The sequence below is a fragment of the Carassius gibelio genome, chromosome A3 (genome assembly GCF_023724105.1).
Source record: "Carassius gibelio isolate Cgi1373 ecotype wild population from Czech Republic chromosome A3, carGib1.2-hapl.c, whole genome shotgun sequence".
NCBI classification, from domain to species: domain Eukaryota; kingdom Metazoa; phylum Chordata; class Actinopteri; order Cypriniformes; family Cyprinidae; genus Carassius; species Carassius gibelio.
The window spans coordinates 21,834,347-21,903,420 of NC_068373.1; the positions used below are offsets into that span (position 1 = coordinate 21,834,347).

Sequence of the window (69,074 nt, forward strand, 5' to 3'; positions counted from 1 at the left end):
CTTGGTCAGGACGATTTGGCGTCACTTTTTGATGCACAGGATACCTACCTACCACTTTAGTATGATTTTTGATTGTTTTAAATAAGAAACAATTAGCATCAATATGGCGACTTATATAAAAGGTTGATCGTCATGATTAAATTATATACTGGGCTATACTATTGCCATTCTTGCGTATATGTTGGGGTGTGATGTTTCAATGTACACAGTCACAACAGTTCTATCTATCTATCTATCTATCTATCTTTCTATCTATCTATCTATCTATCTATCTATCTATCTATCTATCTATCTATCTATCTATCTATCTATCTATCTATCTATCTATCTATCTATCTATCTATCTATCGGTCTGCCTGTCTGTCTGTCTCTCTATCAATTTTTGCATACTACATTAACGTTAGTTCAGAACATGGACAGTACACATATTCGGACGGAAGATACTTGTCACATGAACAGAAAGTAGAAGGAGAAAAGCAAAGGGAAAGACCATGTTGATTATTAAAAAGGGTCATGCATGTCATATTTCATAGTAAATTTACGCATTTGGACAACAGGAATAATATTATAAGGACATATACTCTTCTTTTAAATTCAACCGTCATCGTGCTTTTAAATTTGTGTTGTGTATTACTACGAAACTCTCAATAAGAGCCCTTCCCCGCGCTCCGCACACATGGTACGGTCCTTCTCTCGCTCGCGGCGGTGGTAGGCGCCGGCTGCTGTGCACATGGCCGAGTGAGTCAAAGCTTTGGATTCATGCACTGACATTTACCCGCGTCTTTTCACACGCCCAGACTGACAGGAATCGATCTCTAAATGCGAGACACGAATAATATGGAGGACGAAATGGAGTATGACGACGGAGAAGAAGAGCCTTCGTTCAGTGATCCGGAGGATTTCGTGGATGACATCAGTGATCAGGGTAAGAGAGGCCTGCGCTTTAGCCCGCCTGCTAACAAGATACGAGTCACACAGTAAACATTAAAACTCAATATGTCAGTCCGATACTAACACAAACACCATTCGGATTCATTGTTTAGTAACATATAATTCCACGTAACTGCTCAGGTTTAGATTAAACATTTTTTATTCCAGTTAACGCTTCCGTATTTCAGTTCAGCCTGCGCGCGAGCAGGACAAAAGCTTTAGGGAAACAGACGCGCGCGCAACATTGTGTCAGTAGCTTTTTGTGCTCTTGAATTCAGACAGGCAAGTGCTGTAGCATCTGTTCGTCCATGCCATGTTTAAGATGCTAATTTGTCTTTTATTGGACGGTGTCTCCGTGTGCAGAGCTGCTGGGGGATGTTCTCAGAGATAAACCTCAGGAGGCTGATGGCATCGACTCGGTCGTGGTGGTTGATAATGTCCCTCAGGTCGGACCAGATCGTCTGGAGAAACTCAAGAACGTCATCCAGAAGATCTTCTCCAAGTTTGGCAAAATCACCAATGACTTCTACCCATTCGCAGATGGAAAGACCAAGGGGTAACTTTTGGTTTGCTTGGAAGTCGGGATGCATAGTCTTTGATGCATTGACCTAGTATTAAAAAGCTTATGAATATTAGAAATAGATGCATTGATAACAGTGCTTTTGTAATCTATTATATATGTTAATACTGACCAATAAGATCCTTAATATGGAAAAACGTGATAGAATAATGTTATTCTTTGAGTCTTAATGAATGTGTTTTGTCTTCACAGGTACATTTTCCTGGAGTACTCTGCACCAAGTCATGCTCATGAAGCTGTGAAGAACGCTGATGGCTACAAGCTAGACAAGCAGCACACTTTCCGTGTCAACCTGTTCACAGACTTTGACAAGTATGTTATCTTAAATTATGCTGTTGTTTGACAGCATATGCGAATAATGGATTACGTCTGAAATAGAGGTTGACTGATAAGCAGTTGTTGGTTGCTGATGCCAATACGTTTGAGAGCAGGCTGGCTGATATAGATGATTCAACACTGTTTGATATCAGCATAGTAAATAACACCTTCTGCAACTAAAATGTAGAAAATAGAAGTCCCGTTTTACTAGGCAAAGAGAAGAAAAATAGTTGACGTGTAATTAAACGATGCTAAATCTCTCATAGGTACATGTCAATCAGTGATGAGTGGGAATCTCCTGAGAAGCAGCCCTTTAAAGATTTTGTGAGTAGTTGCTCTTCAGAACTGTTCTGATTGTGTGAAATCCAACCCTGCGATATGGTAACATGCTTTTAAGTTTGTGTATTGGTTTGAAAGTTGGTCTTTTGGTTTCAGGGGAATCTGCGTCATTGGATGGAGGATCCTGACTGCCGTGATCAGTACAGTGTAATCTATGACTCTGGTGAAAGAACAGGCATATTTGCTAATGATGTCAAGGAACCTATTGAAGTAGAGGAGAGAGCGGTGCGTTCACCCATTCATCTTTTAAATATGATAACCACGTGGCCGTGCGTACTGTATTCAGTATTTTTTTTTCTTGTAGCGCTGGACCGAGACATACGTGCGCTGGTCTCCAAAAGGCACCTATCTGGCCACATTCCATCAGAGAGGCATTGCTCTGTGGGGCGGTGAGAAGTTCAAGCAGATCCAGAGGTTCAGTCATCAGGGGGTTCAGCTCATTGATTTCTCACCCTGTGAGAGGTAAAAATGGGTTCATTTTTTTTTTTCAGTCTGTTTATTTATTTATAAACACACACATTTATTAAGGAGTTGATGAGATTAAATGTAAACCTAAATTATGTATTATGCAGAATGTTTACTCCATTTATAAAATAAAAAAAGACTTTGTTTATATTGAACTAGCACATGGAAGGACATTAATATTTTGTAATTTTTTTTTTATTGAAAATATATATATATATATATATATATATATATATATATATATATATATATATATATATATATATATATGTTTGTATATAATTCTTTTTTTTTTAGTTTAGTTTTAGTGGTTTTAGTAACTCAAGTTAAAGAAAAAATATTGTATTTGTTAATGTTTATTTTAAAGTAATGATTTTTTGTTTTTCGTTAGCAGTAATAACCCTGGTTGTCAGTCGATTGTGACCGTATCATAATAACCAAATAACAGCAGATTAATCATTCATTCACTACTTCATGTATTTTAAAGAGATCTTTAAACAAGGAGAATATTTTTTAGTGTATCATTGTGTATTACATTTTACTGTCCGTTGCATTTGATTTGATTTATTTTGCTATTACACGTTTTTAATGTAATTTGTTTTTGCAGGTATGTTGTAACATTCAGCCCTCTAATGGACACTAAAGATGACCCACAGGCCATCATCATCTGGGATGTTCTCACAGGACAGAAGAAAAGAGGCTTTCACTGTGAAAGCTCTGCCCACTGGCCAATTTTCAAGTAAGTGTGGTCTGAGTTGATTTTTAGGGCACATGTTGCCAGTTTGATTACAGTCATACTATAACATATTATGTTTAATATAAGTATGTAATCTAAATTTTGTTCTGTTCAGGTGGAGTCCAGACGGGAAGTTCTTTGCCCGAATGACGCAGGACACACTGAGCATCTATGAGACACCAGTAAGTGACTTGTGATCCAGATAAAAGGTTTGAGAATTTGAGAGTTCAGTTGTTTAATTAACAAATCATATTGTCTCCTTTTTCTAGTCAATGGGTCTTTTGGACAAGAAGAGTTTGAAGATAAATGGAATTAAGTGAGTAGAATAAAACGATTAACAAAATGAATACACTGCTGTTCAAAATCCTTGGATGTTTTTTTTAAAGAAATTTCCAAGGCTTTATTTATTTGATCGAAAAACACAGTTAAAGCAATAATATTATGAAACAATTTGTAGAATTTTAACAGTTGTCAATTGTAATATTTTGAAATGTAATTTATACCTGTGATGTCATAGCGGAATTTTCAGCATCATTAGACATCCAGTCTTCAGTGTGACTTGATCCTTCAGAAATCATTCTAAGTACTAAACATTTTGGACATATTTTAATGTAAAATGAATTTTATGTTTACAGAGACTTCTCTTGGTCACCTGGTGATAATATCATTGCATTCTGGGTTCCTGAGGATAAGGACATCCCAGCAAGAGTAACACTCATGCAGCTTCCATCCAGGAACGAGATCAGAGTCCGCAACCTGTTTAATGTTGTGGACTGCAAACTTCACTGGCAGAAAAACGGAGACTATCTCTGTGTGAAGGTGGACAGGACACCCAAAGGAACACAGGTATAAGAGTTGCTTTGAAACTGTGCTTTGACAATAAATTCAAATGTTTACTTTTCATGGATTTGCTAAAAAGGATTTTTTTTTTTTTTTTTTTTTTACCTTAGGGCGTTGTCACCAACTTTGAGATCTTCAGAATGAGAGAGAAGCAGGTACCTGTGGATGTGGTGGAGATGAAAGGTAAAGTAAGAAGAATCTTAAGACATAATGTTGCCATTTCATGCTTCTTAGGGTCTTCAACACCTACTCTTGTTTCTGATTTCTCTGCCTGTCTTATAGAGGGCATCATTGCCTTTGCTTGGGAACCAAATGGCAGCAAATTTGCTGTGCTCCATGGTGAATCTCCCAGAATCAATGTATCATTCTACCATGTGAAGAACAATGGCAAAATTGACTTAATAAGTAAGTGTTCACATTGTGAATGTATTCCTCTTTACAGATGTTTTGTATGCATGTACGTGATCTAAAGGTTTACCAAAAATGTATTGTTTCAGAAATGTTTGACAAGCAACAGGCAAATAGCATCTTCTGGAGTCCACAGGGGCAGTTTTTAGTGTTGGCTGGGTTGAGGAGGTCTGTACTCATTAAGTATGCTGTGTTTGTTAGTAATTTGTTTTAGAGTGTTCATTCTTATGACTTTCTGTGTTTCATCCTGCAGCATGAATGGAGCTCTTGCTTTTGTGGACACGTCGGACTGCACCATGATGAACATTGCAGAGCATTACATGGCCTCAGACGTAGAATGGGACCCCACTGGACGATATGTTGTGACATCTGTCTCCTGGTGGAGCCACAAGGTGATTAATCTGATTCTATTGGAAATATTATATATTAGTGTTGAAAAACGTCTTACTGAATATTTAAAAGTGTGATTATACCAGCACTTCCCACTAGCATTTTAAGCTTATTATTTAAACACCTCTGATTGTGTTCACACTAGGGCTGCAAGATATTGGGAAAAAAATGACATTGCGATATTTTATTTTTCTGCGATATATATTGCGATATTTTTTCTTACAAACAAAAATGGGGTAAGCACACTTACATTCTCATTTTAAATGATTTAAACATCGACACCATCGTGTCAATTGATTAATATGCGCGAGGGAGAGAGCAAGACAGCGCTCGTGTTGTTTGAAGATGGCTCGCTCTCTCTCTGTCTCTCGCGCCCTCTCTTTGTCACTCTCTCTGTCCCTCTCTCTCGCGCCCTCTCTCTGTCCCTCTCTCTGTCCCTCTCTCTCGCGCGCTCTCTCTTTCTGTCTCTCTCGCGCGCTCTCTCTCTGCCGTTAAACTTGCATGTGTTTTTCAGTCCTGTCAATGATAAACTTTCACTCTATGATGGTTAAGCTGTGCAATTAATCCGCGAATCACATTCGTCAAGGGCCGGGGAGCAGCTGACCCGTACAGTTAATGAATAACAGATCAACTACGACAGCCCACATCGCACATCCTGCGATGTGACTATCGTGGATTCGTACATCGCGATATTGATGCTTTAACGACACATCGTGCAGCCCTAGTTCACACACTCAACAGATATATCAGTGATTGCCTACAATGATTAATACCAATATAATTATTCAGGGTTTCCATGGCTCTTAAAAAAAAAAGTTTAGTTTTATCAAATTTAAGGCCATAAAAAGTCTTAATTTTGATTTGAAGAGGTCTTAAATTTGGGGACGGAAAGACCAGAATTGCGATATGGCTAAATGTGAAGATTAAACTTCAAAAGGCTAAGGTTATGATGGTGTGTGCTGCAGTTGTGTTCTGCTGTTACCGGGGAAACAGTTATATTCTACCAAACTCTCCACCTGCTGGCAGAGAATGAATGAGCATTTTCAATAAAACTGTTGTTTTGTTTAGAGTTCAGACTAATGTGAAAATCAACCCATGTTTTTACCCTGCGCACGCAGAGATTTAAATGTGAACTGGTGGATCAATAAGAAGACAATGCATTATCAAAATCTAAAAAGTACAGTGGTGTGCAACGTGTGCATTCTTTGACTGCATGAATCAGTCAATTAAAAGGCATTTAGAATTATCACATAGTTCAAGAGATGGGGCAGAAAATTTATATATTTTCATATAGTTAATATCACATGAAGAGGGAGCATAGTTACAAATGTGATTTTTTTATTTTATACAACAGTTCAGTAAACAAGGAGTTAATATTAAGAGACACTGTATTTTAGACACTATTTCCTGTTTTTGCTCTATTTCTTCAACAAAAATCATTCCAAACACAGCCACAGAGCTGTTTTGCGTCTCTGAACAACACAACAGTGTTTTGTTTCTGAATGAATCGCCCATGCAAGTGATTCAGTTCAAACACAATGACTCACTAAACAGTGACTTGCTGCCAGTATTTGCCGCTTCTGTGTTTCCTCTGCATTGCAAAGATCAGTTTTGTTGATATTGGTTTCATTTGCTTGGTAAAAGCCCAAATGTGAGAATTTGACTCCAAAGATGGTGCACACTTTTAGAAAAACTCATCCATTTTCTTAAAAATTGTTTAAAGGCTGAAATGTAAAATTTATCATTTTATAAAACTTGTTGTCTTTGTGAAAACTTGTAAATTATACTTTTTACAGTAACTTTACAGTTTACTATGGAACTATAGACATTGCCCCACCCCACTCATATGGTATTAATTTTATGTGTGCAGGTCTTAAAAGGTCTTAAATTTTAGCTTAAAAATCCTGCAGAAACCCTGTTATAGGAATTAGAAATATTGGATTTCATTCAGAATATATAAATATAATACAGGAAGTGTTTATTATTATTTTATATGAACTGAAAATGCATATCAGATATGCATATCAAATTGACTTAATTTATGTTTTAAAATTTAGGTGGACAATGCCTTTTGGCTGTGGACCTTCCAGGGCCGTCTGCTGCAGAAGAACAACAAAGAGCGTTTCTGCCAGCTGCTGTGGAGACCCCGTCCACCCTCTCTCCTGACTGCAGACCAAATAAAGGTGAGAAGGGGTCAGATGCAGGCTCTTTCTCATTACTCGTCAAGCAGAGTGAACTCTAATCCCACTTTACTTTTTGAAACCCACAGCTCATTAAGAAGGACTTAAAGAAATACTCCAAGATCTTTGAGCAGAAAGATCGTCTCAGTCAGTCCAAGGCATCAAAGGTATAAATTTGATGTGTTTTTACACACCGTATTCATATGTGGATCAAATGTCTGTGATCAAATTTAAAAGAGCGCTTTGTGCTTCACAGGAACTGGTGGACAAGAGACGTTCCATGATGGAAGACTATCGCAAATACCGTGAGAGAGCCATGGACATGTACAACGAGCAGAGACCTCTCCGCCTCGAACTCAGAGGAGGTAACTAATGCAGAGAGCAGCTCAGACTTTTATTAACCATCAGTGACATCTCTCAGGCTGCTTTGCAAAGCACAGTTTCAATGCCTTTCTCTAGAATAGACCTGTTGTATTAATCATGTGTTATCAGTTTGCAATAATTGATCCAACCAGGATTTTAGACATAACTGCAATGTTTAATCTTTGAGTTATGTAATCACTTTGCCGGACAAATGAAGAACTTTTATGCTCCAAATACTATAAATCAACCGGAGGGCCTTCTAAGGGGGCCTTGAGATGTTTTCTAGATCTGTAAATTAATGCCCTGGTGTTTTATAAAACAATGGGCAGTTTTATACATTATATGAATATACATTTTTATAGCTATACCAAGATTTAAAATATTGTATTGGGCAGAAATTGTGAAGAAAAACAATGGTAAAAGTCAATATCTGTGATTGTTAATTGTTCACATATTGTTGTGGATAATGGGTTGAGGACCACTGCTATTACATTTACATTTAGCTGACACTTTTATCCAAAGCGACATACAATTGCTATATATGTCAGAGGTTGCATGCCTCTGGAGCAACTAGGGGTTAAGTGTCTTGCTCAGGAACACATTGGAGTCTCACAGTGGATTCGAACCTGGGTCTCTCACACCAAAGGCATATGTCTTATACACTGCGCCAAAACCACCCCATGCTATAAATTCATATAAATGTAAGAATTTAAACCAGTAAGACGTCTCTCTCTGGTGCAGCTGTGTGTTTTTAGCCAGTGATTGAACCATTGGACCTAATTATCTGTCATATGTAGGGCCTTTTCTCAGTAGGTTTAAAAGCATATGTTTGAATTCTTGGTTCTGCAAACAAAAAAAGGTAATCAACATTTGTGTGAAATTCAATTGCAGCAGCTAAAAAATTGACACATGCATTTAACTTTTTGAAAAGTTTCACTTGAGCCAACGTTTTAATTTTAAACTAAATGGAAATGGAACAGCCAGATTACTTTTTGACATGGTAAATCTGGATTTGAAAAAAAGAAATGGCAATGAAATGTACTAATTTCAGAAATGTAAAAAAAAAAAAAAAAAAATCTGTTTCCTCATTAAAACTTCGACAACCACAGCTGCACATTCCCATCAGCAGTGACTAAATATAAATGTAGCCTAACCAAATGGTACATGGCTACAGACAGTGTAACAGTTTGTAACCAAAGCTATGCAGCCATTCAGTCTGGTTGACAAATGTTTTGGGCTGTTTTATCTGGCCTCTTGTTGTAGTATTCATTTTTATAATTTATTCATGGCATTCCATATGTGTTATTGATTTATTATACAGTTATGACTTTTATCAGCAAAAATTTTATGATTGTGACAGCCCAGCACTAGAGATTGAGTATAAGACCATTTTAGTAATCTCTGTATTTGCTGATCTTTTCTAGGAGTGGACACTGATGAGCTGGAAAGCAATATCGATGACTGGGAGGAAGAGACCATTGAGTTTTTCATCAATGAAGAAATTATTCCCATTGGAGATCTGTAATTCCAACAGCAGGTGCTGTGTGTGTAGCAATATGACTCTGCTATGCTATTTGAAATACCTTGGTGCAGTCATAATTATTTTATTTTTTCCTTATTTTCAGTATCCGTTTTTAGTGGAGGAGTGTGGACTATCATTGGAGAAAAAAATTGAGGCATCCCCTAAAAGAGTTTTCCTTGTTATCGTCAGTCAAGTGCCTCTTAATACTGGTCACTGCGGAAGGAGAATTTTGTGCCACTGTTGACTGCTGCTTTTTAACAAAATCATCCAGCTCTGGGAGAATCCACCCTGCCAACATCATTCAGGCCTGCTCTTGGTGGATCTGATCATAACGCGTTCCTGTTCTTGCCTTTGGTTGATCTACCTCATCATAAGGGTCTTACCATGGCACAATATGCCACAAACTGTTTTTCCATCATCTCACAGAAGGAAAACATTTTGTTTCCTAAGATTTTCCAAAAGGCGAACTTGTACTCTAGTGTGCAAAAATGGCACTACAGTGGTCTGTATCCTCCTCCATTCAGATTACCTGATATTAAATGCACAGCAAGGGAATAAAGATGAACTGAAATTCAAGCGGCTGTTGGTTTTCTCTCTCGTTAAATTTAAGGCAAAAGAACATGATGCATATGATTGCAAATATTATTTGGACATGAATAACAAAGTTTTTGTATTGTAAAATTGAGGGATTTTGGGGAAAGTCCAAAGTAAATCTAGATGGATGTTAAATATGAAGTATTATGCAACATTTTTTATGGATTCCTTCTATTGGTCCTCTTGATCACATTTATTGTCAATTACATTTAAATGTATTTAGCATTTTTATTGTTTAATTCATTCTTTTATAATCTGAATATGCAATTTTAATCCCTGATTAATTGAAGAACAATGATTTTTTAAAGAAATTACAAAACTTTACGAAAATCTGATTACAATCTCATAATGTATTTAATATTTTTGTCTAAGGATGCGTATCTACACTTTTTTTTCATTATAAAAAGCATCACTAAAGCTTTTTCATATATATATATATCTTTAAAGAAGTCTCGTTAAAGAATGTCACCTCACATCTTGATTTCTTTTTATGTCTTAATTTTTATTTCCTTCTTTTTTTGGTCTTTACATCATTTTAAGTAATGTTTTGCCCCCATTGAAAGATGGATGAGCCCCCATAGTGTGTCCTGTTCTCATATTTTTGGCAAAAAGAGAATTACATTCTTTCACTTTTTAATTTAAATGGTTTCATGAGCTTAATTTAATGTTATAATTAACTTGTTGCGTATGTTAATAACAGAACATGTCATGATGCTGCCGTATATATATATTCTTTCTTTTTTTCTCTCTCTATAAAGTGTAAGTTCTGGGAATGTTAGGAAGGTTTGGTAGAGCATGTACTCTATGTATACTCTGACAAATACCATCATTGTACGGTTCAGTAGCAGAAGCCTGCGTGCACTTGGAAATCTCGCGACATCTGCGCTGAGCAGTGAAGCGCTGCTGTGTCAACACCCAGAGCGCGCGAGCGCACACATCCCTCCTCATCTGACGCTGTCTGTCCGCCGAGAAATCCAGACTCCTGCGATGACGACGAGGTGAGACTGTAGTGTGTCTAAACATGGCTGTAACGACCATAGTGTTATTTCGATCATATCATACTAAACACAGCAGTCTTTTAACTCCGTCAGCTCGAATTACAGACGAGTCTTGAAATCACAGGCAATGAGTAACGTTAGCTTGACGACTTCCCGTGGAACAAAAAGTGGTTAGGAGCGTCTTTGCACTTGCTCTAGATTTGACTTAATATCTTCATTTTGTCAATGAAAATCAATCGACACAATCACCTGGTTTAACCGAAATCGGCTACATAGCAGAGTATGCATATATGAATGGCTTAGCAGGAGTTTTCGCGTATGAGCTCGAATATGTGCAGCTTCCTCCCAGAGTCAGAGATGATGTGAAAGAGCTGCATTGTGTCAAGCTGAATGTGACGGGTCCCTTTTGCCTTTAAAATGAGCGTGGCAAATGTGCAGCTGTTCAGTGTATTTTGAGTTCTCGGAATTATAATTGACCCGGATTTAAATATATAAATAATCATAAATCTTTTTCATTTTTTTCTTTTTGCGATTATTACGCCACGCTACTACGCACGCATATTTTGTTTGTAGCCAACGTCACTGTGTTGTGCTGTGACGTTATTTAATTCAGTCACGAAATGAGCCAATAGCTGTGCGTTATCAGCCGTTTGGTTTGTAACACGCCAAATGTTCCAAGCCTTTGTAACGTTTCTGTTTCAACAATGCGGTGATAATAAGTGGAAATGTACTGTTTCTTGTGAAGCGGTTTTTACATTCTGTCCCTGCGCTTTCTACAAGTATTATAATGATATCAGTATTTCATGTCTGTGTATTATTTGGTAAGCAGCCTGTAAACCCTTTCTGGGTGATATGAGACCCCAGAATAACCCTCGTCAGCGATTGCATTGCATTACTTACTAAATAAATCAGTTTGAACTAAAACATCTGGTATTTTAATACAGTAACACACTGTATTAACTTCCATTAATAAATGATTAATAAACATTACATAATGCTTAACTGATCATTAGTTTATTACAAAGCTATAAGTATGAGATAATGTGCTTGTTAATATTAAATAATGAGCTTAATAAACGTTACACAATGATTAACATATTATTATTTATTTTTAAACTGAAATAGAAATTATTACAAATCTTATTTATTAATAACTTTTTCATGCTTTTGCAGTACCCAATCTAAAGTTGAAACTATTTATTATTTGTAGATGTTTCTAAACATTTACTAATCATTTAGTACATATTAAGACACTTATCCCCAATCATCTCAATGGCCAAAAGTGTCCTAAATGACCTGAATTCACAATCTTTCCTAATCATTTATTAATCATTTGTTCATGTTTTTACAGTACCCAAGCTAAAGTATAAACTATTCATTATATTTTAAATGTTTATAAACGTTTACTATTAAGCATTTAGTACTTTTATGGACACTGGACTTTTTGTTATTGAAATAATGTCTGTGTAAAAGATAGTTAAGATAAGCCGAAAGTTTGCGAAAGACATAACAACAACAAATCATTTGAATTTGGGTGCAAAACATGTTTTTAATTGCCTCAACACACAGTATACTATATCCTTAAATAGACAATGTTCCTTGATTAATACACCAACAGCAGAGAACAAATACATTTTTAAGAAAATACATATTCATTTATGAAATCAGTGTTACATAAACAGTTTGAACCATGTCCCTTTATATATAATATAATATAATATTATATTATATAATATAATATTATATAGCACTGTCATGGTGAGCAGTGACATTATAGTTTGATCTCGTTATACAAAAATATTTGAGCTATCAATCACGATTAACCATTAACAAAGAAATGTAAATGCTGTGTCATATAAAGAGAATATGAAATGTCACTTTTTATTGCATAAAGAGAACCACAATATTGCTAAACATTGAAGCAAACAGGTTTGACACACTCTTGACTTCCCTATTCTGATTTGTTTTTTTCTACTTCAGACTAAGATGAATGCAGTCTGGGCTGTCGATAGTGTAATGGAGTTGAGGTGAGAATGGCTCTTTCTCAATCAAAGTCAACCAAAATGGGAAAGTCCAGACTGTTCCGCATTTTTATGATTGTGGGTGCCGTCTTCATGATTCTTCTTATAATCATATACTGGGATGATGTGGGGGCCTCTAATTTTTACCTGCACACAACCATCTCCGGACCCCATCCGTCCCGCCTCTCTCCACAGAGCCGTCGTGGCCCTGAAAAGAAAGTAGAGGAAGACAAAGAGAGCTCTTTTTTGACAGACATAGATGCTTTTGTTAACCAGTTTTTAGAAGGAACCGCAGACCCCACGGAACAGGTGAGAGGAGAACCGCCCCCTGGAGACCCCCACAATCAGTCCTCTGAGAAATCAGAGGAGAAATTTGTCCCAAGAAGAGAGTGGAAGATCCATCTGAGGCCAATTGACCCTGAGAAAAAACAGAGGCAGGACAGTAGAAAGCAGCTGATCCAAGATGTGTGCAGTAACAAAAGTTACTTTGACTTCCCGGGAAAGAACAGGACTTTTGATGACATACCCAATAAAGAGTTGGATCACCTCATCGTGGACGACAGGCATGGGATCATTTACTGTTATGTTCCCAAGGTGGCCTGCACAAACTGGAAGCGCATCATGATCGTGCTGAGCGAGAGCCTGTTATTGGACGGCGTGCCCTACCAAGACCCTCTAGATGTTCCTCAGGAGCTCATCCACAACAATAGCCTGCACTTCACCTTCAACAAGTTCTGGAAGCGCTATGGAAAGTTCTCTCGGCACCTCATGAAAATCAAGCTTAAGAAATACACCAAGTTTTTGTTCGTCAGGGATCCTTTCGTGCGACTGATCTCTGCCTATCGCAACAAATTCGAACAAGAGAACGAGGACTTCTACAAAAGATTCGCCGTCACCATGTTGAGAAAATTCAGCAATTACTCGGATCCACCGGCATCAGTCGTGGACGCTTTTGCCGCTGGGATTCGACCGTCTTTCTCCAATTTCGTTCAGTATTTACTGGATCCTAACACTGAGAAAGAGATGCCTTTTAATGAGCACTGGAGACAAATGTACCGTCTGTGCCATCCCTGCCAGATAAATTATGATTTCGTGGGGAAGCTGGAGACCTTGGACGAGGACGCTGAGCATTTGTTGCGGATTCTCCGTGTAGACAATGTTGTCGAGTTCCCACAAAGTCATCGCAATCGAACGGTCAGCAGTTGGGAGCGCGATTGGTTTGCCAACATACCATTGGAGTCCAGAAAAGAGCTGTACAGGCTCTATGAGGGCGATTTTAAACTGTTTGGGTATTCTAAACCAGAGAAGCTGGTACATGAGTGATACGCTGATTGTCAACTTTACTGAGGTGCTGACAAGATTTTCACAGCACAAGAAACAGGGCAATAGGAGTTCCTGCTGCTTGGTTCTTTCACACGATGCTGTTTATAAAGGCTCTTTCACATGGCTCATGTCCAGAGGATCAATGTTTGGCTAGTTAGCTAAGTCTTGGAAGGTAGATACAGTGCTTCCAAAAAGCATATTTTTCCATTGGCAGCTATTCAAAAGTACAGCACCCCACCCATGACATCAGTATAACAAAAAATGAAGAACATGTATTCACAACTTAATTTGCTTATTTTAGTTAAATTGTTGCTACGTTGTACTGATTTGTTCTCTTGTTAAATTGTGGCCATGATTTAACTAAATTAAAATGTGGGAAGAAGTTAGTGCAATGTGGCCATGAATTAACTGAAACAATTGAATTAATTTATACCTGGCCATGTTTTAAATTAAAGTGAGGAACAAATTCATATAACTTGGCCATGATTCGACTAAATTAAAATGAGCAAATAATTTAGTACAAAATGGCCACAATTAAAAAATAAAATGAGTGAATGAATTAGTACACTAAGTAGTTGAGGAAATATTATTTTCTTTTTTAATTTGTGGCCATGATATCTATTTTTTTTTCCACGTCACGTACATACAAAAGTATTTGTGGTTTGCAAATATTATAGTGTGTGTTTTACCAGTATTTTACTATATTTTGAGGGCTCTTAAAAACATAATAAGGACATGGTTATTTGGATTTTCTTTCCTGGCCTTTTACATTACGTGATAGTCTCTAGAGCAGGGTTTAATGCAGTCAGCCAGTGTCCACGTTGACATGACCTTACAGCTCAGGTAATTGTCGAAAAACTTGCTGTAATCAATGATGGCCAATAAGAGAAAGCATGGCATGGATTGCTGACCGTTTCAATGGCTGCACTTTGAACAAATCAGTAATAAATGGTGCAACCAACTTGAAATTTTAGTATTGTGTTAACGTTCACCCTGTGCTGAGGGTAATGCTGTAGCTTCAAGCTTCACAAAATGCGGTTCTGTGCATTGGGGGAATGCTGATTTGAGTCATGTGAAAGAGCTTTTAGGTTTTTGTTTGGAGCTTGTGGGCATTGAAAGTAATACTGTAGTGAATATACATTCCTTGCACACAGGTTACATTTCCTCAGTCCATTTCCCAGTATCCCACTAATTGTTACTGTTTTTTGTATGGACTTCATGGACAATTTGAGAGACGTATGATGGTTACCTACAACCTACTCAAAGAAGCCCAGTTTTCTTTCTTTCTTTTTTTTTTTGATATTCTCAACAGTGTTTAAAACACATTCATTACAGTATTAGTACTATTCTTGTAATGTGGATGGATGTGATCATCCTAGCAAGAGACTTTTGTCCCTTTTCAGTTGTTTAGTTGTATGTTTTACACTAAAATATCACAAGAAATAAAAAAAAAGTATTTTACATTTAGCAAGTGCACATATTAGAGTATTTTAGAATATTTTTGTAACCTTTTACAACTAAATGTGAAAAGTGAAGGCACTTTTGTCCTTGGGGGAAAAAAAACTACATAGTATTTTGAAATGCACGAAAACATTTTACATTTGTTTTTGTTTTTTTATCATAAAGGGATCACTGCCCAAGTATTCTTTATATATACATACACAAAAACCTCAATGTGTCCATGGAAAGTTGGAGACAAATTCTTTTTTATTTGTATTATTTTTTTTCAACCTTTTAAAGTAGTTCATAGTCCACTATTTCACAAAATTGCCATTGTTCTGCAGTGAAGTGAGTGAATGGAGTAACTGTCATCAGAAGATATTTCTTTGTACTAGAGGCTGGAGAATTCAGATTATGGCCTGCTCTTGTCGAGGTAATCTTGCCTTTCATCATTTTGAACCTTTTATTGTGTTGGTGTGTAGCAGGGACTGGATGAGCCCTCTGATCTGCAGCATGCTATAGATGTTAGCATGTGTGCCTTGCAGTCATTCATAAATATGCATCACTCATGAATATTGTAGCAAACTAAATTTACCATTTGTAAAAAATCTGTTAGGTTTAGACTTTAGAGGGTAAAATGATGGCCTTGTTTGGATATTGTTAGGAATATAATTGCAGGCACAGGGTATTTCTTTCTTTCTTTGCAAGAGTAATTTGGTGTAATTGAAGCACAAATGTCAGTATTAGTTCCTCTAGTTGCAAGTTAAATGTGGGCATGTGCAAAATAATTATTTAATAGTTTATTAGGGTTATTTTTATAGTATTTTCTTTACCAAGAAAGTGTTTCTTTTGGTTTTCGTCATGTTTTCGTCCCACATTTTGCACATTTGATCACATGTTTAAAATGGATCTCTAAGGCAGTGAGAGATTTAAGGAAGAGAAAGTGGATAAGATTGTATATTGTAGTAGGGAATAATACTGTGGAGCAAAAGTGTAGCATGATTGTTGTGAAAGTGACGGGCCAGAGGGAACGGGACGTCCCATTTCAGAGGAAGCCACGATTCTGAATTAGCGCACTGTTGGGCCCATTCAGTAGCAGTGCCTTTGGAGAAAAGTTTACACACAAAAAACTTATTTTTGTAAGTAAGTCTCTGACTTGCAGTTAAAACAATCAAAGCTCCTACTTATAATACTACACTTTTCTTCTTTTTTCTCTTTTTTTGTGTTGCGTCATGGAAAAGATCAGATTTGTAGCCACAATTCTGGCTTGTGCTGTTGAGATTTGTCAGATCAGTTCCAACATTTCTTATTTCATAAACCACAAGTTCTGTTACATAGGAAAAGTTTTAATACACGTGTGCATTTGCCAATGCTGTTGATTTCAGTTTCAAGATGAGGACCTGTGTTTTGTATACATTTGGTGCCACATTGTACAAAGAAAGCTGATATATTGTTTAGTGTTTTGATGCCAATATTAAGAATATATATATATATATATATATATATATATATATATATATATATATATATATATATATATATATATATATATATATATATATATATCCTGGTGTACTTTTGAGTCATAGGAATTTTTCAGTTGCATGAAATATTTTCAGGAGATCATGTTGAACAAAGGGGAAATATTTGTTACATTAAATCAGGTCTCAGCAAGTGTGTTCTTGTCATTTGGTTTGGTTTGGTTTTTTCCTTTTGGGCTTTGAGCTCTTGGTTTATTTATTATTGTATTATTTAATGCTTCAATTTAAAAGAAAAAGGGTCAATAAAGTTCAATGCATGGTGTAAACACTGTAATTTGTAATTGTTATTTGCCCTTTATTTTTGCCGTTTTACAGCAATGTTGTTAATTTCTAAAGGAACAATGTTTATTCAGTAAAAGAGCTCTTCTGATGGTCATCCTGTCTCTCTTTATATGTGTGTGTATACAGGTGCATCTCAATAAATTAGAATGTCATGGAAAAGTTCATTTATTTCAGTACTTCAACTCAAATTGTGAAACTTGTGTGTTAAATAAATTCAGTGCACACAGACTGTAGTTTAAGTATTTGGTTATTTTAAATGTGATGATTTTGGTTCACATTTAATAAAAACCTATCAATTCGGTATCCTGAACAAATTAGAATACTTCATAAGACCAATAAAAAAATCATTTTTAGTGAATTGTTGGCCCTCTGGAAAGTATGTTCATTTACTGTACATGTACTCAGTACTTGTTAGGAGCTAAATTTGCTTTAATTACTGCCTCAGTTCAGCGTGGCATGGAGGTGATCAGTTTGTGGTACTGCTGAGGTGGTCTGGAAGCCCAGGTTTCTTTGACAGCGGTCTTCAGCTCATCTGCATTGTTTGGTCTCTTGTTTCTCATTTTCCTCTTGACAATAGCCCATAGAGTCTCTGTGGGGTTCAGGTCTGGTGAATTTGTTGGCAAGTCACCAACACAATGGTCATTTAACCAACTTTTAGGTCTTTTGGCAGTGTGGGCAGGAGCTAGATTCTGCTGGAAAATGAAATCAGCATCTACAAATGCTGGTCGGCAGAAGGAAGCATGAAGTTCTCCAAGATTTCTTGGTTAACGGGTGTAGTGACTTGTGTAGTGGTGTAGTGTAGTGTGTAGTGGTTTTCAAAAAACACAATGGACCAACACCAGCAGATGACAATGCACCCCAAATCATCACAGACTGTAGAAACACTAGACTTCAAGCGACTTGGATAATGAGCTTCTCCACCCTTGCTCCAGACTCTAGGACCTTGGTTTCCAAATGAAATACAAAACTTGCTCTCATCTGAAAAGAGGACTTTGGAACAATGGCAACAGTCCAGTTCTTCTTCTCCTTAGCCCAGGTAAGATGCCTCTGACATTGTCTGTGGTTCAGGAGTGATTTCACAAGACAATACGACAACTGTAGCCAAATTCCTTGTCATGTCTGTATGCCTTGACCCCAGCCTAAGTCCATTCCTTGTAAAGTCCGATTTTGCTTGACAATCCTCATAAAGCTACGGTTCTCTTGCTTGGTTGTGCATCTTATTCTTCCACACTTTTTCCTTTCACTCAACTTTCTGTTAAGAGGCTTGGATACAGCACTCTGTGAACAGCCAGCTTCTTTGGCAATGAATATTTGTATCTTACCCTCCTTGTGAAGGGTGTCAGTGATTGTCTTCTGGACAACTGTCAGATCAGCAGTCTTCCCCATGATTGTGTAGTCTAGTGAACCAAACTGAGAGACCTTTTTGAAGGCTCAGGAAACCTTTGCAGGTGTTTTGAGTTAATTAGCTGATGTCAGCATATTCTAATTTGTTGAGATGGTGAATTGGTGGGTTTTTGTTGAGTCTGAGCCAAAATAATCACAATTAAAAGAACCAAAGACTTAAACTATTTCAGTCTGTGTGCATTTAATTTATTTAGTTTATTTAACAAGTTTCACAAATTGAGTTGAATTACTGAAATAAATTACATTTCCCATGACTTTCTAATTTATTGAGATGCACCTGTATTTATGTCATTGTAAATTATGTATAATCAGAAGAATCAGAATCAGAATTAGCTTTATTTCCTGGTATGTTTACACATAGGCAGAACACGTGCAGGCGGAAGATGGAAACCAAGTTTCCCTATAGTTTCCTTACTTAAGTCTCCCTTTGGCTTATTTCAAAATCCTCTGACTTTTTCTTTACAAATCCTTGTTTTTTTCTTCTTATTCGTGACCAGCGATTTGTTTTATTCTCTCTCTGCGCTCATTACTAACCACGCAGCGCTGACGAACTACATCCGCCTGCACGTCTTCCAGTTCCCAACAGTCAGCAGAAGTGAGACTGTCTCTCTCTCTCTCTCTCTCTCTCTCTCTCTCTCTCACTCACTCACACACACACACACACACACACACACACACACACACACACACACACACACACACAAACAAACACACACACAAGACTGCAAAACTCTGCATTTGAACAGTCAATAGCAAATACTTAAACAAATAACATATAGCTGATTCAGAATTTGCCTTTCTGTTGAAAGTAATCTTAAAGCTTCCTAAATGCATCTACTTTCGGCAGGCAGAATAAAGTGCTTATTTTTTCACCTAGATACACACAGCATCTCCCTGACATGGCTGGATTAAGGGAAATGAGTGCAGTTAAATATCCAGTATCAGCCCAATACATAATAATAATAATAATAAACATCTGCGATGTTGGCTGATAGTTATTGTGCATCCCAAAGAAAAATACAGAAAATATGTTCCCTCTACAGAATATTGTCGTGTTGGCAGGCCTTAACCACTAGATGGCATTGAAGTCCACAAATCCACTATATATCGAGAACTTAAGCGTTAAAAGTGTGGTCATGTGATCATGCAGTGTCTGGGCATTCTGATTCTGATTTTTATGGAACATTCCCCACCACCTTTGATAAACTGGCTATGCAATGTATTCTTGTAGGATAATATGGCTATTAAGAAAACAGGAGTGTTGAACAGCTGTTAGGAAACACTTACTGGTATTTTTTGTATTCCTTTGTGTTGTAGGTATTACCAATGTACTGAAGCAGGCAGGAAGCTTCTTCCTCAGACTGTAAGGAAAGATCAGTGTATGGAACAGTGTGGTCATGAAGGCCACAGAGGGCAGTGGTCACAGATGGCCCGAGCGCTTTCCTTTACATCGCCCTGGTTAAATGAACCACTCAGACAGGACAGGTTTTGGTCTGTCTTGATTCCTACATGGATTTGTTCCATATCTATGCAAGTTCACAAAAATTGCAAAACTTGAAAGATAAAATAGGAAAGGATGTTATGATGGAGATTGCTGATGTTGTTCTAGCTCAGGGTTTTTGCTAAATTAGAAAATCACACTCAGGGTCATGAAGGGGTGTAAGCACCATATTCCGATTTTCTAATCATAATCCAAGGTGTAATATAGATGATTTGTATGCAAAGCTGTATAGGTAGTTTGCAATTCTATCTTAGGGTATAGACCCTAAAGATATTTGGAATAAAATATAAATACACCCACAGGCTATACCAAAAAGATGAATTAAAAACAGCTGCTATCTGCTTTAAAAAATGCTGTATTTTACAGACTAAAAAAAAAATCTATATTTACCCTATTAATTTGGTCTATGGGAATCTGACTAATTATTCACTGCAGATGCACAAAATAATTATTTTTTTAATTAAACCGGAAATAATGACATGATTTGGGATTTAAACTGGCAAATACGTAAATGATTTTGCTAAATGATTGCCATTTTAATTTGTTATGCATCAAAATGATATGGTGGGATTTTGTTCTTTATTAATTTAATCAGATCTCTTCATTGATTTCCTGCCTCTCCTTTTTTTCTCAGATATACAGGGACTTTTTTTTTTTAACTCTAATGAATATAGACACACTCTTTTTTTTATCAGTGTTTTAGTGTTGTCTGTGCATGTCACAGTGATCATTTTCAACAGAACTCTGATGAGAAATGGTAATGAAAATGGTCTGCCAACAGGTCGCTTGCACTGAGGGCATGAAGTCTGGATAATCAAGTTTTTTCACTTCACAATGAAATCAGTGGTGTCGACCGATGTATTCCCCTCTGATTGAATTAGATCAGCTGAAAAGGGCCCTGCAAATGTTAATCTCACAATAGGTTTAATTTTAGCTGGTGCTAGTGGGAGGGAAAAGTTGAAAAGTTAACTATAGAAACTATATTCTCCCTTACTATATGGACAAAAGTATTGGGACATTCAGCTGTTAGAAAGCTAGAAGCTAGAAATTCCACGGTTAACTGTAAGTTGTATTATTGGGAAGCAGCATCAACTTAGCCATGAAGCAGAAGACTACGTAAAGTCACAGAGTGGGGTCACCGAGTGCTGAGGGTTGGGCTAGACCCCTTACTTCCAGTGGAGGAAGAGACGTTCAGAATTGGCACAGGAGTCCCTAAGCTTGCTGTTAATAATGTTGTTATTTTTGCATTTATTACTTGCAATTAACTTTGGTTTATTATTCAGTATTTACAGGAATTAGATATACATTAGATAGGCATTTTCCCCTTTCACTAAAACCAATGCTAATTGAGTGAAATCATTTAATTTTTATTCATAGTGTTTCTATTGTGAAGTGTTTTCAATAAAATTATGTGCAATTAAATAGGTAAATATTCATAAGTCTATCAAATAAATTTGCCTTGCATGAATCTCTTTTATTGGGATTCTGCTGTTATCAGTTATACAGTATATCACAAATACACATAAATTAAAGAGGGATAAGGCTTTCCGTACAAGCTTCTTTCAAACATGCTGTCAGTATTTTTTTCTCTTTTTGAGAGGCCAGCTGGCATGTCCCCGAGACATAACCCAGGAAGATGTTTGCAGATGTTTACATGCAGCACTCATCCTCTCTCTCTCTCTCTCTCTCTCTCTCTCTCTCTCTCTCTCTCTTCTCTTGATGGATTGCTTTCACAGCTGAGGGTAAACCAAGCCATCACACATCTGCCATCATATCACTAAAGCCAACGCTTCCTCCCCTCTGCAGAGCTAGGGGTTCATCATAGGGATGGATTTTTTTTTACTTTTCTGTCTCCACAGGACATAAGTATCCTGTACATATGTTTTTGAAAAGATGTCAGTCTGGGCATATGGCCTGAGGTGCAATGGCTTTCTAAAAAATGCTTAAACTGTGTCTGCAGAAAAGGGGTCAATGACATGACGCTTATTTTTTGTTTCTATATAATTTAAAAATACGTTAAAATGAGTTTTACAAATACAATGACTTTAATACACCTCTTCTATTATGAGCATATTTTTTTATATGTGAAATTATTTAATATGTTATATGTTTTTGGGGAATAATGGGCATGGACTCCACAAGACCTCTGAATATGTCCTGTGGTATCTGCCACCAAGACATTAGATGCAGATCCTTTATGTCCTGCAAGTTGCGAGGGCCAACACATCCCATAATGCTCAATTGGATTGAGATCTGTGGAATTTGGTGTCCAAAACACAATCTTTAAAAATTATGTTCCCAAACCAATTCCTAAACAGTTTTTGCAGCGTGGCAGATGTATTATCCTGCTGAAAGGGGCCACTGCAATCAGGGGTGCTGCACAAAATATATATTCCAGACTTTTCAAGGGCCTTTTTCTCTTCCTTTGGGGCCCTGGCAATCAGTACTGGTTTTACCCCCAGTCCAGCACCCCTGACTGCAATTGTTATTTCAAAGTAACATCCACATGAATGCCAGGACCCAAGGTATCCCAGCAAATCATTGCCCAGAGCATAAGACTGCCTCCGCCTGCCTGTCTTCCTCATATAGTGCATCCTGCTGCCATCTCTTCCCCAGGTAAACGACACACATGGACTCATCCACCAGATCTAAAAGCAAATGTGATTCATCAGACCAGGCCACCTTCTTCCATTGCTCCACAGTCCAGTTCTGACTCGCACACGCCTATTGTAAGCATGGGCACTCTGACTGGTCTGTGGTTATGCAGCCCTAAATGCAGCAAACTGTGATGCACTCTGTATTCTGACTCCTTTTTGTCAAGGACAGCATGAAGTTTTTCAGCAATCTGAGCTACAGTATCTCTTCTGTGTGGTCGGTTGGTTTTAAAGGCTGATCAGTGTATATGGAGATTTACTTTGACATATACCTTGGAAAAAAAAAAAACATTTTAAAAATGTATTCAAGGTATATTTCATTACTGACCCTTTCATTTGTCTCTGACCCAAAGAATGGTGAGACCTCTAAATGGATTATACACATGGTCCATTTGACACATGACATCCTTCTTGGAAACTTTGCTAAGGTTTAATTGATCTGTTATCATAAGGAGCTAATCTTAAGATTTAGAGACAATAGCACTTAATAACTGTATTACTTGATTATTTATAACTCTAGATATGATTCAGGCGGGAGATTCAGGTCAACTGGGCATCTTTACTAATGATGAAGTCATCTGTCTCCTGACTGAATCTTAACTATATTCTGCAGCAACCATCCTTGGTAATTTTATATTCCCTGTGGTCTTCCCTTTGACATCTTGAGAGAATTTGAGGGCACAAGATGAGGAGGCACAGCTAATGGATCAAAGCAAAGGAGTATTTGTATTAGCCGTAATCCATGTCCTCTGATGTCGCTGTTGGATTTGATACTAAACCATTTGCATATAAAGTATTGTGTCCTACAATTGCATTGGGTATGTTGGATATTTTCGAATGGTATGGCATTGTTTATCTTGTGTGTTTTGGGGGGAAGCAAGTGGTCAGATCATCATGAGCGTATTCAAACCGTGCATGTGCACTGCTGATGAGGTCGTACGTGCTCTCACTCTGCTGACAGGTATCTAGGATTTATCCTAGGAAATTAGTGGTATTGAAGGGAATGTCACAGATGGAATTGGTTGGATGATGTGTGACTATCTGTTATTTATTCACAGACTCATCCTGCTGGGGTTGATGACAGTGGAGCCAATGGTGAAACCAAGGTTAACATCAATCATAGAAGTGACTTTTGCACTGTGAAGGAGTAGGATCTGTTACTGGAGATCACCTGGAACTGATTGTTGCAGCTTGGATCAATGGAGTTCACATGATAATGATGATCACAGTGTTTAAGAAGGTAAAGATTGGAGGCTCAAGTGATGCCCATTATACTCTCTTCCTCTGTGTTTCCCTTATTCTCATAATCATGGGACATTTCTTTGTCCAATACATTTCCTTCAGTACTAAGAAAGATGCTTGATGTATTTTACTTTAAGTAATTTAAATGGCAGAGAGTTTTATATATATATATATATATATATATATATATATATATATATATATATATATATATATATATATATATATATTTACATCTTTAACATTTATTTACTTATTTTTGAAAGTAATAATAAGGTGTTTGTTTGAAGTCTCTATTCAACAAAGAAATCTCTGCACCAAAAAAGGTATCACCGTTTTTACAAAATATTAAGCAGCTAAACTGTTTTCAACAATGATAACAATAAGAAATGTTTCTTGAGCATATTTGAATGATATTTTAAAATATGATATAACTGGAGAAATGACTCCATCACAGGAATTAATTGCATTTTAAAATATGTTTTACAATAGAAACGGTTAGTTTAAATTGTACGCTGAAATTGTACACTGATGACAATTTATAGTACAAACTCACTCAGGAGTGGCTAAATTTCACAAATAAGTACGAAGCCCACATTTAATTAAACATGAAAATCTTAAATAAGATTCTTGTGAAACCTACTCCAATTATCTGTTTTATTTCACTTTTACATTATAATAATTCACAATATCACTGTTTTTACTAAATTTTAAACAAATAAATGCAGCTTTGATAAGCATAAGAGACTTTAAAAACATTTGAATCGTACACATTTTTTGTGCTACTTATCTTGCATTTTTATATAAGGTTCCCATATTCATTTGCTACAGATTAAAATTATTAAAAGTTGTTATTCCTGAAGGTTGAGTGGGTATAACTATACAAATATTGCACAATATATAATATATGTATATGTATATGTACACACACACACACAATGTAGAAGCACTCAAGCTGCATGAACTTGATCAAACCTCAAGATGTTGTCCAGCATGATTTGAAATGATCCAGAGTGCATTGTGAGCTTCATTGGAAGAAGAACATGTGACCGAACAAAGAGTAACACAATTAATTTTATATCCTATAACTACTTCTTTGTTAATGTTTTTATTTTTCAATAAAAATTGAAATTTGAATTTAATTCACTGAATTTAATTCAATTTTTGTTTTTTAATTTTAATAAAATAAAGCAATTAATGTCATATTCACTTAAGTTTAATGAAAACAACCATTTTATTTTGAATATTATTTATGGTAAATATAAAATATAATTTTAACAGAATGTCTTAGATTATAAGCGTATATTTAATGCCAGCGCATCTAAAGAGATGATAACATACACCATCTCGCCATATTTTTTTTCTCTTTTATTCAAGTCAAGAAGTGTTCCTTGTATTTTCTGTAATGCCCTGCTCCTGGTGAAATCACACTCAACGAAAGGATCGCCATGATTTTGCCAAGTAAGACATGAAAGTTACTGTCCAAAAATATAGACTTAACCCAGTCCCTACCCCTAAACCTAACCCTACCCATAATGTATTCCTAAAATCAGTGTGAAATGATAGCTGACAGCTAACAACCCTGATCTTAAGCCTAAAACAGATATTTCCTGTAAAGTTATTCCTCAATTCTGATTGGTTGATTGGAATGTTGTTCCAGGATCAACAAGGATGTTGATCCAGGAACATGTTGTACTTGGTGAAATCACACTCACCGAAAGACTAGGGCTACTAACTGCTGTGGTCTGTATCGCTCCTGAACAGAATTACTGTTCTTTGGCTTCCAAAACTTTTGTCATCTCAGAAAGTCACAAAATGAAGAGGTGATTATTGTGTCTGTATTTCATGTGGGGAATTATATTCTTATATTCCTCGGAGTGTGGATCTATTCCCATTAAAAGATCTGATTCTATTCACGTTGGTTTCTATTGAAGAAGGCAAGAACAGATGATTATTCACAATCAAGCACAGTACATTTAATTGAATCGAATTGCTTTGAATCTTCACAAGGCATTTAGAACCTATACATTCTGTCTGAATTTCATTTCATTCATGCACTCTTGAAAATCTTGAACAAATATGATATTTTTATGAATGCAAATGTATATGTTTATATAGTACACAATATCGATTTAAAACACATAATTTAATTTCAAACGGGGTTTCAAACCTTTTAAGTCAAGGACCCCAAAATGACGATTTTGAAGGACCCCCTTCCTAAAACATAATGGCATGTATTCATAATTTGACATATTTACACTAAATGAGAAAAATATTAAATGTGTGAAATAACAGATAAGTGAATAATTTATAAAATATTAAATAACTGACTTTTATACTGTCATTGCACTTAAGCCAAAGCAAATGATTAAATATCTAGAAGATATTCACTTCACTTTTCTTTTCTAACCAGTATTTTCTACCAGTATTTTCTACAGTTAGATGCATAACTTTTTATTTGAATTATTTTAATTGATGAAAATTTGTTTTTAATTAAGCCATCAATAGAAAAAAAATAGAAAGCAGAATGAAACTTAGAATATACAACTAAGTAAATGTGTTTAAGATTATTGTGTTAAACATGTTTAATAAGTATGCTTTATATAACGTTGAAATTCTATATTTTGTAAAAAAAAAAAAAAAAAAAAAAAAAAAAATTGTGGAGTCTTTTTGGGTCCCCTAGTTTGAAAACCCCCAATTTAAAATACAACTCTCCTGCTTTTTGGTGGCAAGTAAAGGTCAGTCCATACTAACACAAATGTTGTATAAGACAATTTTGTCCTATTTTCGAATGTGATTTGTCTGTTCAGACCAATAAATATAAAAAACAGCAGACAGGCAAATTCACTAACTGTAGATGGTTCTTATAGAAAAAATGCAAATACCTTCGTTTCTAAGTAGTGCTGAATAACTTTCCATTTCCGACACGACATGTATTCTCTATAGTGTTTATCAAACAACACCAAATACAAGAGTACAGAGATGAGACTAGTAGTTTCATATAACAGCAATGGCTCTGGGTATGTGAACAAATGTGTGAATCTCATTGGTCGGCTTGTTTTTTTCGCTGTTTAACAGAAAATAGATTAGAACATCTCCCTATAAAAAAAACCCCATTGCATCAGTGGCATGCAAATATCCGCATTGGTCTGAACAGCTGTTAATTCAAATTAAAATATTTATAGCACTGAATTTCCGCATCCAAACATTTGTCTTGGTGTGAACAGGCCTTAACTGGGCATTTATGTACAATCTGTGTCAGGGATGCATATACAAAACTAACTGTCCTTTATTTACAGGAAGTCCCACTTTACATCAAGCAACTTCTAATCTTATAAACTATAAGTGATGATGCATTGTACCTGTGTACAGTTAGTTATGCATACAAATAATGCTTATATTGCATCAAAACATCAGAATCACATGCTTTTTGACTCATAAGGCAAATGTTCGAAACTATTTCAAATCTCATATCATTTCTTTTCTTCTATGGAACACAAAATCTGTTTTTGGGTGAACTATCCCTATAAGTGCCTTGCATACTTTTCGGTTATATTCACCCTGACTACAAGGTGGATAACTCAGGATTGCTTGAAGACACTATCTTCTCTGAGAGGCTTTGGAGTGACACCATTTGGCTGTTGTTGGAACACCAGTCAGAAAGAGTCTCCACTGACGCCTGGCTCACGGCACCTTGCCGCCGGCCAGATTTCTGCTTTTTAAGAGAAAGCAAACTGGACAGTTTAAAAGAGCTGGAGGATCGAAGGACGGAAAGCATTCTCTGATGATACCTGGACCTGACTGCTCTGGCAGAGCGGTACAAATCACCTAAGAAACAATAGCAGATGGGATTGAGGCTGGAGTTAGTCAGGCCCAGCCACTGCGTGAAAGGCCGAGTCTGCAGAACCCAGTGAGGTGGATGAACCTCGTGGTCAATCAGGATGTCTGCAACGTAAAGCGGAAGCCAGGAGATGGCGAATAAGAGAACCAGGGTGACCACCACTTTGACGATCTTCTTGCGCATCTTCAGATGTGAGGCGTGCACGACCTGGCTGTGTGGATCGAAGTCTGCGAATTGTTGAGAAGCCCTCCAGAGCTTCCTGCCTGTCAGAAAGCTGATGATTAGGTTGAAGGTTACAGGGATGCAGTAGAGAGCAACAAAAAGGAGCACGTTGTAGACCTGCTTAAGTCTCGCTTGTGGCCAGAGCTCTCTGCAGATCGGCACGGCGATGTCGATTAAGTGGATCTCGTCCAGCTTGATCATAAAGAGCAAAGGTGCACAAATGGCCGAGGAGAGGATCCAGACGCACACAATGGTGATATAGATCTTCTTCTGGGTGAAGTACGAGAGGGAATTGAGTGGGCTGTGAACGCTGTAGTATCTGTTGATGCTAATGACGGTCAGGCTGAGGACACTTGCAGAGACAGACACGGCCTGGATGAAGGGAACAGCCCGGCACAGGAGGTCTCCGTACACCCATGCGGTGTAAATGGTGTGGCCGAGCGTGATGGGCATGCAAATGCAAACCACCATCAGATCACACACCGCCAAGTTGATGAGTAAACTCCGGGTGGCACTGATGATCTGCATCCTCTTAGTCTTCTGGCAGGTAAGCATTCGAATGGCCATGAGATTTCCAATGAAACCCACCACAAATGATAATGAATACATGATGGTGAGAGCGATAGTGGTGGGCTCCTTGATTGTCAGCAGCAGCAGTCTCTCCAGCTCTCCACTCTGGTGGAGGAAAACATCATTCGCAAAGTCCTCGGCACCGTGGAAAGAGGCGTTCAAGGACTGCAAGGCGTTTGAGAGCAGAAGCTCTTTTTTCAGCAAGCCAGCAGTGAAATTCATATTCCTTTTGTTTCCCGTAAAGGTTCAGGGGATATTTGTGACGTTTTAATATGTGGTGGTTGGAATCCAAAGGCTGCTTCAGACATCCCAGAGTCGATTACTAAAGCTCAAGGCATATTCATCCTCAGCCAAAAGGAGTAAGGTAATGAAATCCATCTCTTAGCCAACTGCCCTCTACGGAAACATGACACACATTAGGAGGGAAATTAAATTACATGATAACATCCAAGTAATTGCTCTGACTAACCCCTAATCCTTAAAATCCAGTGCCTGATTAATAATAAACGTCACTAATATATTTCTTTATTACATTTTCATTTTTCCCCACCATAATCTTGTCATTTTTCGTGCGAGATTAAATTGTGAATTATGCAAACCACAATAAATCAGCTGCTTAAGCAGAATAAATAGTGTGTGATATTGTGAGATGGTCCTTAAGGGCACCGTTTTGTTAAATTATTCTCATTTCATACTGTTTGAACTAGGTTTTTGAAACCAACAAACAAACCCACTAGAGAAAACAGGCATTTGTGTTATTGGACTTAGATCATTAAAATAAACTCTAAGCACAGGCTAGTACTGGTTAGTAATAAATATAACAAATAACTCCATCTCTTAATATTGCATGCTTTTCTTCAAGTATGATTAAACCGTGCGTATGCAAACTCTTAGGAATGAAGGATCTGGAGCCACAATAAATCTCCTATCTTGTCTAGCTGCTTATAATGAATAAATTGCGTCTAATACATACGGTGTCGAAAATCCAGTTGTTTTTAAGCAGTTTTTCCTCTGACATATTACGCGTTGGTCTCTGTAAGTTAAGTCATTTTTCCTTATTTCTTTTTTTTTTCCATGCATTAGAGCAATTATAGAATGTAAAATATAGACTAAACGGAATCAAAACGACACAAGACAGAAAGCAATTTGAGAAATATTACCTACTACATACCGACGATATGTGTGGAGTAGCAGCAGGTGCGCGCGCGTCAGGTGCAGTCAGAGAAGGACGGGGTTCATGTGCTTCTCCTTCATCTCCATCTGATGCGAAGAAATGAGCGTCAGCGTCACACGACGTGTCTCTGATGTGATGGGAACAGTTTTCTTCTTTTTCCCCTCTTCTCTCCGCACACACCGAGGTGTAGTGGCCGCAGAATTAAAGTGGTAGGCTACTCACCAATGTTAAACTAAAAAAAGTTGTACATATACCGAAACGAACAGCACTTTTGATAGTCTACTTCTATATATTTGCATGAGATGAAGGCAGATTACATTTTTGAAAAATGTGTTTTATTTTACATGGAACGCCGCATCAGCCATCATCACATGATCAGCTACGCCATTCATTTAAATAATAATAATTAATAATAAAATGGTCACCTTATATAGAACAAAAAGTACATTAAAAGCTCAAAAAATTCTAAAAACAAAAACATGCACACCAAACAGTCTGATCAATAGAGCTTGAGTCAATAGCGTAGTTCAGAGTGATGGTATTGATCAACACGTGTGTGATCCACTGGTCCAAGCTTAATGATGAGCATGAGTGGAAAAAAAAGTCCACACAAGTAAACCCTGCTTTAAAGACTTAAAACAAACTGACACACTGCTCTTATTAAGATACAGAACACTGTAGCATCAAGCACACAGTGCAAAGTCACAGACACAGGAGACATTTTTTTTTATTTAATTTTTTACTTAATACTCGAATTGAGGGGGATGCGGGGTGATGGCATCCCCCCAGGTTGAAAAGAAGACAAAAATCTTCTCCTTAAATTAAATGTTACAATTCTCTAAATTATTTATGATGATTCACAAACTAAAGAGCGTCGATTGACCAATCAGAAAACGGTACTGTAACAAACTGCTCCCAAGCCGAAGCAAGTTTTCGTCATCTTTCGTGCAAAATGGTTCAAGCGCAACTCTTCGTTAAAAAGAAGACAACGGAGGAGAAGGTAGGCTATTATTTTTTTTTTCTTGATTACAATTTAAAGACATTCCCCGACATTATGTTATTGTGCTGTATGTGTGATGGCTTGCGACACGATAGTAGAACATTATCGACGTCACCGACTTTGCAAACAACAAACAAAAACAGAGCATTCACTGCAGGAAGAAGCCTGTTACAATACAGTTAGAATGCCCTTATAATTCAAGCAATGAAAGAAAATGAGTTTTTACATTTTATATTCCTTGCTCAAGCAATGTAGTTTTTCTGATTATCTTGTAATATTTCTGCGCGAGCACAAATGTGCTAATCATTTTATACAACAGTGCATAGCAACACGCTGTTTCGTTCCTTGAAATGAATCAGATTTTGAACGAATCGAGTGAGCCAGTGATTCAACAGTCCAGTCAGATGGACTCACTTGTTTCGTTTCTTTGAATCAGCCGTTTTGAACGAATCGTGTGATTTGAATGATTCAATAAATCATTTATTAAAACATGGACTTACTGCAACTTACTGGTGGTTTTATTGCCATCATTATTTATCCAAGACATTCGTAAACCAGAAAAGGTGCCAGCACAAAAACATATTTAGCAAAATATTGAACAAAATTCATCCATTTCAGGCACCAGAAGGAGAAAAGCTTATAAATAATAGTTCATTTAATAAGGCAAATATTTCATTAAATAAAAACCTTTTTGGAACAAACATTGCAATCATTATGTATAATTAGCTATAGGAACCCACCCCCAGCACAGCTGAGAAAGAAACTGACCCCAAATATGCATTGTAGTCCAAACGAGTCGTTCGTTGTCGTTTTTGAAAAGTGGTTTCTATTAAATAAATTAATAAATTGAAGTGGACTTTGTGCTTTGTAACTTTGCTGATATTTTTTAATGATCAAACGGCAACATTACAGACTAACTAAAGTTGAGAAAGTGTAAACGCATCATAGTACCCCTTTAATATTTCTCAGGGTAGGTTTATTATTGTCATTTCTGTAGGTTATAGGCAAAACATTTTTATGTCTGAAGCTGCATAAATGATATTGAAAATTTACTTTGCTCAGACATTATTTTGTCGCATTATGGGGTAATTTGTCACAATGGGAACCTGCAATTAAACAGCTATTAATGGCCTTTCACTCTATAATATTATATGATGTTGTGCCTTTATGATGTAATGTACTTTGTTAAAGCACTAGCTATATCTACCTTGTCGCTGTTAGGCTACAGATCAAATTCTCAACAGTCTTTAACGTCATGCAGTCTATGCCAAAAAAAAAACCCCCCCAAAAAAACCCAGTGCATTATCACCGATTAAAGAAAAATTTTGCCACAGTTTTCTGTTCATAAGTTTGGGGTCGGTAAGATTTTTTTACCTTTCTTTTAAATAGCAAGGATGCAAGTGAAAGTGAACACATTTATAATATTACAACAGTTCTATTTTAACTTTATATTCATCATATAATCCTGAAAAAACACCAATATCAATATTTTAGTATATTTAAAATATGTATTTCTATATATGTATTTGCATATATGTATTTTTGTCTTTTTATTTTTTTATTTTAAGTTCTGTTAAAGAGGGAAAATATGCATGTTTAAAGGTTAGCCAATCATATTTTATTTATTTGTATATATATATATTTATTTATTTATTTTTTCTTAGGATGTTTTATATCATAAGCAGACCCAGATGTATTTGCAGAATCTATTTTAGTCATTGATTTTGTGGAAAAACAAATTCTGTCACCCTGATGAGTCTTTCAGACATCTTTTCAAACATCCCATTTATTCACAGATTCATATGAATATGGAGTTAAGGTAAGGCAGGTCATTAAAAATAATCACACCTTTACAGAGGATAATTATGAGTGTTGAAATGTGTGTAAACAGAAATGCAAAAAACGATAACCCACCATAAACAAACACAAGGTTCACTCCAAATGAATGATCTGTTTGGCCTTCCTGCCCAGCACTTAGTAAAAATGTTTTTTGGCGATCTCTAAAGAGGAGATATTGACATCATTCACCACTTGCACTTTCGTGACGGTCTTCAGGTCTTCCACACGGTGTTTGTACTGCATCACCTTGGTTTCGTCAATGTAAACATGGAAGTTATCACTGTCCGAGTAAATTTCAATCTGTTGAGAGACAAGGAGTCAATGCTGACTAAATCATCTTCGCTCATAATCAAACATAATTCCTGCTGCTCATGATGCTTTGTCAATAAAAATGTGCTCATGATGCTTTATCACCTGGAAAGGCTCTTCTTTCCCGAGGGGGAAGCTGCTGCACCTCTCCTCCTGCCCCCAGTGGTTGGCCATGTATGAGTTGCAGATTATATCTGACTCAGTGAAGCGTGGGTTGAAATGAAAGGCTATTTTGTCATCGCGGTCACATAGGAAATTGATCTCAAACCTTGAAAAAAACACATATGCAATAATGAACTAATCATTTTGGCCAAAACAGAACCTGAGACTACTGCTTGAAGGGCTATCATTGAGCTGAGATGAGGTACTAGCATTTGAGTATTTCTCCATCACTCTCCTACAAGTGAACGCTGAATGAGAAATGATTGAGGGAAAAATCACGTTTCCCAGATTATATTTAAGTTTGTTTCTGTCTCTATTATACAGTAGGAATAATAACTGAACAGCATCAAAGTGGATCCCAGGATGAATGTTATGAATGGAATAGCATATAACTGAACTGCCAAATACATGTTTGTCTCCTATGATTGTCACATTATTATTATTATATACTACTCATCAATTATAGCCATGTTGTTTTCATTGCAATTATTCTTTATAAACAACCTGATAAATGAGCAATTCATCAGCATGAGTTATTTATACTTCCAGATTCTTGATGTTTCTGTTTAAAAAATAAATAAATAAATAAAGATTTATACTGATATTATCACAGAAAATAAGTGAATGAGGTGGGTGTGAAAAAAGAAGAAGACAAAAAACACTGAAGATATGTAAAGCTGGTGTATTAAAACAAGCAGATTACCTTATTAAATTTCTAATAAGTGATGAAAGCAACGTTCAGTTATAAGATTCCATTTACACAACACAAGTATTTTTTATTATATATTTTTTTTAGCAATAAACTTTAGACCCAGCTAACAACATGTTCTTAAATATGTTTTCCAAATGTTCCAATTAAGTTCTGAAAACATTATTTCTGGATAATTACAAAAGTTTTTTTTTCTTGGTTAAGTGAACACTAAAGACAATATTTAAGGGAATGTCTTAAGCTCATCTCTTGGAGACCCGCTGTCCTGCAGAGTTTCGATTAAGGTCTAATTAAGATTTTCAGGATTGTTTGGAAAATCAAAGACAAGTGTGATAAAGCAAGTTGGAAATAAACTTTGGAGGACAGTGGGTTTCCAGGAGAAGAGTTGAAGATCTAGGCTTCAAACCACGTAAAACTATTAGGCAGTAATGTCTAGACAAACATTTAACTATTTAAAATTTCCATAAATTATGTATAAATGCTTTTGTGCTAACTTGTTTAGAATGTTATTCAAAACCAGGTAGCTTTGAACAAATGTTCTATTAACATCACTGGAAAAGTGTTTGTCACCGTTTGTCACCGCAAAGTTCACCGTTCCCTTTAAACTGAAGGATTGAGTCCTTACTTGCTGGCTTCTGCTGGGGTCTCTCCTTTCAGGATGATACTCCATCCTGGACATAGACCATCAGGACAGGATGCTTCAAACTGAATCACAATGAAAAAACAAGCTTCATCACATTCGCTGAATAGTACAGAATACATTTAGGGGTTTTCAAAAGCCTGATGCCTATGACAATACCGAGAGGCTAATATAATCCTAGCATATACTGTATATAGACACAAATAGAATTCACTTACAGCAAATTACATTTAATCAGCATTATTTTTACATGCAATGTTTGCTCAAAGCTGAGCATAAATACACACACACACACACACACAGTATAAACATATAAAAATCATCAAATATATTATGACATTTTAATAATATTATAAGTATTTGAGGCTTATTCATTGGTAGATTGTGGAGCTGATACAAGTGGAAGCTGATGCTGATAATATCCAGTCTGCAGAAATATAAGCCTAACAATGATCTATCACTATAATGTAGAGTATTTACGGTTCAGGCGACCCAGGGTGCTTAGGCGCTATAACTGTCCAATTACCAAAGGCTTCCATTCAGGAATCTCATCTCCGACTTCATCATGAATTAATAGACCTTTGTTTCACTGCATGCCTATCACCATTCAAGAATGAAATGAAGACGTTAAAGCAAAATTCTATAGCCTTAAGCTATCTTTGACATTAATAATCAAGCAGGATTTTTACTTTTTCATACAGATAGCTTGCAAGGATTGTGAGTGACTGATCCCATCCGTCACTGCTGAATCAAATTCCATCAGGTTTTTTTTTTGCAGTGCTGGGCATAAAAAGTAATTGCCAAATGTAGTCAGCAAAAATCCCAGTTTGCAAAATGCAAAATATACGAAGACAGCACAAATAAAAATAAGTAAAAAGTAATTAAAAAAAAGCTGAAATCTATAACCCTCCTTCATTAAAACAATATGCTCTTAGCATTTGCCAATCTTAATATTATCCTAATGAAAGCAGTTTAGATAACACACAAATGTCTGAAGTTAGGCTAGCTGGCAGAAATCAGGCAGGCAGAGAATTAAACTCAGTGATTACTGGAAGAACATTAGAGGATGACGTTCCTTTGAGCAGAAGTGAGACGTCGCCTGCATTCGCATTATCAGTTCAGCTCCATTGGCCAGCACCTGTTTTTATCTGAGACATTCATGTGTGTCTACGCTGTGCTGCATGCTCTGTTATCTGGATTATGAGCCACTTTCATAGAGCTTGGTGCCACAGGGTGAGGACTGTTTGGGTATCTGAGGGGAATTGCAAAACTAGTCACGCTTCCTGTGCTCATCAACGCTGAGCGCCAGACTCCAGTAACTGCTTGCAGAGATATGCGTGAGATTTCGTGCAGCATATATGAACATATATTGCAAGCAGCAACCAGTATCTGTGAACTAGAAAAGTGCAGATCTGGAGCTGTACCAAAAAAAACATTGGTTGTTTAAAAGCCTCTCAATGACATCGGAAGGGAAAGCAAGCTGATTTGTGGTGTTTTACAGGTAGAGATGGAGTGTTCCTTAGATCGAAACTGAGCCTTTTAATGTCCTCATTACTTTAAGTGCAGTCGCATGGAAAATAATTAAAGCGTCATTAGTTCAGCTTGCAGAAAGATAGATAGATAGAGAGAGAGAGAGAGATGAATTATGCAGAAGAGTTAAGAGTCACGCTACCATCTTATAGGAGATGTTGTGCATTTTAAATCAAATATTTATCATCTAAACCTGCCTCTGGTTTAAATGATTAAAATTAAACACTATGCCAGACTGAAAAAAAAACTGCTTTAATTACGTCAGCAACTTTCCATTTAAGTGCCCAAGCACATTTGACCATCACAGAATCTTGAAATACTTCGCTATTACTCAACATAATAAGCAAACTTGACCTGATTCTGTTTGCAGGTTAGCAGACATTGTTTCTCTTACCCGTAATGTCATCTTGTTGGCAGGGCCGTCTATTGATCAGCTTCCAGCTGGATGTGTTTTGGCAGTGAGGGGTCATTTAAAGAGAGGGCGAAACCACGTGAGGGTGAGCTTAGCAGGATCAAGGCTGCAAAATGGGCTTTTGTGTGTGCAGGTTCATGCGTAGAAAAAAGCGCAGAAATACAATGCAATTCAATAGCTTTGGCTCAGGCCACATGGGAGGCTTGTGACAGACAGCCAAAAATAACATTAGGTCGGAATCACCGGCGAAGCATTTCAGGTGCTTCACCAGTTGCAGAAGCACGATTGCAGATGTAGTATAAATCGTATATGGAAATAATGATGTGGTTAATGACCCATCGCTCATTATGGAACACAAAACATCACTATTGAAATGAATCACGGGAATTTGTTTTTTCCACCAATGGAGTATATATATTATCTGGGGGAAGGTAATGTGATTTTGATGACTGTATTTCAGCCGCCCGGGACTCCTGTAGGAGCTGGCGGAGAGGAATTGTTGGCATCAGCAATAAGTGAGTGGTGCCATGTGACTTTTTTTTTTTTTTACATGTTTTTCTGTAGCAGTGAATGATCGGCCGCTGATCCTGGGGATTAAACTACTATCCATGTGGGTGTCTGTTTGGGCTTTATAACCAATCAAATCTGCCAGCCCTCAGGAATTTCCTGTCTGCTTTTAGTCACAATGGCTGGCTAAAGCTCACCAGGGCTGAATGTTCGTCCCTGCTTACAGCTGCAAAATACTCTGAATTTCTATACCGCCTATAGGCTTTAACAATACTAGAAGTTCATGAATAAAAAATCATGGTCTAGTGCACATTATCGCTCAAATCAGACAGCTCTTCTAAGCAGAGTCTTATTACTATGGCCTTTGGAGGCTGAATGTCCACAATTACCCACTCTACTCTCTGCCAGTGATCGTATATGGTTTGTATAGTTCAGTGTGTGTGTGTGTATATGTGTGTGTGTTTACAGTTGACCAGGCGGTTATGGCTGGGAGCCCCACCCTAAACACCCTTGTCCAGTCCTGAGATAGTGGAAGGACACAACAGCATTCTGATCACATAGTGCTGTTATCTTCATGCATGCCAGGGGCTCCGTCCTGCTAGATTACATCTCATGTGACGCTGTGAGGTGCCTCTCGGGTACCACAAGCCCAGACACACAGTGACAACAATTTGCTTGAAACTGGGCGGGGGTCTAAACAGAATGCTAATATGAACTATCAACCACTACAAACAAACAAATCATTGTGACACATTGTGTCGCTACTAATGTCGGTGATAGTGACATCAAACACTCTCCGGTGAAGTCTGCTTGAGGCTTGTAGGAATCTCGAAATTAAGTGTGTGAATCTTGTGAGAAAAGCCATTCAGATTTACATAGAACGATAGAATGCTAGATAGATAGACAGACAGACGGATAGAAGAGTGTTGTTCTAAAACACAGTTGAAGGTGTTACATAAAGTGCATATCTGAATCCACACATGCATGAATGCACTGGGTCAAAGAGTGTGAAATGAATTGTCCAGTGGGGTAATATGGTGGAGGTTTGGGGCAAGGTTGTACTGTCTGATGTAGCGGGAACAAAATATCCACCACATGTCTTTTTTTAGATCAGCATTATTTATAATGCATATGGTTTAATTTGGCAAATGCAGCACATGTTACATGACCTCTGTATGTCCTCATTAAAGTCCAAGTCCAGTGTTTGTGTTGGCTGTCCTTGCTCATACTGTAAACTTTCTCAGCACAGAAAATCACCCATGGACACATCAGCATGAGCTGAAATTTCATTCTCCATTTATAACCTTACATTTTTTTTATTGAGAATCTAAGCCACAGGGGGGAAATCTGTGGAAGATAGGAATGTTTGAGTCACCAAGATAACACTTATGCTGTATTTCTCCCCTGGCAACCTTCAAATGTTCTGATGTTGTTAGTCATTAGCATTACATCAGTGGAGAGCTGCAAAGAGTGAAGCCGTTTCTGAACTTCATGTCTTGCATCTTTATTACTTGTTTTAATCTTATGAAAACTGATGATAAACTCGATAACATGCTAATAAATGCAGTGAATTTTTACATGGTAAGACTGGAGTACACACCTCATTCATGCAAGGTGTTTTTTCTTTTTTTTTCTTTTTCTTTTTTTTTTTTAAGCCCAGCATGAAAATACTGTCAATCTTAACTAAACATTAGGGTTGCGCAGGTATACAGTTCTCCAGGAGAGGGCGACAAATATCTACTTATGTACTCTGTCATACCTTTTCTGTGAAGAAAAAAAAAAAAACTTAATTGATGCTAATGACACACACGCACAGATGCACACAAACACACAAAATCAATAGAATTTCAACCTGCCTCTTTTTTTTCACTATCCTCCAATGACCTTTAAAATATGCACTTTATCTCCATAACCTAATGTTACTGTTTAGCTAGGCAGCTGAATAGGGAATAGGCTCTAATCCACACAAAAATGGAGTTTAACATCACCAAACATCAGGGTTTTGAACAAAAAAAAAAAAAACTCCTGTGAACTGCACCATCAAGCTACCAATACTCCCGCTGTAAAAAAACAGTCTTTGCTGAAGCCATATTTTGTTCCATAAATAAAAGTACGATCTTAGTGGGGCCCAACTGAATTCATCTTCCTCTTATAAACAATCTGGCTGTACTTTATGGCAGTATATGTCACAGATCAGTTTTACCCCTTCACGAAACACCCCATAAAATGCTTCTTTGAGAAACACAACCAGACATATGAGCTATACAGGACACGAAACAAGTCAAGCATGTTCCCAGATGATTCTCAAGGCCTGATTTCATCAAACCCCAGTCTGTTGTTTACATCTTAGTCTTGTCTCAGGGTTTAAAGTTCTCATTCCCAAGAGAGTCTAGACAAAAAAAGCCAAACATGCATCGACCATGTCTCCATTTTTATTCACCACTGCATCCTTATGCTGTGTCTTTGATTTCTTCATCCTGTGTGCATAATAATGAGAAGAGGCTGAAGCTTCAGCCTTGTATGCAAGCCCCCCCACCGATGTCAGCATCTCCATTTACATAATGATGCAGTGGGATTCAGCTCTCTCAGAGGCTTGTGAAAATGTGCCATATGGTGCAGATGGGACCAGACCACAGCACGACAGGGAGGGCAACTTTTTCCCACCCTGTGCTTGACAGAGGTCATACAACAGGCTGCTCTTGTGTGCTCCTCTTTGTTACAGTCAAAGCATCATGAATCATCCCACCTGTGTTGGAATGAGCCGTATAAATGATAAAGTCCCCTGTCATGTGTATAAACACGGATACGGAAAGAGTGCCCATCTCTGACTCATCTTGCATGTCTTAAATTTTGCAACCTGAACTTTAGCCACCTTCTTTCATAACCCAGATTTACAAAAGAACTCAAGTTCAAGTTCAGTTTATTTCTAAAGCACGTTTCTGCACGGACATGGCCCAATTCCATCCATTCAGAATTCTAGCTGCTGCATTTTGGACTGTTTGTAGACTAGGGATTTGGGACTTTGATATGCTGCAATAGAGGGAGTTGTAATAATCCAGCCGAGATGTAAAGGCATGGATAGCAACCTCTGGAGAACTATCATACAAAAATAAAAAGATTTTAGAGGGATTTTGGAGAGAGAGAATGAAGGCAGAAAAAAATAGAAACTACAACAGTGCTCAACTGTTCATCATATTTCAGGCAGTTATCAAACTCCGTACTTGGGGAGCAATTAATTAATTGAGAGACTTAAGGTTCAGTTGATTGCTTGCCCTGGAGTCCGAGGGGCCAAAGACAATAACTTCTGTTTTATCTGTGTTCAACAAGAGAACATTTTTGGAAAGACATGACATCATTAAGACATGCTGACAGAGTATCAACAACACTTTTTTTGTTGTTGTTACAAGCAAGTTTGCGTATCATCCGCGTAACAGTAGAGGGAAACAACATATTTCCGAAAAATATATCCCGGCGAAGAAGGTAGCAGGTGCTAAAATAGAACCCTGAGGAACCCCGCAGATTAAACAGCCTAAAGACTTGATAAAGCTTTACATACAGAAAATCTATTGTTTAAAAAAGAAAGATTTAAACCAGTTTAAGACTGCCCCAGACTCACAATGTAAATGATTTGCCTCAAAAAGTGAGGGTGTATTATATCATAGGGGCATAAAAAAGGTTTAAGTTTTGTGATAACTTATTTTACTGATTGTAAGGATCCAAGATTGAAGGTTGTACAAGAGGTGGATGGATTCATAGATGACAACACTTCATAATCTGTGACCTGTATCTGGGCCCTCAGATTTGTAACTCTGTCACCAAAGTATCGTATCTCAAGAGTGCAAAAGACAGATTTTGAAAAGAATTTATCAGAGGATTTAACACTAAGTTTATAACACAGAAAATAACTCAAATTAAATTCAAACAATAATCAAAAATAATTAAAACAAATATTCAAATGTGAAATTTTTAATAACCCCTATACTTATTTATTTATTTATTTATTTTTGATAGATTTCAAAATATACACTTAATGGACAAAAAATATGTATATATTTTTTCTCAAATACATTTCAAATATATTTTATTTATATTTTGCCTTCTATATTTCAATCCAAAAAAATACATTCACATGTCACATTTAAAGAAAAACGTTTTGAAATATACTTTCTAAAATATATCTTGGTATATATGTTGAAATAAAATATTAAAATATATTGAAAATATATTTTAGTGAGCTTCACTGTTTACAACATATATTGAGCATTTATTTAACATCTTTCTTGCCACATTTTTTTCCTTTTGCCTTATGCAACATATTTTAGGTCTTTTCCTGGACTTTTTTTTTTCCAATTGACTTTTTTTTCCTAAGTCATAATCAACAGCATATGAAGCTGTTTATAAGTATATTCTTCCCCAAAGCAATATTATGACTCAATGTTGATATTATGATCATGTGGATCTGTTTTTCACAAAAAGCACAATTTACACAAGTATGCGCTCACACGGATATACATTTACAACAGATGGACACATGCATCACTACAATAGAGTAACTAAGTCCAGATGGAAGCTATATTAGCTCTGCTAGCCCCAGCTGCTGTCTGAACATGACTATGTAAAATCCGTCAGCTGCCCTACCCTAACAGACAGCGGTCTGTTCATAGCCATGACAACAGCTCGCCTGCCTCTGTCGGTACCCTCAAAAGCAGGATCACATGTGCCAACAGAGCAAAGTGGCAAATCACATGTATCAAGCTTTCTGATTGACCAATAGGCTCCTCAGCACTGTTTGGGTCTCACTATGGGGTAAAGGTTGGTGTCCTTTGAAGATGACAGTAATCTAACCTCTCATCACATGCAAAGAGAAAGGGCACCCAGAGTAAAATTTTATTGCTTAGAGGCAGCTCTTTTATAGATTATGAGACTAAATTGAGTTCTCAGATATTTTTTACATAAGTATCAATTTTGTCTCAGGTGTTTCTTTTAAAACTCAGTTGGAGAAATAAAAACAGATTAAAGTGAGACCATGCTGACAGAGTAAAATGACAGACCTATAAAATTAATGCAGATGGCATAGCTCAAATAGTTTAGTTTTAGAAAACCTGAGTACACTGAGTAAATAAATGGCTAATATAGTCACTTGGAGTCAATGAAATAGAATGATAATCTTTGGTGCAAATTCAGACACTGCATATAGCAGAAATACCACAGATACCATCTTTTGGCAAGATTATGGAGGGAATTCAATCATTCTCTTGTATTCTGTATTGGAGAGCCATTGTAGATTGGTTATACACTAGTTATTGTGGTGCATTATGATGAATGGGTGCATTTGCAAATGTCCACTATGGGTTCGGACACCACTACAAATGAGTGTGGCCTCAAATAGTGCATTGAAATTATATAAAAGACAATTTTGGATACAGCTAATGTTGTCTTAGGTTAGCTTGCCAGCTGCCATCAAAACAACAACAAAAGCAGATGAACACTTCTGCCACCTACTGGACTGGAGTATGAAGCACCGTAACGGTGCCCATGCAATCCTACTGTTAAAATTGTTACACTATTGAGTCATTTTCACAAAACCTAATCAGGGCATAAAAATGACCAGCAAGCCGCATGTTGTAATGATGAGAGAAACAAAGCTTTTTGAAATTTTGAATAAGTTGAACCAATTGCTTTTCTAAATGATTCAATGTTTCAAAACTGATGCAATGACAACTTAGCCCAAACATGCATATAAATAGCAATGGCAAATGTTTTACTGAAAGTGAAGTCTATTAAATGCAGAAATTAACAAATCATCCAATAGCCTACCATTAACTATTATTATAGGTGCTATTTTATAAAATTTTAGACGTTGTTTTGTTTATTTTATGAACGGCTTGGCTAAATATATCAATAACAGACTAATAACTAAAACGTATATTATAAAAAATTCTAAAACAAAACAAAAATGAAGACATTGATTCATGGGTTCACAGAGATCATCACACCCTAGTGACGAACCCCTAAAATGAAAGACTATCTAAACAGTTATGGTGTAACGAAGCCCTGTTTACTATAATCATGTGACTTTGTCAGTTTGATACATGCTTTGAATCACTGGTTCAAAACAAATGATTCACACTTTCTGTCAGTCACTGTCAGCCCAATTAATTCACACAATCAGATATTTAATATATGTCTCCTTTTACGCTTCACAGAAGAAGGTGAGTCATGAGACTGTGACACTTTTTAAGCCAAAGTCTCACTTCATTCTGTGCTGTCTTGGGGAAACAATTAAGATATAAAAGAAATGTGTCTTTCCTATTGACTAAGCCATCAGGAGGACCCAGTAAAAGGGCAGCATGCCGCTCAGCTACTGTTTATGTAGAAAGCACCCCTGACCCTCACCAGGTCACACACTCTTGACTGCTCACAAATCACGAGGCCGAGGAGAGAAGGGCTTGTGTGTGTTTGTTTGTCCGCGAGCAGTACATGTGGCATGCCTGCCCCTCACAGATGATAGGCATCCCAGGGGAGACCCCCTGCAGAAATGCATTCCTTCAGCTGCAGACGCTGTGGTGAGTCTTGTGACCACAGCTCTGATCAAATACACACCCTTTGATGAAGATCTAAGCCCTCAGGAACCCTCTCACAAGCATAAAGCAGTAACTGTTCACATGTTCAGACCACTGAAGAGGTGCCAGGACTTCTGTGTAAACAGTTTATTATATGTATGACAATATTTAAAAGTATAGTTCACTCAAACATTCGGTCTTCATTTATGTTTCAAACATCACTCTCAGAAACAAAAGGTAATATGCTGATATGTACTATTTAGGTACAGAACTAATATGTACACATTAAGTGCTTAAATGTATCTTTATGGTACTAAAATGCACATTTTAGGGGTAAATGAGGTACAAATGTATATATTTGAAAGGTTACTGCCCTTGTGACAGCTTCTGTTCCTTTTTTTTTCTGAGAGTGTTATGACTTTATTAACTTGCATTATTTTGTTACGGTCGATTTAATGAAGTGGGAACTAAAACAACATTGAACCCCATTAACTTTTTTTTTTTCCTGAATATCTTTGTGTTCCACATAAGAGAGAAATTCGTACAGAGTTGGAACAACATAGTAATATATTTACTGTAACACCTGAGCAACCTCCGAACAAAAAACTATCCTCCTGGAATAAATGGTGAAGACATAAAAATCTATATTGGTCTGTTAAAAGATGAACTAGCGTAAAACAGCAGGAGATATACAGAGTGTAAAACCACATATCACATATTCTCTTTAATTTCCATTCTTTTATGAGGAGCCATAAACAGTCCTTGCTCCAGTAATAAAGGCTTAACATGGCCTGCTCAGGAACTGTGAAAGGAAATGAATGTCTTTGTTCTCGAGGAAGAGAGATGGTGAGGCACAGTTAACTTTTCTTTTATCATAAATTAGTTTATTGCACAGGTGTTTCATCTCTTGGGTAATGAAGAGTGCAAGGTGCAATATACTGATTTATATACTGATATATACTGATAATAAAGTTATAAGTGTTCCTGTTTGGTTGCTGTCTTTCTTATCTGTTTGGACCAAAGTCTTGGATTCATTATGCAAGTCAGACAATACTGCTGTGGTTTTTCACTTTCAGACTCTGTCTGCTCTGAGGTCAGCTCAAGAAATGAACAATGATGCCATTGTGGAAAACAATGATAAGGAAAACTCTGACGGATAAAGCAACACTTGACCTGCAAGCCAAAAACACTAATATCACCCTGCAGTTTGGCAGGAACAGCTAAACATTTGGAAATGGTTATTTAGTATTTACTGAAGTGTCAGATGCGAAATAATAATCACATTTGTAGGTTCGGTTGTGTTTTGTGATATTATTCTTATTTGGAACAGCTATAAATCCAACATACATGTTTGCACTCAGGAATAAAGCACAAGGTTGGCAAAAGTTTCCCTTCTATATTAGTCAGATTTTCTTATTGATGAATAATGTAAAGCTCTTCTATGCTCCCTTCTGTTTCAAGGGAATACTGTGAGGGGGAGACAGAGGCCCAAGAGGACATTTCTAGCTCATTCATTTGTTGACTTACGGAATTTGAGGCTCTTAATATCAGCTAAACAAACTCCTTCATGGTCAGGTAAGATTTACAGACCCTTGCAGTAGGAAACATGCTGTCTTCCTACTGAACCAGTAAATCCCCAAGAGAGAGAAACTAGAGAAGAGACAAGAAGAGATGAGACAGTAAAATAAGACACAATAATGAAAAGAGAAGAGAAGAGCTACATGATAAAAGGAGAGAAAAATAGAGATGAGAACAAATGAGAAGAGCATAGATGATATGAGAATAGAACATATGAGACAAGATGAGTTGAAACAGTGAGTTGATAGAAGTTAAGAAATGAGACAAGAAGATGAAATTACATTTAAATGATAAGAAAAGAAGAGAAACAGTAGAGAAAATATATAAACAACGCAGGATTTTGAGTGATGATGAAACGACAAAAGAGTTGAGATGAGACAAGACTAAATGATAAAAGAAGAGAAAATTGGAAAAAAGGTGGTATGAGATGAAGAAAACAAGAGAAGACAAAACTAATCAGATTAATAAAGGAAGTAAAGAGACATGAAAAGAGCTGACAAGAAACAATAAGAAAACTGAGATGCAATGCAATGCTCATAATTCTGACAGTCTGTGTTGGGCGAGTGAGTTGTTAGTACAGCGGGGCTGCTCTCTGTTTGCTCAGCTTTTAATGGCCTCATCGCAGAGAATGAAATGGCAGCAAGCAAAACAGAGGCCTTATGGTGCCCAGCAGGGCTCCTGCAGGACCAGGGACCAGGGGGTGGTGGCCCCCTCTTCTGTTTTTCCTTCATACTGTTTATTTTCAATGACCTCAGATGCATGCAAACTTTTTTCCGGAAGCACCGCTGTATTTGATGTTAATGTCATTTACAGATGGTAGGTCACCAGGACAGCAAACAGCAGACATTGTGGAAAAAAATGAACTGCCTTCACCAAAAAAATTATGTCAAGGACATGAAGAATGACAATTTTTCATTATGCAACATCGATTTGATTTTATTACATTTTAATAAATCTTTTGTAATTAAATAGGAATAATTTTAAATGGTTTAAATCAAATAAAATCTGATTAAACCCTCATTCAGTAAATCAAAGTTGCTTCCGCTGTTGGATAATGCAGCAAACCGTGAAGCAGAGAGTGGCAATACTTTAACTGAACTCTAAAATAAATCTTGAAAATTGCCACAATGTGTGGCACATAACGTCATGTTTGTGACACCCGTTGAGACAGTCGTAGTGTCGCCCCGACCCTCGATTTCAAGCTCTTTGATAAGATTAGGCCTCTTAAACCTGACAGCTCGACTTGTTCTGTTTCTGAAAACAGTCCACATCTGTCTCTGCCGTCTAAAGACATTGCTTCTGCAGTCAATTCCAACAACCAGTCACATAGTACTACACAAATGATTTGATCTTTCACATTACAATAACTCAACATTCTCGTATGAATATGACAATATCATGATTTTCCTAAGATAATAGCCATGTTAAATAATATACAACCTTTTATATGATAATAAAGTAATAAGCTATGAAAGGCTGTGAGATATAATGATTTTACCACTGGTAAAGTGACCATTAATCATACAATGTTGCTGATGTGAATGGACAAAAGACACAGTCTTAAATACAGTTCTGCTGTTTACATACCTCCTGCAGAATAAGCAAGATGTTAATAATTTTAACAAAATGAGAGGGAATATAAAAATTGCAAGTTATTTTTTATTTGGTTTCATCCTGACTAAGCTCTTTCAACAGATCTTTACATATAGTCCGGTTCAAAAGATTATTTGTGTAAATTCAGTTATTATTTCATCTTTGATCCCTCTTATTTCGGTAAAAACATCTTGGATAATCTACAAGGGGTGTGTAAAATTACGAGTAGAACTGCAAACAGTTAAAATCAGATTGAGCAATTATTCTAACAAATAATACAGTTCAAGCAGCATACATTAGCTGTATAATAGTATATTTTATTAATTATAAAATAATATTAATAATGTAGTCATAGGTGTGTTTTGTCGCTATTATATAAATGATCACTGGCTATGATTATAATGTAGTCTGTGCAGTGTCAGTCTAGCATTCCTGTACTAATGTGCTGTGCTGCTTTAGCCTGTGTTGAGCCGGTCTGTTTACCAGACGAGTGTAAATCATGATATTGGGGGTCTTCTGGGCAATAGGACTGTGTTCAGGGTCAGAGCATGGTCATCTGCTAAAATCATTAGCCTCTCGGACGTGCACAAGCGCATCTACTGCATCCACCATCCTGCAACAAATCTGGCCTAGCCAGCCATTCAAAACAAGACAACCATGCACTCCAAACGCCCAGCCATTACACATGTTTGTAAGAGTAATGAATGGAAAGATGCTGAGAACACTCTCAGGACATATGACGGCATGGTTTAAATGTGGGATATGTTGATAATTAGTATTTCTAAGCATTTTAGCCAGAGATCAAAGGCCACAGATCAGGTTTAAGGTGTCTTTTACTGACAAATACACCATGTGTGGGAGCGTGAGGTGAGCTGCTTTAATCATTTTTTTATATTTTCTTAGATGCATCCATACTACCAGTTTGATGCACAATTTTGATCTTGTAGGCAGCAAGTATGTAATTGCTGGAAGTTTATCAAACAGGGAAAATTGACGTGTTCCCGATGTGTTTTTGGATTTCTTTTGAATTGTTATATTGTGATTGTCCACGTGGAGATTATGACCCTCATGCTCTGGAGTCTGCAGAACAGACAGCAAGCCTTAATTCAATATCCCTGAAGTTTCTGCTTGTGTGTGTCAAGTCTGGAGTGATGGTCCACACGTGTGTTAGAGGAATTATTTCTGATTTGACATTTTGGCCTCAGATCAAAGCATGGCCAGGACTGGAGGTCTGGGCACAATGTGTATAAAGCAGCCCACTGACAGATTCATGCTCAGACCAGCTGTTCTACCTGAAGAAACAGCTTGTACAGATTACGCCATATATTATACTAAGTGACATCCAGAATAATTTGATCCATACACTAAACCTGGAGATGAAAACCACCACCACCATTCTTCATCTCAAGCATAGCAAGAGCTCATCTAATCTTATTGAAAACAGGGCGCCCCAAATATGATGATGTCCTTAGTTTAAAAAAATACTTAGGAAGATACGCATTCTAAAGGCCTTCTGAAAAAAATTATAAACGAAACACTTTTGTTTTTGCCCCCATTTTTCATGAGCTGAACTCAAATTTGTATACATTTTGAATTGTTGTTATAATTGTGTATGATTATGTATGTATGTATGTAGGTATGCTTGTATGTGTATATGTGTATATCTATATATACATAGTTTTGTAGTATTTCTTGTTTTTATATATGTATTTGTTTTATAATGTTCTTAGAAATGCCCAACCAGGGACAGGAGTTGAAAATTAGCACTAGCTATAATCTCTATATGCTGCACATCAGTTACAGGCTTTGTATTGTAACTATGTTTGCTTGTATGGTCCCTGTTAAATAAACTTTAAATAAAATAAATAAATAAAAAATATCTAAGACTTTTTCTATGTACACAAAAGGCCTATTTCTCACAAATCTGTGTAAATCTGTGTTAGTGAGCACTTCTCCTTTGCCGAGATAATCTATCCACCTCACAAGTATGGCATATCAAGATGTTTATTAGACAGCATGTTTATTTCACACGTGTGCCTTAGGCTGGCCTCAATGAAAGGCCACTCTAAAATGTGCAGTTTTTATCATGCGGCACAATGCCACAGATTTCGCAAGTTTTGAGGGAGCATGCAGTTGGCATTCCCGACTGCAGGAATGTCCACCAGAGTTGTTGACCATGAACTAAATGATAATTTCTCTACCATAAGCAGTCTCCAAAGGCATTTCAGAGAATTTGGCAGTACATCCAGCCAGCCTCACAACTGCAGACCACGTGTAACCACACCAGACCGGGACCTCCACATCCAGCATCTTCACCTCTAAGATCATCGGAGACCAGCCACTCGGACAGCTGCTGCAACAATTGGTTTGCATAACCAAAGAATTTCTGCACAAACTGTCTGAAACCATCTTAGGGAAGCTAATCTGCATTGTCAAATGATCACATTTGATGGCATCTGGCACTTTGGAGAGTTGTTCTCTTCATGGATGAATCCCAGTTTTCACTGTACAGGGAAGATGGCAGACAGTGAGTATGGCGTCGTGTGGGTGAGCAGTTTGCTGAAGTCAACGTTGTGGATCGGTGGGACTATGCTATGGGCAAGCGTATGCTATGGACAACGAACACAGGTGTATTTTATTGATGTTATTTTGAATGCACAGAGATACAGTGATGAGATCCTGAAGCCCATTGTTGTGCCATTCATCCACAACCATCACCTCATGTGGCAGTATGATAATGCACGGCCCCATGCTGCAAGGATCTGTACACAATTCCTGGAAGCTGAAAACATCCCAGTTCTTGCATGGCCAGCATACTCACCGGACATGTCACCCATTGAGCATGTTTGGGATGCTCTGGATCTGTGTATACGATAGCATGTTCCAGTTACTGCCAATATCCAGCAATTTCACACAGCCCTTAAAGAGGAGTGGACCAACATTCCACAGGACACAATTAACAACCTGATCAACTCGATGTGAAGATGTTTTGCACTCCATGAGGCAAATGGTGGTCACACCAGATACTGACTGGTTTTCGGACCCCCCTTGTAAAATAAAACCTGCTTTTTTTAGCAGCATATCAGCATAATAGAATGATTTCTGAAGGATCATGTGACACTGAAGACTGGAGTAATGATGCTGAAAATTCAGCTTCGCATCACAAGAATAAATTACATTTTTAAATATATTAAAATAAAAAACCCTGTTATTTTAAATTGTATTAAAATGTCACAATATTACTGTTTTATTGTATTATTCATCAAAGAAATGCAACCTTGGTGAGCATATGAGATTTCTTTCAAATAAATTAACAATAAATTAACATAATTAACATAAATTTTTACAGACCCCACACTTTTGAACAGTGGTGAATGTTTACATGTTTTTATGTGTGATATTATAAAGATAACATGCTGTTTGCTAAATTTAATGATTAGCTTGTATTTGACTTTGTACTAAAAAAAAGTAATTGAAACAATGTCTGGAAAACATAATTGTATTAAGTTTGTTTGATAAACTTCATTATTATTATTATTATTAGATATGTTATGACTGACAGAGATACCATGTTGCTATCATGTTTGCAGGTGCTCTTGTCTTCCTCCTGTTAGCCATTTGAATGCAAATGTTGGTACTGAAAGCTGCTTCCTCCACACTTCCTCACACTTGTGTTTGCATTCTTCTATAACGGTATCTCACTTGCAAAAAGCACTTCCTTTCCCTTTAACTACTAACTGATTTCCAAACAGACCGTTATTGCACCATTCAAGAGCTCAATACTGCCTGGTGTTTACAGAACATTTACAATTAAAATTAAGAGACAGATGTGTGGTGAAGGCTTTTTGTTTCGTCTTAACAACATGGCAGCATGGTGCAACTGGAGAAAACAATAACTTTCCTGAAGTTGTTGTTAGTTTCTATCGATCTCTCTTAAGTTCCAGGGAATCTAAAGTGCTTTTAGGATTTAATTTCACTATTTTTGAAACTCAACAGGGGGAATTGAGGACAGGCACAAACACTTTATGTTTTCCAACTGGTTTACATTCAAAACAGCCAACAAAGAGAACAAATGCGGAAACAGGTCACACTGCAACGAGAGGCTTTATGTGGTGATATCACTTACAACTTCTTTTGTCATCTACTGTTCTGATGCTGTTGCTGTTCCTTTGTTACTTGACAGAGAGCATTTGTGTCAAGGAAGAAAAACCATAAGAGATAGACTAGGGACCAGAAGTTCCTGGATGGAGGAAATGAACGTTTTGTATGTGTAGCTTGATGACAGAAGAAGCTAGTGCAAATTTATCATCCTTTTTACTCAAAGCAACCAGTGTAACATTGATTGCAGATGTGAATCTAAAGAGGGAGGGAGGGAAAGAGAGAGAGTATGATGGCAGATGGTGGGGCAGAGCCCCTGAGGCTAAGAGCAATGTTATACCCTGAGACCAGGACACCTAATAATGCCCTGTTGAACCTCCCACCTGTGGCTCCACAGCAGACAATGTTATCTCATCTCCCTGACCTATTGTGCGTCTCACTGGCTGTAATGATGGTGGAGAGATCCACACTACAGTCCAGATCTCTCCCTGGAGAGATGGACTCTGGGAACAGCTCTAGAATCAATGCAGTCTCCCCATTACACCCGACCATTAACATCACTGAGATGTGATAGAGATTTTTGAGGGTCAGACATCTATAAGGAGACATGCATGCTGTATATTCGGATGTGAGGGTTCATTCCTGTACAGTGCTTTATAGTTGGTGAGTTGTGACACACAAATGGCTGTTTTTTTTTTTTTTTTTCATCAAAAAAGTTATTTGGTGTAAATTCAAAGTCAGTGGGCACCAGCAACTGAATGGTTGTCTACATTCTTCAAATTATCTTATTTTTTCACAAGGGATAAAACATTTTCATGTTTGATTTTAAGGATGTTTTTGTTTGTTTATGTATTTTGGTGTTGTCTAGAGTTACAACTTGGTGTCCATTGTAAATTCTGAAGAAAAATCTGACTGTATATATATATATATATATATATATATATATATATATATAGCCAGAAGTTGCATTGTTTGTCTTAAATAAAAATTTGTGTACACACAGATAAAAACCAAATTAGTTGTCTCAACACGATCACCAGTTTATTTATTTATTTATTTACATGTTTGGGACTTTGCCTTTTTGATTGGACAGTTCCAGGAAATGATGGGGAGAAGGAAGGGGAGAGATCAGGGAATGACCCAAACCGGGTTCGAACTTAGGTCACCCAAACACAAACTACAGTCTCAGAGCATGTGAAGGTCTCCGACTGCAGACTTTATAATATTTATTTAAAATAAAGATGTATAATACTTTCTATAAAGTCTGTATATATTATTCACAATAAAGTCATTTCAATTTTGTTTTTCAAAATGCACTTAATTAGCATTTTTAAAACTGCTAATTAAAAATAAAAGCAGATTGTTTTCAACATTGCAGTGGAGTGATTTTCTCAGAAGAACCTTGTGAGCTTTAGAAGAGATATAACAAAGAAACAAATCACGCCTTAACACCCCCCTTATCATCTCAAACACAGACACTGTCCCAAATCCCTGCACTCTCCCCACTGACTTAAATCCACACATGGAGTTTGACTGACCCAGTCTGGAATGTGCTGAAACAAGGGTCTCCTTGGATATTAAATGCCAATCAAGTGAACTTTCACATAAATAGCTAACACACAGAATCTGTGACCCTCCGTTTTATTGAGTGTATCTATCTTAAATGATTTACAATGTTTTTCTTCTGTAACACAGAACCAGTGCAGTGCTGAGAGAGTTGTTTCCAGTTTCAGAGAGAAGTTTTATTCACGGGTCCTCCTGATAGAAGTGCTAATCAGTGTGTTAGACTTTAATCTGCAATGTAGGTTCGCCAAACAAAGACACTCATTGTCCTTTAAAAACAACAACAACAACAACAAAAGGCGGCCAAGAGGAAAACAAAGTGGTTCAAATGCTTGGGATTTCATGCACAAAACTGTTACTGAGAACATATGAATCATGTGACAGGTGGAGCGGAGTACTGAACCTGTCAGTTAACAGATATCAATTGTAGGACCTTAAAAAAAGGTAAATCTGTATTACACACTAACCTAGTTTTATTTTTCTTAAACTTTTAATAATGTTATGAACTACTCTAGAATAAAAAGTACTCTACTCTACTCTAAAAAGAAAAGTTCCAAAAGGGGGTTGTCACAGAAATGTCATTTTGACAAAAACCATTTTGGGTTCCCTAAAGTGAACATTTCTTTCATAATGTTAAGAATACATTTATTACTTAAAGAAACCTTTTTCACTATAAATAACTTTTTATGGAATGGAAAGATTCCATAGATGAGAAAGGTTCAACAAGAAGGATTTCACAACCATTTCTGGCTCCCCAGAGAACATCTCAGTGCACAGTTCTTAAAAGAATAAAGTTTCGTAGTGTGAAGAGCATTTTAAAAATCTAAAAATACTTTTTTCCCCCTTTAATTCAATGGAAAGGTTCCATGGTGACAGCTGCATTTTTAAACAAGACAAGCTAACCAGTACAACTCAAATTCTAAATCAATGAAAAATCTTCTAATCCTTCCACCCCAAATAATAAGAAATGTAATATATTTTTATGATAGGCTACACTCTAATAAAAGGGAGTTAATTATCTTATACTGTTTTTGTAGCACTAACACAACCATTAGCAGTACAGACTGGCCTCGTGAAATCAAACATTTAAGCACACAAAGAAAAAAGCGATGGAACCCAGATCTTTGTCCTACCTCTTATGTAAACATGGCCATTTATTGCAACCATCTTTCCCATCTTAGAAAGCCTAGAAATCTGAGTTCAGCTCACATTTCAGATTCTTTCAGATTTAATAAATCAATCGCTGCTTATGCATCATATTATGATTTGCAAATGTTCTTTTACCATGCCATTGTATCTTATCTACATAATAATGGGTTTGCAGAACAGCAACAGCTTTACTCGTTGAGAAACTTGCATTCAAATTCAACAGGATTATTATTTGGTGCCATGAATAAAATAAACAGAGGCTAATATGTAACTAGCTCGGTCAGCTCTTAATATGGTTTTTCCTAAATAAAGGCCTACTCAGTGAATATTCGCCGCCAACAAGACTTTGAATCAAAACAATGCCTCCCTATGGATCTATTCACACAGAGTATGAAAATTCTTCTGACAATAAAATGAGGACTGTGATATTGTGGTTCTTAAACTGGCCTATTGTCTGAGAGTTTTGATGGTATTTCTCAAATGTGTCATGTCAGCAGATGATGGTCTGTAATCAGAGCTCAATGCCATTCTCTGACCCCTGACATCAGCCCGTCTCTGCTGCTAACAGTAAGCCCTCTGCGCTGAGGTGAGATCGCTTGTGCCTCCGTGCCAAACCATGCTGCTTCTGACAGCAGGATATTTCTCTACAATCCTCCACACACTGTGTGGACGAAAAACAAACTCATGGCAAAGTTGCTGGGGAGAGCAAACAAAGTCTTGCTCTTTTCTGATGTCAAAACAAACATCTCTTCTTGTTACTTTTAGAGGATAACATCTACAAGCACACGAACTCAAACAGTACTCAAGGGCTGCTTGGGCAAGTAGAAATGGCATCTATACTTATGTCCATCTTAGACTGAAACTCAAAACATTCAAAACTCATATATCATTTTTATAAACATGTCTGCCGAATGAATAAATGTCAAAACAAACCCTCCAGCTGAAATTTTATATCCAGAGACATCTATTTCAGTAAAAATGGAATTTGGACACAGAACTAAACTCTTAGAGAAAAAGTAAAACTCTAAATGGCTCATTTTTGTACCTTATTTAGATAGATAGATAGAAGATAGATAGAAGTGACATTCAGCCAAGTATGGTGACCCATACTCAGAATTTGTGCTCTGCATTTAACCCATCCGAAATGCACACACACAGAGCAGTGAACACACACACACACACTGTGAGCACACACTGTGAGCACACACCCGGAGCAGTGGGCAGCCATTTATGCTGCGGCGCCCGGGGAGCAGTTGGGGGTTCGATGCCTTGCTCAAGGGCACCTAAGTCATGGTATTGAAGGTGGAGAGAGAACTGTACATGCACTCCCCCCACCCACAATTCCTGCCGGCCCGAGACTAGAACCCACAATCCTTCGATTGGGAGTCCAACCCTCTAACCATTAGGCCACGACTTCCCCTAATGGTACATATAAGTCTCTTAAATCTACATACAAGTAAAAATGTTTTAGTACCTTTTGAAAGAGTATCGCCCCAGTTTTGTACCTTTTGTCAATGAGAATTGACATTTCATTAATCATTGCATGAAATTGCTAACAAATGTGACTAGCGTGAACATGGTTGATCGGCCTGAAAACCTCTATATTCAAATGTTAAACAACAGTAAAATCAGATGCTAATTAACATTTTCAGCTAACAAAATTCAAGATATTGCCATCTGGTGTGTTAAAAGTGTCAGTTAAAAAAAAATTATTAAAAAAAGCATCAGTATATGATTAAATGTGACTAATTTAATCATTATTATTAACCAATATATATATATTTTTATACTATACTGCCAATATAGTATGTTTTAAGCTAGACTGAGTAAACTGAGCAAAAAACTCAAGTCTTATAGTGAAAGCTCAGCCATGCACAAGCAGACAGGAAAGGGAAAGAAGAAAAGGTTGGAGGATTGATTCATAGACTGACAATAAAACGGTTGAGTTAGAGCTTTGGGACAGGAAGTGGGTCTAAGTCAGAGTCTCTTATCTCACCCAGGCCCGGAGCAGTCAGAGGGGGTCACACATGCCTTCAGTCCATGAGCCAGAGCAGTTCTGTTTACACACTCTCCCTAAAGCTGCCACAATGACAATTAGTGAAGATTTACACCACTTTCTAAGGAGAGCTATAATCTTAGGATTTTAACAGCAACCATCTGAGAATAATCAGTATAGATAAAGAGAGGATGAACATTCTCCTAATGAGTATTTCTCGTAAGTAGCCATTTAACAGATGCTTTTATCCTAAGTAACTATAAGGTTGAATTTACTAAAGAGCTACCATACATCTTATTCACTAACCAGGTGCTGTCTCTGCTGGCTTTGGAGTAAAAAAAAAAAATTTCAGAAGGTGCACACTACAATTTAAATATTTGGAGGTCCATAAATGTATTAAATTTTTTGAAAGAAGTATCTCATGCTCACCAAGGCTGCATTTATTTGATCGAATATACAGTAAAAACTGTAGTTTAATATATATTTTGAAATGGAATTTAATGTCATGGCAAAGCTGAATTTTCGGTATCAATGTCAAAAATTGTTATGTATCAATTTTGTGCTGCTTAATATTTTTATAGAAATCCTTTTTTTTTTAAGTTTATAATTTTATTTGATAGATTTTAAAATCAATTAATTTGTAATATTACATATTTCTTTACTGTCATCTTTTAGATTTGTCACATATATATATAAAACCACTGCAAAAAAACATGAACTTTATAGTCTTGTGTGTAATGAAACACTTTCAGTCATGTCGACAAACCCTCTACCACTGATAACAAGCCACATATTTATCTTTATCTTACTTAATTTTCATTAAAAAGTAAGAACTCATTAAATTAATTAATTTCTTTTTCAGGTTAGACATCAACTTTCAAATTAAATTCTGTCATCATTTATCAATGGCCCTCATGTCACATCAAACCTGTACAACTTTCTTCACTAACCCAATATATATTTGTATAATAAGTGCTATTTTGGCATTCATCTGAGCTGATTCAGGTGTATGGGTTGGAGCAGAGAAATTATGCTTTATGCCAGATTACAGCATCTGCTGCAAACTGACACAAGATAGGCAACTACAATGTGCAGACTGTCAGACCAATGTATAAGATTTCAAATCTGCTCAAGCTTTAAGTCACCCTTCACTAGCATTATTAGACACAAGCACAGCGAGACTTTAATGAGCCATACTAATGCAAACACAAAAATCCCCTGGATTCCACAACAGCGCTTCCTGTGCTCTCTGCATATCTGTGTCCAGCAGCGCTGATCTGTTTGCTTAGTGGCTATTGAGAGGAAAAACTGACTCATGGTGTGCCTCGGGAAGCCCACCGACGCTATTGGCCTCGCTGCAGAGCCAGCAGCAACATAACACAGATCCCTTCAGCAGCCCCGTGTCAATTTCCCACTGATGCAAACACATTTCCTGCTGAGGGAACGTTACATTCCTAGCATTGATTCTCAGTTCGTATGACTGAACTGGCTCTTCAGACAAATACATCTGATGGGAAGGCATAATTGCAAGGATGAATAGAGGTTATATGCGCCATTATGAGCTTTTCAGCTGCACTTAGCAGACTATCTAAACACTTGCCTTGGCATGGGTGTTTCAGTAAAAAGTGCACTTAAAGTGATAGAAAACCACCAACAGTAACGGTGATTTGTTTATCTTAAAATGCTTTGCTTTATTTAGATTGCTATGATTGCTGAATATGTTGGAGCTCAAACATGCTTTTTTTAATGGAGGTTACTCGCATTGGCAATTTTCCCTTTATTAATCAGTGCTTTTAAGTATTTCGAGGGGTTATTTTTCATTTCCTGTCCAAAGAGGCAGCTTCATATCTGATATGGCATGAGCCCAACTGAGTTCACGGTTCGTGGAGGAACAATGCTAATTTTCAGTGTGAGAGATGGTGTGTTAGGCTCTGCGGGCCTGAGGGAGTCCCACCCATGGAGAAGGAAGAGGAAGAGTGGAGGAGGGTGGTCAGCTTCACTCACAGTGCTCGCCCTGTTTGTGCGCTCCTCTGAGAGAGACAAACAGTAAGACTTTATCGGATCAAAGTGTGCACTAATAATCTAACACCATGTTCCCACACATAACATCAGCTAGCAAAACAAGTCAGATAATAAGGAGAACAAAAGTCAAATATCAGTCTTTATCTTAACCATAAATGCCTTTTATTGTTTTCTCTGATGGTGAACAATTGCAAAAAATTGCAGATATATATGAATCTACATTCACAAAACATTTTACTTCTGCAATGTGATGTTTTTCCAAGTGGAATAGAAAAAAAATGTAGGGCGTGACTTGATTTTATCAATGGGGAATTAATTGGATCATGTAAAGATTGCAAAGACTAACAACTCCTTTTCTTTAGAATAACATGCACCGTAACATGCAACATATTCCCCAAAAAGATCAGGAGTGTGCATTAATAAAGCAAATAGGGCGAATTTTGATTTCATGTTGACTTTAAGGCATTATTAATGCTGACTAGTTAAGTTTTTGTCTTCATTTGTAGCGTAATGTTCAAAACAAAGTACAAAATAAGGAAGTATCTCACTCTACAATTAACAAAAAAAAGGCTGATATTAAAGATATCCAAAAGGCATTATATATATTTATTTGTAACTATTTGATTATACTTATAATAATTATATACTTAAAATAAAACAGTATCTGACACAAAGATTTAGCGCCTCAAACAGGGTGAGAGGATAAATCATTAAAGGCAGGGTCGGTGATTTAGTTCAACTAAAAAAATAAACTAATTAAATAAAAACAATTTCTGAAATTACGGTAATCACGATTAATCCCACCTAACAGAACACATATTACAAATGTTAATTGTGTAAAACTAATGAGTTAAACTGATTAAAAAAAAAAAAAAAAAATCTATCACAAATCAGATCACCCACCAAGTATTAGCAAAAACAGCTAGTTACTAGAAAAACTGTACTGTTTTGAAAACAGTTAAACTTGTCACACTGTAGTTGAGTTAGTAACATCACTACTTTTGGGTAAAATACTGAAATGAGATGAAAGCCTTTATAACTCTTCAATAAAACATGTTAAGTGTTATTTTATCCTCGCTTATAAGTTAGCATGGTGTGCATGTGATAATAACAACATCCAGCTCTCTGGCTCAAGGCCTTTAACACATTGCCAAACAGGATTTATGGTTCAAGCAGATATGTTTGAGCCTCCATGTAAGCAGTCCAAGAGACATTAGGGTTGTGATAAATAACTCCCAAAACAGCCAAACTGTGGACAATGGTGGGAATCTCCATTGTAGATGATGAAGAGCTTAGGTGTACAAAAACAACTGCTCACACTATAAAGCATGACAGCCATCTAAGATCTCTGCGAGCTTCTGTCTCAGCAGAGGTTGACTGATATTATGATTGTTGCACGGTAGGAAGTACATGAGGAATGTTTCTTTGACATCTGAGACCCCTAATGATGAGAACAAGGGTGGAATCCAGAAGGACAGCAGGGTGTTTTGGTGATCGGGGGTCTTCCTGGAAATTTAAAAACATTTACATTACTTGGGTCAGAGGAGCAGTGGCTGGTTAGGTTGATATTAAAGCACAGAGCTCCCTGTGGAAACCTAACCTGAACGGAAATGGATGTTTTTTTCCATTTTACCCCAATGAAGAATAAGAAGAGGAAGACTTTGCCCTAATACTCAATCTCTGGCTGGCTAGAAGGAAAAAAACTCCTCACGACCCTCACCCTATGATAAGGTCTCTGTGTTTATCTTGATTTATAATGAAAAATCTGGTGAACAGGGTTGAATAAAGAAGTAGCCAATTTTGATGTGCTGACTAACATACTAAAATTTTAACTGTAACATGACAACTTACACTTCTTATAAAATACATTTTAAAAATAATTGAAATGTACTTAACAGCAGCTTCCTCATAACAAATGTGTAATGAAAAATACATTTTAAATCATGACATGCAAGTTTCAGTCTGGGTGATTTAGATGTGAAAAAAAAAAACAGCATATGCGAACACACTCCCCAATAAAGAAGGGTGAAGTTCATAAAAGAGGCCTGAAGCGTGTCAGATAACAGACCTACTGGCTACAGCTGCCACTTCCAGCTTATAAAAGAGGCCATACGACCTCTGACTGTCTCACATTTTCAAGAACATCAACGTCCATCGGATAACATCTGAAAAATGCTGCAGCCCTACTTTGTGAATAAAATTGTGAACATTTATTGTCTTTTTCTCTTGAAGGCCACGGTTTGCGTCGGGCAAGCAGCTCATTTGCTCCAGAAGAGAGCAAATCCACTAAGACCTGTCATACCACCATGAAAATCGGTAAACAGTGCCCCAATCTATGACTTTGCATATTAAACAATGTTTTTAAACAAAGCATTTGTTGAGCAAAGTCACGCAAATAACAAAAAATGCAGCCTGTTTTTTTTTGTGTGATGGAATTGTTTGTGTTTTCTACACTAGTCCCAGAGAAAGGACATCTATCATCTGCCAAAAATATTAAAAGCTATCAAGAAAATTAAGCCATCACATTTAGCTATAACTAAAGATGTTGCCTGCATTGTCATAGTGCACTGAAGCAAGAAATACACACTTGAAGGGATAGTTTACTTAAAAATTACAATTCTGTAAGTTGATCCAACCCTGGCTGCGTACAAATGATGTGCATACTATGGAAGTCAATGGGAACCAACAACTGTTTTGTCACTTTAAGCAATGCATTTTCCATCAAGTGTAAGTTTCCCCTGGCACAACACATTTCGTATTGATTTTGTAAAGCACTTGTACACTTTGGCTTCAGCAGCACTGTATTCTAAAACTTCTGCACTGCATTTCTCCATCTCCCTGTACATTACTATTTCTGTAATGATTAACAGACTAATTAAATTCATCCCTCCCCCTATTTTCCCTTCTGCAATGTTGTTTCAAGCCTTATAATAAAACACCCTGGACTTGTCCAAATAGCTCACTTCTGTGATTTGACTCAATGCTTTCTGCCAAAACGTGCTTTGAATGTTAAATTTGGTCTTTCGCGTTTGTTTGTTGCTTCTGAATTATGACCTATTTGGCAATGAGTTATGGAATTTGCATGTTCCTGTGGGAAATCTGATGGTTTTAATCAAGTCAGATTCAGTCAGAGTTCAGTCTTCTGTACAAACTCAAGCTGTGGCTGAACACACTCTAATTTTCTTGGTTGTGTCTTTGTGGATCTTAAATTATTGATTGACACTAATAAGCTACAACTAAGGAAATTTCTGGCAAGCACTTAAAAGTCCTAAGAACAAGCAGCTTTTATCTGTATCTTGTGTCTGCAGCTCCCCGTGGTTTTGGAGTTGCTGCAGTCCAGTGATGGGATTGTCTGTGACCAGTGAATTCCACAGTTCCTTGTGTAAAGCAGTGCCAGTGACTTCATGAGTTCTCCAGCAGAGTCCCGTCTCCTCCCAGACTGCCCTGCTGTCTCCCACAAGTGCCATAAACCCACCACAGCTCTTCAGCTCCTAAATATGTTAAACAGGACACATGGAAATGAGCTGTTTTGATGTTTAGACCAAATTAGTGGACAGATTACTAAGCAATTGACTTTTATCAGCAATAGTTGCACAAATTCCCTTTTAAAATGCATTGATGATTAAACATGTATTAAGTACCTTGGAATGTGTTTAAAAAAAGCATGGTATAGGAATAGTATATTATTATTATTATTATTATTATTATTATTATTATTATTATTATTAAGCAACGGAAAATATTTAAAAGCAATCTTGGCATCATCTGACTTGAACATCATAAGTGTTCATCAGCATGAAACATAAAACAATGAACACCTCATACATTTAAGTTTTGACAGCCTGAAGGACTTTAGTTTTGACTAAAGTATATGAAAGTATGTAGAGTTGGAAGGACCAATAGCATTCAGCTCCATAAGCATTCACTGTCGCTGTCACGGCAACCAGTCTCCATGGGGTCAGGCCTGTTTGTGCGGTGTGGTTTTGTGAGAGTCTTTCTCTATTGTACGATTGTTCCTCTAGCGCCACACTTCCCCCTGGGGCATTCCCCATACAACATCTGTCCCTCTCAAGTCCCCTCCCCACATGCTCTGTGCGCCGCTCCCATGAAAGCATGGTCACTCGCACCTGCTAAGAGGGTCAGAGGTCGTCCCTCAAGTATTCATACACTTTAAAAAATTATTCAGGGTGATCATGTTACCACAATTTAAATGAATGTATAGATGTAAGTTAAAATTGTTTATATTTTAATATATATAATAATAATGCTCATTACATAACAATGTTGCTCATTACATTAACTTAATATTTTGCGTAATTTAAACTCAGATCTCTGCAATAACTGAATTTCTTTATTAAAATTATTATTGTTAACTTTGGAAATTGGGTAGTGGATTTCTAGTTCCCAGCATACTTTGCATAATTAAGGGTTCTTTTATGAGTTTTTTAGTGAAGGGAAAGGCATGTTAGTGTTTAAAGGAAAACACCACCGTTTAAAGGGAAACGCCACCGTTTTTCCATTTTTCACTATGTTCTTCCCTCAACTTAGACGAGCTGATACGGACCTCTCCCGTATCAGTGCATGCACTCAATCGCTGTAGTGTGGTGAAACTATGCTAGTGTTTAGCTTAGTACCATTCATTCCTTAGGATTCAAACAAGGATGAATTTAGAAGCTATCAAACACTTCCATGTTTTCCCTATTTAAAGACAGTTACATGAGTACCGGAAGTGTTTGTGATTAGGAGCACATGGAAGTGTTTGCTAGCTTCTAAATTCATCCCTGTTTGGATCCTAAGGAATGAATGGTGCTAAGCTAAACGCTAGCATAGTGGCACCGCATGCTACAGCGATTGAGTGCATGCACTGAGACGGGAGAGGTACATATCAACTTGACTAAGTTAAGGGAAGAACATAGTGGAATATGGAAAAACGGTGGCGCATTCCTTTAAGGCTGTTATGTTTGACATTTAAAAGAGTTTACATTATGTTGAAGTTATTGAAGTTACCATTGTGCTGAAGAGCAGACCACATGAAGGCAAACCCTACATTATCTCTATTAGCAATGACTGCACTAATGCCAGTGCCATCTTACTTGTGCATTAAATATACATGCAAAATAAGTTACATATAGCATATGCTATGACAACTGTGGATTTGAGCTAAAAACAACAAAACATTTTTTTATATTGAATTGGTTCCAGGCCCACAAATCTGTTATTTGGAGTAACTTAAATTTTCATATATATATATATATATATATATATATATATATATATATATATATATATATGAATCCATCCGACCCAGCAGCTTGGGTTTGTTCCTCCATCTGAGGAGAATTTTCCACTGCTCATGTCAAATTCATCAAGTAATAATTCAAAACTAGGTTTCAGTGGCTTGTTCAGATGGTTTCTCATTTATTTGAACATCACAAACACTGCCAGTAATGGACAACAGCCCAGTCGACCGCATTACACAGCATTCAGTTTGTGCTCTCGTTTTCAGGACATTCAAACTAAACCCCAAAGTACTGAGCAAATCATTCAAAAGAAAAATCTCTGAAATGAATGATGAGTGTAAGAGGATTACATTTTAAGCTGCTTGGATCTAAGACATTGGTGGCCTTTTTCACAATGATGCCATCATTTTTTCACAATGATGCCATAGAACAGTGATTCCATTTTGGTTAAAACATTTTTTCTTAATGTGAAGAATATTTCAATAATTTCCTTTTTCCACTACAAAGAAACTTTTGTTCAATGGAAAGTTTCCATGGATGTTAAAGTCTCTTTATGGAACCAAAGATACCACCAAAGAACATTTATTTTTATATTTTCCTAGGGTTTTGCGGGTCATTAAAGCATACATGTGCTTGGTACGTGTTGATGAAAACGCAGGCCGCATCTGCTGCATGGAAAAAGTCTGACCCCTGTTGCTCATGCTGACGTCCCTGTAGGAAAGACCCATGTAAACCCTCTTCAATCTGTCTGAACATTCCTCCAGCATGGACAATAGCAGCTCTCACTGACTCTGGCAGATGGCTCGCCTCGGGCCCTCCAAGCCAAGCCTCTTTTGTTTACCCCTGGGCTTGATGCATATACTATCAGGCATCCTTTTCACTCTTTTTCTGTCACTCCGAGCACCACACTGGGAGATGAGCAATAGATCTTATCCTAGGACACACTGTCATAGAAAAAGCAGAGACTCTTCCGAATTTGTAGGTGCTGCCTATAGTGGTGGGCAAAGGAAGAGTGATTGGTCACAGCAATGGCAGAGAGCCACTGGTGCTTTCCATTCATGCACTGAGAATAAAATGCTTGTCCATGGCTGGCTAGAAGCATGCATGCCCTCAGGGATGAGTAATCCTTAAGTCCTTTGACTGACACTTAACTGTGGAACAGTGACATTAATGGGTGATCTTTTTATTCTGAACTCAATGTCAATCTACAGTCATTTATTGACTTTACTGTGCATTTAGAAGGGGCATCGGTGGCTTACTTGGTGTCTCTGGCAACATAAAGCATGACAACAGAAAAATGAAAACCAAAACAGCTTTGTAGTTATACATATACAAAAAAGCATAAGATATGTTAGTCCAGTGGTACAGTCCCCGATTTGACTACAAAGTGACCCTGGTGCAAATATGGATCAAATTCCTTTAAGGGAAACTCATTTCTTCAGCTGAGGTTATGGTAAAACCACATGTCTGAAGAGTCAGCTTTGAGGAGCTTTGAATATGTGAGGCATTATTCCCCTTCAGACTTTTCTGGCACATCATGCTCTTGGTGCCAGTTTGCTGTAAAGGCAAAGAGGGAAAAGTTAGTCACCATAGTTAAATTTTGTCATGACACAGGCCCAAAAGCCAGCCAGGAGAACCCAAGTTCTCTAACCGTCTGCTTGGAAATTAGCATAAAGCTGCTCTGAAAAAAAAGGAAGAGGGCTTATTCAGAGTTTGTAGTGACAGGCTGTGCTTTCTTTAACACATCTGCTGCGTGCATGTCCGTACAGCTCACAAACAGGTCTGTTGACCCCATCTCCCTTCTTTAGACCTGAAAGACCCTTCCCACCCCCTGATAGATAGCCTTCATTTAAATCAAAATAGCTTCCTAGTCGAAAGAGAGAAAGGAGAAGCACCACTCTAGTGCACTTCTGCATAAAGCCCCTAAAAGCCGCTTTCTCTCCAAGAAGAAAGAGTTCTCTTAACCAGCCTGATACTGAGCCTAATCACATACAGAGAGAAAGAAAAGAGCTTGTGTGCCGGCCTGAGGCTTTGTACGCCTTCTTACAGCACAGATCCTCTGCATTAACATGTCTGCCATGACACACTGTAAACAGCCACAATAAAAACTGCTAAACCACAGCCATGGTATAAACAGCTTTATTTTGTCCACATGCAATGTAATCTAAAATGTATCTAGGCAGTTTTGGCTCACAGAGAGAGTTTATTTAAACATAGCACAAATAAGGCCTAGGAAGACAGTTCTAATTAGGAATGACGATGTAAGACAGTTGGGAATCAGAGGCTGAATTTCTGAAAGTGCCAGCTTGAATCACGGATACAGGATCAAGACCATGCCGAACGTCATGAAGTTATTCTAACTGGAGAAAGTGGAAAAACTGGACAGACTGAAAAGATGAAACTCTTGAAATAGTCCTTATCGTACATCTGATTTACATCAGACACTTTGCAAGGTCTTACATTCTGTTTATTTCAAAGACAAACATAACTGTACTTTTTCTTCAGTCAGTTTTTAGTTGCATCCTCATAATCTCACTTGGCGTGAGAGAAAGTGACGGGACCGCGTAAAAAGAGAATATTTTCTGTGGTTGCGGGTGGGTCAGGCTGTTTCTCTCCCAAAGAACATTCATTTTCAGGATGACACCCAGATTTTAAATACAATGATTAAGACTGCTAGCACCTCGCATACGGTTAGCTGTTACTATGAATAAACTGAATTGTCTGGTGGAGATGCATCCTAAATACCATTGAAGAAAAAAAGCATATATTTCCCTTGTGAAGTAAATATATCTATAAAGATACAGATAGTTGTATATCACATTATAGACAATAAGTTTGAGGTCAACAATATTTGAATTTTTTTTAATTTTTTTATTTGCACCTGGAAACATTAAAAGAACACAACATCTCTGTCAGTAATAACCTATGTATGATTGAGATGATCCAACAGATTGAAGAAATAAATTGAAATCCAGGTAGTCAAATGTGATGGTTTTCAGAAGGCCATGGAATATTTGAGAGAATAATGTTCGGAGTTAATAAGATGAGACTTTTTAAGTCTCCTTTGATCAAAAAAAAAAAAAAAAGTAAAATCACTAATATTGTGAAATAGTATTACAGTTTAGAAATGTATTCCTGTGATGACAAAGCTTTTTATTTTGGTCGTTTTTTTTTTTTTGTTTTTTTTTTTTGATGAATTGAAAGTTCTAAAGTACAGCATTTAATTGAAACAGAAATCTTTTGTAACATTAAAATTGTCTTTACTGTCCTTCTGGAATATAAGTTTTTAAATGGTCATTTTTCAGACGTCTACATCCGTACATTTGCTAATCTGCTACTCAGAGCAGTACATGAGGCCTGTTTTGCTTCCTGATTCAGCAATTAAAATGAATTGAAATGTGAGGCCAGTGAGCGGTTAGCATTTATTAGACCACAGATCCGAGCAAGTACAACTGGACTCCATCTGACATGATTATACTAAGCACTTTTTGACAGCATGAGGAAAACAGAGTAGGATAACAAATGGTGATAAGTGAATCATGTTTTCTCAAAGTCAGTAAAGTCAGCTAACGCCATACTGGAGTCATGTTCATTTAAAAAACAATCAGTCTTAGCATAAAGGAAAAAAAAAAACACTCTACATGGAAAGTTTTTGCTGTGACAAATGTGTTTTTCATTGGTGAACCGAGTTCCAATGCAGTGCAACATGCCTCATTTGTCATATCTCATATACAGCACATGAAAAGAGCCAGAGTCTAACGTGTAAACTCTGCAATGACTTTCAGAGGGGTCTGCTCCTTGAAAAAAAAAAAAAAATCTAGGCACAATCTGTTTAAGTTCATCTCACGCTATCCAAATTTCCCTTTTGGCGCCACTAGTAGCTCTCGAAACGTCTGTTTATCCTAAACAAAAAGTAGTTTTCAAAATGGTTCACTGTATAATGAAAACACACTCTTATAATTAACCTTCGTGATTACTGAAACATTTGAAAACTTTGTCGATTTATAGTGTTAAAGCCCGCTCGTCTCAACCTTTATTTCGACTTCCCTTTGGGGTTCATGGTTTAATTAAGGGAACCAGACCTCCTCAGATGACCCTAAGATTTAAGATTTAAAACCTGTAAAACTGCTAAACGAGTTAAAGTTCTCATTCAAAATAGCCACATTTGATTGTTTAACATGAAACACACTTATCAACACATTTGACAGCAGATAAAATAAACTATTATACAGTCAAACCTGTAGTTTGAACAGTACATTATTGCACCAGAAACTCCAAGGTTATGGGTTCAATTGATTATTTTTATAACATAGCATGGCCTCTTGGACTTTATCGCTTAAATGTGACACAAACACATCCTCTCTTCTGGTTCGCTCATTAGGGCATGTTGTCTCTTCAGCACTCATGTCATCTCCGTTGTATTGTCTCTGTTGGAGCTCCATCCTAAATCAGAACGGACAGATCTGGAGCAACACAATGGGCCTCATTGTTGGGCGCTGAAAGGCGAGCATGTGCTTCGCTAATGCTGCAATCACCACAGCCAACCTCCAGGACAACATCTACATTCAGCCTTTGATTAAGGAGCCACATTTAGGCATGGGTGACTTCTTCAGAGGTGCTTGGGGGTTGTGGGAAAGAGACGTGGAGCCAGTGTGGCCTTGTCTATGGCTGCTGCCGACCAGACTGAATGAAATCAGAGGTTATTAATAAAGGGGTCTAATATGCTAGTTGGTTACATGAAGACCGGGACATGAGGTTACCTATGTTAATATGGAAAAGACAGGAGGTGTTTGATAAGTCTCATACCTCAGATCAAGTGGTTCCAAAAGCACAAAGACTGTGTGGAATGAGGCTGTATGTTGAGGATAACAGGTGGTACTTGTACAAGCTTCAAATTCGTTCTTGTGGCTAAAAGGACATGTGTTTGGCATCAGCTTCTTTCAGCCTAACCACACTCTTCAGGAGTCCCCTGTATTTTCACAGCAAACAGACCGAAACTGCAAACAGAGGCAGTTTTTAGGCAATCCTAGCTCATTAGTGCCCTAAAAGATAGCAGAAAGGAATAAAGAAAAGAACAAAATGTTTATTTATTTATGTATGCATGCATGTATTTATTTATTTATTTACTAAAGTTGAGCCATATTTAAATTTATTATTATTTTTATTATTATGATTATTATTCTGTAACAATTTACAATAGTTATATAAATACACATTAGCATAAATAAACACTGTTTAGTTATATAATGTATAAAAATATTTAAAATAAACATTTTCATATTTTTCATTTTTGCAGCATTTATTAATGTACTAATTAAAATAATGTAAAAAATGTACTAGTATATGCAGGAATTAACATGTAGCCTATAGCTTTAAAAATGTATGTATTGTTCATTGTTATTATCGTCATTAAGGAATAGTATAGAATCTCACTATAAAGTGATTATTATTTAATTTTTACCTAAAATACCTACATTTTTTAAAGATGCTAAATTTTTATTGTCATTATGATGATGATGATTGCATTTAAAATGCTGTTTAAATTTGAATGATGGTTTTAATGAAGACTCACACTTAGTGGCTGTAAACATGGTTTACTCAGGGATAAGAGGCGTCTTTCTGGAAGCATCATGGGATTGAAGAATGTTTACTCTGCCACAAGCATTCTAAAAAATCAAAGTGACCACAAAATGAAACATGGACAGATCAGATGACACAGTTATCAGTCACATACCTTCATTCTTTGTAGAAACTCTCTATCCACAGATGCAAATTAGACTAACTGGAGCCTTAACAGGTTTGCATTTATCCTTACCGTAGAGTTTTATAATGAGCTCAAATTACTTTGTAGTGTGTTTACCCTGGAGAAAACGCCAGTATTATAAAAAACACCTGGTCTGGTGATAGTGGAACAGCACAGAAAAGCTTAACTGGTGAACAGTCAACCATCTTTGTGAAGAAACTGGATGACTAGGGTAACCTGTTTGGAATGAGACTGGCATCCAAAACACAACAGATGCTGGTGGGTGCCCAAATATGCTGGTTCCTCCCCCCATCAGATTCTCTAGATGTGGCCAGAATTACACTCCTGATATCTTACCACAAAAAAAGTTGTGGCAAAATAATAAAGTAAGTTTTTATGGCTGAACTCAACAGTAAAAGCACACCAGCTGACCTACAGGTGCATATTCAGCAAGCTGAAACAGAGGAAAAACAAGAAAAGCACTATGAACAAAACATTATGAGAAGTACACATCTGTCATGGGGGAAAAATAAATTAAAGGAT

General features: G+C 37.0%; 4 protein-coding genes across 4 annotated transcripts; 2 read left to right on the forward strand and 2 right to left on the reverse strand.

The window, feature by feature from the left end:
- The first annotated feature begins 677 nt into the window (after positions 1–677).
- On the forward strand, positions 678–9,647 carry LOC127952150 (eukaryotic translation initiation factor 3 subunit B). The gene is made up of 19 exons (XM_052550491.1): positions 678–925; positions 1,294–1,486; positions 1,703–1,822; positions 2,095–2,152; positions 2,264–2,392; positions 2,472–2,629; positions 3,240–3,371; positions 3,484–3,550; positions 3,638–3,684; positions 4,004–4,214; positions 4,319–4,391; positions 4,491–4,613; positions 4,706–4,784; positions 4,870–5,008; positions 7,064–7,189; positions 7,276–7,353; positions 7,443–7,551; positions 8,974–9,086; positions 9,175–9,647. Exons 1-18 carry the CDS (start codon positions 820–822, stop codon positions 9,072–9,074), a joined length of 2,049 nt encoding a protein of 682 aa, XP_052406451.1. The 5' UTR covers positions 678–819; the 3' UTR covers positions 9,075–9,086; positions 9,175–9,647.
- An 879-nt stretch (positions 9,648–10,526) lies between these two features.
- On the forward strand, positions 10,527–16,637 carry chst12a (carbohydrate (chondroitin 4) sulfotransferase 12a). Its single transcript, XM_052550507.1, has 2 exons — positions 10,527–10,663; positions 12,644–16,637. Exon 2 carries the CDS (start codon positions 12,697–12,699, stop codon positions 14,005–14,007), a length of 1,311 nt encoding a protein of 436 aa, XP_052406467.1. The 5' UTR covers positions 10,527–10,663; positions 12,644–12,696; the 3' UTR covers positions 14,008–16,637.
- A 9,434-nt stretch (positions 16,638–26,071) lies between these two features.
- LOC127943029 (gastrin/cholecystokinin type B receptor) lies at positions 26,072–29,088 on the reverse strand. Its single transcript, XM_052539132.1, has one exon. It carries the CDS (start codon positions 28,924–28,926, stop codon positions 27,637–27,639), a length of 1,290 nt encoding a protein of 429 aa, XP_052395092.1. The 5' UTR covers positions 28,927–29,088; the 3' UTR covers positions 26,072–27,636.
- A 3,545-nt stretch (positions 29,089–32,633) lies between these two features.
- grifin (galectin-related inter-fiber protein) lies at positions 32,634–36,496 on the reverse strand. The gene is made up of 4 exons (XM_052539145.1): positions 36,462–36,496; positions 34,523–34,602; positions 33,132–33,294; positions 32,634–33,017 (listed from the first exon to the last, which is right to left on the reverse strand). Exons 1-4 carry the CDS (start codon positions 36,471–36,473, stop codon positions 32,853–32,855), a joined length of 420 nt encoding a protein of 139 aa, XP_052395105.1. The 5' UTR covers positions 36,474–36,496; the 3' UTR covers positions 32,634–32,852.
- Between the last annotated feature and the right edge of the window lie 32,578 nt (positions 36,497–69,074).

Bases quoted from the DNA above. Each gene is read 5' to 3' on its own strand.
- LOC127952150 (XM_052550491.1), top strand. From the start codon at position 820: ATGCGAGACACGAATAATATGGAGGACGAAATGGAGTATGACGACGGA. The intron at 7,190-7,275 runs GTGAGAAGGGGT...TGAAACCCACAG, and splicing joins TGACTGCAGACCAAATAAAG to CTCATTAAGAAGGACTTAAA. The intron at 7,354-7,442 runs GTATAAATTTGA...TGTGCTTCACAG, and splicing joins GTCAGTCCAAGGCATCAAAG to GAACTGGTGGACAAGAGACG.
- chst12a (XM_052550507.1), top strand. From the start codon at position 12,697: ATGGCTCTTTCTCAATCAAAGTCAACCAAAATGGGAAAGTCCAGACTG.
- LOC127943029 (XM_052539132.1), bottom strand. From the start codon at position 28,926: ATGAATTTCACTGCTGGCTTGCTGAAAAAAGAGCTTCTGCTCTCAAAC.
- grifin (XM_052539145.1), bottom strand. The intron at 33,295-34,522 runs GTAAGGACTCAA...GTTTTTTTCAAG, and splicing joins ACCCCAGCAGAAGCCAGCAA to GTTTGAGATCAATTTCCTAT. The intron at 33,018-33,131 runs GTGATAAAGCAT...GTCTCTCAACAG, and splicing joins GGAAAGAAGAGCCTTTCCAG to ATTGAAATTTACTCGGACAG.